General features: G+C 41.1%; 1 protein-coding gene across 3 annotated transcripts; it reads right to left on the reverse strand.

The window, feature by feature from the left end:
• Positions 1-25,020: 25,020 nt before the first annotated feature.
• PPM1A (protein phosphatase, Mg2+/Mn2+ dependent 1A) lies at positions 25,021-60,010 on the reverse strand. 3 transcript variants are annotated; one of them, XM_079309333.1, is made up of 6 exons: positions 59,577-60,010; positions 44,815-45,666; positions 42,983-43,100; positions 37,823-37,931; positions 35,196-35,253; positions 25,021-32,977 (listed from the first exon to the last, which is right to left on the reverse strand). In XM_079309333.1, the coding sequence occupies exons 2-6, from the start codon at positions 45,646-45,648 to the stop codon at positions 32,930-32,932; spliced, it is 1,167 nt and encodes a 388-aa protein (XP_079165459.1). In that variant the 5' UTR covers positions 45,649-45,666; positions 59,577-60,010; the 3' UTR covers positions 25,021-32,929. The 3 variants fall into 3 exon arrangements, with proteins under 3 accessions (XP_079165459.1, XP_079165460.1, XP_079165461.1); XM_079309334.1 differs by having other exon boundaries at positions 25,021-32,905; positions 59,577-60,003; XM_079309335.1 differs by lacking the exon at positions 37,823-37,931 and having other exon boundaries at positions 25,021-32,905; positions 59,577-60,007.
• Between the last annotated feature and the right edge of the window lie 12,079 nt (positions 60,011-72,089).

A 72,089-nucleotide genomic window follows, 5' to 3' on the forward strand; every position in this document is an offset into this window, starting at 1 on the left:
GTCTCTCAGGTAAGGGTAGTAGTGAGGCTCCAGGAGGATGGCAGATTGCCAGAGCACCTCTGAACTTTGAGCTCTATTGGAGATGCTCACTCAGAGATGCTCTCTCAGTCCTGGTGAAGGCATTGGCAGGGGCTCTTTCCCCTTGAAACCTTTTTTTGGTGCTGAACCTACCTTGGATCTCTGACCAACTATGCTAAAGTCACCCCTGTACCTGTTTAACTTTCCCAGGAAGAAATCCACACCTGAAAACATTTTCAACACTAATATCCAGTTGATCTGGTGGTAAAAAAAAAGTGAGTTTAGCCCTTATAAGTTTAGCCTTTTTCTACTTTCTTGAATAACTTTTTTAGGTGTGGTCCAAGTCATGCTCAGACTGGCAGTACCAGTCCTGAAGGTGCTGCTTATCCAACACTCCAGCAAACAGCAAATTCTCTTTCACAATGGTTGCACAGTTAATGGCAATTGCTTCATGTGTAGAAACCCACAAGGTTGGGTTTCACAGAATCATTGAATAGTTTGTTTGGAAGGAACCTTTAAAGGTCCAGTCCCCACCCTCAGCTGTGGTTTACAGGGTCCAGTGTTATGTCTGGACAGGGCAGAGTTCCTTCCTCTGAAGGCTGTGGGCAAGCAGAGTGGATCTCCAAGGGTGTCACTGCCCAGGGTGACACTGCCCAGGGTGACACTGCCCAGGGTGTCACTGTCCCCAGCCCAGCACAAGCCTGGGGCTCTGGATCTGCCTCTGCTACAGAACTGGGAGATGGAGCTCACTCCCCTTTGGAATCTGATAGGATGGACATCAGAGGAGGTCATGAAGGGGAAGCAGGAACCTCTTCCATCTGCCCACATCTCATTCTAAAGAAGTGATTACACAAAATGTCCTGGGGAATGCTGGAGTACCTGATGCTCAGAGACAGCAGAGGTACCTCTATGCCACCCCAAAGGGAGCCTGCAGCAAAGCCCAGGATGAACCAGCTTCCTGAAACTCCATCTCTGTTCAGTCCACATCTGTGCCAACCACAGAGCATTGCTGGTTGAGCACTGGGCCAGCTGCTCTTCTCACATGGAGCAAAAATCCTCCTGGGCTTGGGCACAGACATTCACTGTTCACAGGAACACTCTGAAATATCAGAGCATTAAAAAGGCTTTCCCACAGTCCCCAGGTCATCCAGCAGCATGTTCCAGTGGGAGCCAGCTCTAGGGGACAGCTAAAACTGGCACTGGGAATAACTGCTGTGATCACTGGTACCTGCCTGGAGACACAGCCTGTGGATGGGAAGGCATCAATTCAACATAAAGGTCTGTGAACCTGTGACCTTGTATTGCAGGCACAAAACACTCAGTTCCCTTCAAACCAACCAAATGTGGGCAGCTGCTTTCTCTAAGAACCAAGAAAACAAAACCTCATATGGCTTCCTGGTTTTATTTTCATTCCAGGGCTAAAACATCCCTCTTAGACAGGGTATGGATGTAATCAAACAAACCCCAGGGTTGGATATCACCACCCTCCCAGAGCACACTTTGGATAACCAGCTCCCACACCCCAGCCCCTGACAAATAAATGGCACAAGAGCAATTGGTAAATTTGCTGAAAGGTGCAATTAAAAGCAAATAGGGACGTTCTGTCTGCTGAAGGCAGTGTATTCTTTACTGCTTGTTTGTGGAGGAGGGAAAAGAAAAAGAAAGGAAAAGATTCCCCCCTTCCCTGTGGACCACCCATGGAACTTTTTTGTCCCCTAATTCTGACACCAGAAGAAAAAAGGTACTTGTTGCCCACAGCTCCCATGCACACTCCTCCCCATACAGTAAGGCTTTGGGAAGTTAATTGCATGAATGTGTTCCCTGAGTAAAAACAGGTCTTGTAACACCTGCATTTTCTAAAGCTGGATTTCCATAAGAATGTGAATTTTCAGAGGGATGGAGCATGTGATTTATACAGAGGTGATATTTAAAGGACTTGGGACTGCACAGAACCACTAAATTGGGGAGGTTCATAGTTTGTGCTATAAAATCCTGCAAATTACTGATGACCAGAGCTAAGCTTGGACAATGCTGAGCAGAAATTCAGCATGGGTGTGATCCCTGTGTGTGATTCCCCTTTTGGCCTGTGCTTTAGCCCCTGCCAGGACCTTACAGAGATGTTGAGCACTTTACAGGATGCAGCTCCTTAGACAAAGCTCCTGAGCCCATGGCACTGAATCCTGCAGGCTGTGTGCCCCATCTCCATTGAAGAGCCAGGCCAGCTTTTAGGCAATAAATATTATAGCTGTAAAGAACATGCCAGCAACAGCACTAGAGCTGGAAAACCTCCTGGCACTGAGGATTTTCTAGCAACAGGGAGCAGCTTACAGGCTACAAGGGCTGAAGTGCAAGATCTGCTTACTCACACGAGTAAGGGCTACTAGCAGTAGGAAGGATTGCAAGATTAAGCTCTTAAGGAATGAAGTGCTAATGGGTCTGAGGGTGAAGAGGCTCTGCAGTTGCTCACACAGCTGAGGAGATGGCCTGTGACATAACATGCTCAGCCATGCAAGCTTCATGTGTACATGTCCATGTCATAATACCAGCAACCTGCTAAGTGCACATCATCCCTGCCTCCTTGTAAAAAGCATGTTAAAATCCTGAGAATATCCACTGCCTTGTGCCAACACTCATCTGCACGTTGAGCCATGTCAGGGGGATGCATCTGGGGTGAGAGGCCCTTCCCTCAGCCCTCCCCCACACTTCTCTGGGCTTTTCTGTGCACTGAAGGGCCAGAGCCACAGGAAAGGGTTTGGGAAGTTCTGTTAAGGACAGGAAGAAGATTTCTGCAGTGGAGACACTTTCCAAGGACAAGTTCTGGTGCTGAGGATGTGCAGAATGCAGACCATGAAGAGGCAAACCACTGAACAAATCTGGGTGATGATTAAGACAACTTAGAGAGCTCATTCAGATACAAGTGGAATTGGGGCTTTCCTCATGGTTGAGAATATTCAGAAAGGATTTAAAATCTGTGTTGCCTCAAATGCAACAGTGAACATGAGTCCAACTCTGTGCCCTTGTAAGTACCATGGACATGTTTCAAATTAATGCAGCTTCAAATTAATAATTAATACCCAATTCTATATTATTATTATTATTATTATTATTATTATTATTATTATTATTATTATTATCCCTGCTCACATCCAGCTTTATCATACTCTCGTGATCTGTAAATAAAGTGGTGTATGATTTCATTCCAACTCACTACAGTTTTTAGCCCAATCAAACCTTTTGCAGACAATTGCCACTTGGAAGCAAACACAGAGGGAAATGTTGCTTTTTTTCCCCACTGGGTACACTGAGTTTCCTGGCTAGAATGCAGCACTTCCATGGGATGTTTGGTGTCCTGGACACAGAAGGTAGAAACACACCACAATGGAAATAGTTTAAATGCTGGTATCAATCAAAATATTTAGTTCAAATTCTTTAGAGCACAGACAGCAATGTAAGGCTCTAAATATCTCCTCCAAAAAGCAGATTTACCTTGTAATGAATGTGGAACAAAATTTTCCAAGGGGAAATGAGAGATGAGCAGCAGAAATGACTGACATCCGTTTCCTTCCTTCTGTTGTGGGCTATTTTCAGACCTGGGTGACAATGCCCTTCCTTGCTCCTGAAGTCTACTCTAGTAAATTCAGAGTCACAGAACTGCAGAATTGGTTTGGTTGGTAAAGATCTCTAAGACCATGGAGCCCAGCCATTAACCTGGCATTGCCAAGGCCACCTCTAAGGTGTCCCCAAGTGCCACACTCACACGGGTTTTAAATCCCTCCAGGGATGGTGACTCCACCACTGCCCTGGGCAGCCTGTGCTTGACAAACCCTTCAGTGAGAAAATTACTCAGGCAGGGATTCTGTGTTTTCCTGAGCTGGCAGCCTGTCCCAGGATCCCCAAGGGACACGGAGCTGAGCAGGGCTGGAGCAGCCAGGTGAATCCCTCCTGACTCTGGGGTGTGCAGCACAAAGCCCAAGGCTCTCACACACCACAAGCTTTCATCCAGGCTCAGGGATATCAGGTTTGTCTTGGAGTGACTTTATGATGCTGGTATATCCCCAGTGGTCTGTTCTGATAGTGTTAAATACTGAGTTCTGCAGCTTTAGAGCTGGTTCCAGGAGTGAAGGGGGAGAGAAGTGCAGTTTGTTATAAGAGATGCTCCCCCACCTCCTTCACACAGACTGTGCTGCCTGCAGTGGACAGCAAGAAAGAGCTCTCCTTTGCTTTTGGTTAGATTTTCTGGCTAGCTGAGGCAAAGAAGTTCCCTATACTATAGGATTTTTCCTTTTTCTTAAAATTGTTAAAACCTGCTCTGGACTAAAAACCCAAAAAAAGCACTGGGAGCTCACCTGGGACCCACCAAGCCTGGCCTGGGCTGTGGTATTTCCCAGGCTGGAGGGACTGAGAACAGCCTGAGTGAGCTGGGCTGTGACCCACAGAAAAAACCCTTCTAAATTTGTCATCTCTTCAGAACACTGAAAGGTTTTGCTGTTTAGTATTGTTCATTTTTGTGCTGAGAAGCACTTTCTCTTTTAAATAAACTTTTTTTCCCCCACTTCTCTCCAAAGAAATATTTTCCCAAACTGGTTGGGGGAGGAACTACTTCTTGAAAAACCCTATTCAGGGGTTTCCTCCCAAATTTACCCTAAACCAAGACAGGTTCTCCTGCTCCATCAACAGACAGAGCAAGGAGTGCTCCTCTCAGCCTCCTCACCAGCGAGGTTTTTATCCCTGACAAAAGGAGCTGGAGCCCTCTTGTGTTGAGTTCTGCAGCTTGCAAGGATCCCTGTGGAAATCCCTTCGGATGGAGCCTCCCCAGATTCCCGGGATGCTGCAGGCGAGCTGCTATTAATAGGAGCCCATCTGCACTGCCTGCCTCTGCTGCTGCAGCAGCAGTGCACAGAATAACGGGAGGAAACGGATTGCAGCTTCAAAAGCCCCGTGTTTAATTATAAATTATCTATTATATAATTATCTTAGGATTTAAAGCCCTCCTACTCTAATCTCAGCTTCTGAAAAATGTGGCTCTTTTGTAGACTCGGAGAAGCACAGAATGGTTTGGGTTGGAAGAAATATTAAACATCATCCAGTCCCACCCCCTGCTATGGGCAGGGACACCTTCCACTATCCCAGTTGCTCCAAATCTCATCCAGTGTGACCTTGAACACTGTCAGGGATGGGCAGCCACAGCTTCTCTGGGTGCCAGGGCCTCAGCACTCTCACAAAGAAGATTTTCTTCCTAAAATCTAATCTACTCTGCCCTCTGTCAGTGTGAAGCCATTCCCCCATGTTCTGGCACTCCAGGCTCTTGTCCCAAGTCCCTCTCCAGCTCTCCTGGAGCCCCTTTAGGCACTGGAAGGGGCTCTAAGGTCTCCCCAAGCCTTCTTTTCCCCAGGATGAGCACCCCCAGCTCTCAGCCTCTGCAGAGCAGAGGAGCTCCAGCCCTCTCTGCATCTTCCTGGCCTCCTCTGGATTTGCTCCTGCAACCCCACTTTTTAAATCCCTGCTGTCTAATTAATAGGATACAAAATAAGTACCAAATAGGAGGGAAGTGTATGTTGGAAAGATGACTATAGGATTTGCAATTTCACTGGAATTTCAAAGATGCATGGGATAAATCAATCTGCTCTCACCTATTCCAGTGCTGTGCAATATGAATGGTTTTTACTGATTTTTACTCAGTTTGTCTAAATCTGATCTTCCAGTTTGTGGCTATGGTAGAACAGCACAGACACTTAAGGGGCAGCATCTTCATGGCTGAGAATTTCTGAGATTATTGGAAACTGATGCAAATTTGGTATTACTTTTCATTATTTTTATGCATAAATAATGCTTTTCTGCCTCATTAGTGATATTGGCTTGACAGTGAAAGCTGATACTGAAACCACTTCAAATAGAACCATCAGGATTTTGTTTTGAGAATTTGTTACTTAACCAACCACAATCATGTCATTTGTTCAAAGCTGGGGATAACCTGAGATGATTTTTGCTTTAGGTTTGTGTGTTTGGAGATATTTATATTTGTTGTAATACCCTTCTTATAAAAGATTCTCTGCAGCAGTTGGAGCTTTCTGAGCTGAACACAGGGATGTGGATTTCTATGATCACCCCTCCAAAATTCAGGTCTTTTAAGATGCTTCCAGTTGTTTATTCATGAAAAAAAAAAAAAAAAAAAAAAAAGAGAGAGAGAGAGATATAAATGCCCCCAAACATTAATCACTAAAGCAAAATCTGTCTGCATTTGCTTGTAAGCATAGATAAATTCAGTACAGGTGAAGGTCATATTTGATCTTTCTCCATTTTGCCTCCTGGTTTTCACCCGATGTCAAAGCCCTTGATTATAATCTGCCACAAAAGCATCTTTGGCAGGTGGTGCATTTCCTCTGCTTGTGGTTAAACACAACACCTACAGGCAAAATGATTTTTTACAGCTCAGGACTGCAGTGGCAGCAGCTGGAAGAGGTGAGGTGGGTATTTCAGCTTTTATGGTCTGGCTTTCAGAGCCATCAGGGCCTGAGTGGCAGTGAGCAGTGGCTGAGTCCCATCCCAGCACAGCTGAAATGGAAATAATTGATGCTGATGGTACCTTTAACTGAGAGAGAGCCCTTCATACCTCCTGCCAGCAGCAGCTGAGTGTCTGAGCCAAAGCAAGGGGGGAAGGCTCTGACAGAAGACATTATGGTAATGTACTCTAATGGGACTTGCTGATTTAAATAAAGTAGCATGTTAAACACCCCAGAGTCTCCTTGCTGTGTGCCATGGCCCTATTTACAACTCCATATTTAAGATATTTGCACTCAATACAATTTGAGACGAGCCAACACGCCCACGTTACAGTATTTTCCCATTTATTTTATTCTTAAAAATTTAAAAAGAGTGCATAGAAACTTTGTCCCTTGGTGGAAACCTGACAGCTCAGAACAAGCTTGGCAGCAGCATTCCCATAGTTTACCTCTTGGATGCATCTTTTCAGTGAAATGCTTGTCCCAAGCCCAAGGTCAGCACAAAGTCACCTGTCACTTGAAGGCAGCACTGCTGATCTCAGAAAAGAGCTAACACTTGGGTTTGTAGTTGTTAGAGCAATAAACATGCTTGATTACCCATTCATAATGGGAAAAAAAAAGAGCAAATATTAATAACTGTACATACTAATGGCTGCAGAGCAGCATAACCTGTGTTACACAGGCCCTGGAGAGCACTTGAGTCAGAGCAGCAGCCTGGGGTGGGTGTGCTGATAATGAGCACATTCAGTGATTACACTCTGCTGCTCCCCTGACCTCTGCAGGCTTCATTCCTCAAACACCCTTTGCAATCCAGCCTCTCCTTCCCTTTGTGTTGGGTTGATGTGACCAGCAATGTGGATTCTGTCCCCATCTGTTAAACCAGCTGGGGCAGTGCCCCTGATCTCCTGGCACATATTCTCTGCTCATGGGCCATCTTTAAACCAGCTGGGCAATCATCTTTATCTTCCCACAGCCCATCCTCCCTCCAGGAGATATCTCCTGTTCATGGCCAGTGAGTCCCAGTGCATGACTGATAAAATTCCATCATCCCACTGGGAGATGCTCCAGCCAGGGCAGGAGCCAAGCCTTTCCTGCCCAGAGAAAAACTGAGATTTGGAGACCAAGGAACTTTCCTTCCACTGGATTCCAGAGGAAAGCCAGACCTTTCCACATCATCCCTGGAGCTTCAGAGGAAGCTGCACCTTCTCCAGGAGCACTGCTCCAGCTGAGCCACATCTGCCCCTGCAGGAGGATGCAGCACCATGGAATGGGACTGTGCCACCACCCTGACTGACTGACTGTGCCAGCTTGGATTCTGACTCTGGCAGGGTTTTGGGATTGTTCTTTGTAATACTGCATTTCTATTTTAAAATTTTCCTAGTAAAGGACAACTGTTATTCCTAATTCCCATATCCTTGCCTGAGAGCCCCTTAATTTCAAAATTATAATAATTCAGAGGAAGATTCTCCATTTCAAAGAGAATCTTCTGCCCTTATTGGCTGTCCACAGCAGTTGTGGCTCCTCCATTCCTGGGAGCATTCCAGGTTGGATGGGACTTGGAGCAACCTGGGATAGTGGAAGGTGTCCCTGCCCAAGGCAGGGTGGTTGGAACAAGATGTTCTTTAAAGTCCTTTCCAACCAAAACCCTTTGAGTCTGTGCTTCTAATTAAATGGCTGGTCTTTAATGGCCTTAATTTAATGTCTCTGGTGACTGCAAATAGGTAACTCTTGTCTTGAGAAGATCAGGGCTGGTGAAACTAAGGGGAGCTCTGTGTGCAATTTTTCTGCCCCTTTTGAGAGGTGCAGATGGTTACAAGCTGACACCATCCATCACAGGATGCCATGCCATGGGATGTGAAGCTGGAAAGGACAACCAGCCCCAGAGCCCATGGAGGGGCTGATGAAAGGCTGACCTGGAACAGAGACTAGACTGAGCAAAAGGGATAAAATAAGAATTCATTGAAAGGATTCACCTTGGGCAGTGCAAGAGCCTGGCTGGGGCTGCACCCAAATCAAATCCAAGATGGGTCCTGGTCATGAGTCTTTAAAAGTTTTGGTTTGTTTCCATCTTGGGGTCAATTATCCAAGCACAGCCCCAGGCTGTGAAGTCTCAGCCCCTGCCTTGCCCCCTTTCCCTCATTGCTGTTTCTGCTTTTTGGTACTGGGTGTCCTTGATTCTCCAGCTGGGAAGGGATTGTTTTGTCACTACCCTGTGAAGAGAACTCACTAACACTTAATATGAAGTTTCAGAGTTACACACCAAGCAGCAGAGAATCTGAAAACACAAAAGCTAAAACCCAAGGCATCAGGGCAAGTGCCCAGCTTCTCCCAGGCTTCTGCTGCTCCAGGAGCCTTCTGCAATGGGAATGGTGGGATGGGAGGGCAGGCAGGGGCTGGTGTGGGGGCAGGGGCAGCAGTGACACTGCACTGCAATGTCACAGGCTGCTGCTGCTGCTCGTGGGGCCCTGGAGAATTCATGAGAATTGACAGTGAGGTCAGAGAGATAATCTGAAGGAGCTAAAGCAGCTGGAAACCTGGAGAGAAAAATGACAAGTTCTTTTGCACTTTTTGAAGCTGAATCTTATTTATTTCTGGGGACAGATCATGAGAAGGACTGATGCACACCAGTGGCTAAGGCAGAAATTCCAGGAGACTAAGAGAGCATCCCTTTGGAAACGTGAGTTATGAGTAGCAGAGGAAAAAGAGGCAAGGATAATTTTGGATCTGGAATTTTTCTTTTGATTCAAGAAAATTTGCAGAAGAGATCTCATTGTTCAAACTCCCCAACAATACACCCAGATGCATTCAAGCATGACTAGATCTGAAGTGTAATTCTCTCAGTGGCATGACTGTCACCCTGGGTTTTTTTAGCATATGCAGGGCAGGAAGGAGACAGCAGTCAGGAAGCAGCTTCCCTGAAAAGGCAAATCTTTCATTTTACTTAAATCCAAGGTAATTCCCTTCTTGCCACTGAATTCCTGGTTCATTGTCCTCTGTGAGCAGGTGTTTTAGGGCACAGGTTAGTTCAACACAGAGAGGACTTGCTGGGGTCCCAAGTTTAAGAGTATCACATTTTAGGTTCTGTAAAAGCAGGAATACAAACTTTTGTGAATTGGACCATGAGTCATGATTAATTTATCAAGCTGTTCCAAATGCACCAACTAAAATAACGGAAATATAAACAGAGGTTATGTAATTCCTCCTTGTCTGTGCTTGGGCCTTGCTTGTGATGGTGGAAACATAAACTGAACTAGAGCCTATAAAAAGATTTCCAAGAAAAAGCCTTTGTTTAATGTTTCCTATATATTCCACATCATGCTTTTGCTGTCCACTGAAAATTCCTCCATCTATTTATACTTTCAAATCTATGATCTTATACATTAATAAATAGTAATGAAGTCCCAAAGTAAATACCAATGTGATGGTTTCACTGGAGATCTTGCTGACATTTATAAATATCTGCAGCTTTCATGGTTCAGGACACTGGCAGAGCTCACAGATTCTGTTAAACTTTATCATGTAATTGTACATATGGTCCCTCTTTTGAAAGTATAATGCATGGGGTTGATGGAATATTTCTGTTAGGCAGCACTGAGTGTGTTTGCCTGCTTTGTGAAAAGCCATGTTCCTGTGCAGATGTATTTTAGCTAAACCCACCATTTTTCATCTCAGCTGACACCAAACAGCACACACAGTCTGGACTTCCCCAAGCTATGGAAATATTGCTATCTTGTGCTTACTCACTGCTCTGACTGAGTCATCCATTTATATGTCTGTGCATTTATCCTCCAGGAGATAATCCAACGAGACTAAAAGCCATTGCACTCCTTGTGCTTGCCTTTGTCTGTCACAGGGATTATAGGACTGGGTCCTCATGGTGGAAAGTTTACTCAGTGACCCAAGAAATACTTTCCAATTGAATTCTGTCATTGCCCTGCTCCAAAAGGTGAGACAGAGGAATTTCATGGGACAGCCCAAAAACTGAACCTTGCATGGGTCAGTCCTGGGCCAGGGATTTTGTTGCTGGGATAAGGACAAGGTGAAGAGCTGTAAAGCATAAATAGCAGTGAATTTGAGTCCAGCTTTTCCAGGAGATGTTTAAGTGACCAAGAGCAAAGGACTTGAGATGGAAATTAAATTCAGCCTCAGATTCAGGGGTGGCACAGGGATTTCTGAGCCAGTTTCTTGCTGGAAACATTTAGTTCTTCCTAACTGTGCAAAAAGATAAATTTCTCAATAGATAGAGCCCTACCTACTCAGTATCTCCCAATTACACCATGAGATGGGGAAGAGGGAGGGAATTCTCCACTCCAAAGAACTCTGTCAAGGTGGGGACAGGGAAGGTCTCACAGGCTTTAGTCTCCAAAGGTCCTGCCAGCTGAGTAGGAATCAAATAGTCACCATCTCTGATGTCTGCTGCAACTGGCAGGAAATTGATAACTTCCAGATAAAATAATGGCTAAAACTCCCTTTTTGCCATTTTTTGACTCCTTCAGTTAAACTTTTATATTCTGAGGGAGTTCCATACTCAGTCATCCCCCATCTGACATTGGATGGAGGCCTTGGGACAGCCAGAATGAGGGGAACTGTTCAGAAAAAACTCAGTTTGTGTGGAGATGAGACACAGATAGAGCTGCTCCCAGTAACTCTACACTGGGGTGGTGAAAGGAACTTCTATCACCTGCTAGATGGATTCTGCCAGCACTTCTGAAACCCCAGCACTGCTACATTTAAAGTCAGTTAAAAGTGTTATTTGCTATCTCCCTGAGAAAATTCTTAAAAATGAACTTCTGGGAGCAGTTGTTTTAATTCTGTGGTCACTAAGGATGTGAGCTCTGTGTTTGCCACTGCTGCTGCTGAGGGTGAGACTGGAAGAGAGCAGCCAAGGCAAATGGGGTGGGCTGCTGATAAATAAACACTAAATCCCAGATCAGGTGGGATTTTGCTTGCAGGCTGCAGGATGGCAGCTCTGAGCACTCTACACAAACCCAGCTTTTTCAGACCATGCACAAAGCACCTTTAACTCTCTCCAGAGTTCCAGAGATGTGTTTATACTGGCCTAAAATAAATGCAACACAGAGGAAGGGAGAAGGGCTTGCTGCATATGCCACAATACAGATCAAGTCAAGTGAAAAAGGCAGTGTTGGTGGCACATGAAAAATTAGCTCCCTGCAGCAAAGTAGGCAACCACTTATTTATGCTGGCTGCAAAAACTGTTTGGTCTACACACTTGCTTTCCTCTTACCTACAGCTCTCCCCAGGTAAGGGTAACCAGCCTGGTAATTTTGCATATCAGATCTTTTTGCTGGTAATATTTGTAGGTGCTGGATGTGTGAGTTAGCCAGTGATTCAGGGTAAGTTTGAAATACATATTGGGAAAAATTCACAACTGAAAAGGAAGCTGGGCATTGGAACAAGCTACTCAGTACTCTGGTAGAATCACCATCCCTGGAAGGGCTCAAAAGAAGTGTGGATGTGGCACTTGGGGACATGGTTTAGTGGTGAACACAGTGGTGCTGTGTGAAACAGTTGGACTCAACAATTTTAAAGGTATTTTCCAACCCTAATTACTCCATGATTCCATGAATGTTGCTAAAAATGACCACTGGAAAAATGAAGTTTAAACATCCTTAGGTGAACTCACCAAATTAGTGCCCTGGTTCTCTTGCTAACATGGATAATTACTCCCAGCTCAGATAAGCCTAAAGGTACCAAAATAACATCCTTCCCACAATTATTTTTTTAATTTTGATCCTCCGAAGATGAGGTCTTTTAAAGGTCACATCTTGACAGAATTCCCCTTCCTTAACCTCCTGTTGTGCTAAAACAGATCAGTATTATTGACCTTGACAACAGTGCCTGAGAGGTTTAGTGACAATCCATTCTGTATCAGCGAGCACACGAAGCTGCTCTTTATGGGCTGTGCAGAGAGATCAGCTTCTCCTGGCAGGGCAGGGGCTAAACAGATTTAATGTACCCATGTGAAGGTGAATTGGATCCTACCCTGGTGCCATGGGATCCCCAGCCTCAGGGATCCCCAGTGGCTCGAAATGACCATGAGGAGAAACAGAGCATGACAAGAGCTAAATAACATCAGAGAGGGGAAAGGGCCAAGTTCCCCCAGCCCCTCTGCTCTCCCAGACTTTTTAAAACGTGGAAAGCAATTAAATGTGTTTAAAGCGGGGTTATTTTGGGCTTTGAAATCGCTTTTTTTTTTTTTTAATAAGCATTGTGGAGGTGGATGTGCCACGATGAAAAAAGCAGCCACGGGTGGCTCGTGTTTTGCTGCTCTCTCACATTTAACTCCTCAGTTAAAATCCTCAGCCTGTGGATGCTCTTACACCTGCTCAGGGACAAGAGGTCCTTGTTAATGGAATTCTTCTTTTCCTCTTTTCTTCCCTGATGCCCTCTCCAAAATGATCAACAAAAAAAAGAGTTGAAACTCTGGCCTCAGCAAGGGCAAATTGAATGTGCCCATGGTGTCAGTGGGGGCAGGATTTCACTTGTTCAGTCAGAAACAGGTTTTGCCAGAATCCTGACTCTTTCCCCTCGAGTTATGGTGATTACTGGGGGAGAGGGGAAGGGGGGAGGGAGAGGGAAGAACTAGAATAGATAAAGAGGTGGATAAAAAATAATAAAGATCACACACAGTGGTAAAATGCACCCTGAGTATTGTTATTCTGGTGGTTTATAATAAAATTTGGAAAATAAGGCACATGAAGAGAAGAACACAAGGTAAAAATTAAGGGGTTTTTTTCAGAGGTTGCCTTTCTCTGGTTTAAGGAGTTATAAATAATCCCTCCTAAAGGGCTGAGTTACCTCCCATCATTAGTCTTATCTCCACAATGCCTGTTCTATCATGCTCATTTCAGGGTCAAAAAATTCACCTTGAACAGCCAGCAGCACACAGCAGATTTCCCCAGGATCCAAGCAGGGAGACTTGTTTACCAGCCCTTACACTATTCCAGCACTGGGAAACCAGCAGAGGCTTTGTGTGTTTGGCCTCAGGGTGCCTTTCCCTGGATCACAGTGTCTGGAAGTAGCATGGAAGCAAACTAACAGCTCTTCATGGTGTCCTCTGGAGGTGCAGGATTGCTGCCCAAGGAACAATAGCTTCTGTTCCAGTACATATATTATTGAATTGGTATGACTGAAAACAACATTTGGGAAGAGGAGGGGTCACTGACTGCAGCAAAAGTCCCAGGGCAGGAGAGCAGTGAGTGCAGGGACCACTGGAGGCCACAAAGGTGATCCAGGGGCTGGAGACCCTCTGCTCTGCAGACAGGCTGAGAGAGCTGGAGAAGAAAAGGTTCCAGGGAGACTTTAAAGCCCCTTCCAGTGCCTAAAGAGGCTCCAGGAGAGCTGGGCAGGGGCTGTTTGCAAAGGTGTGGAGGGGTAGGACGAGGGGGAATGGCTTCAAACTGACAGAGGACAGTGGTAGATGGGATGTTAGGAAAAAAATCTTCCCTGTGGGGGTGGTGTGGCCCTGGCACAGGCTGCACAGAGAAGCTGTGGATGATTCTATCATCATGTTCTAACTCATGGACAGGGACACCTTCCACAGCTTCTCTGGCAATCTGTGCCAGTGCATCTATAAGGTTCCTTCCAACCCAAATAATTCCCTGATTCTGTGATTCTTCCCACCTATTGGGAATGAGAGACTAAACCTGGATGAACATTTGTCTGCACACACATTTCCAAGCCCCACTTTTTATGCAGAGACCCCTAGAAATCCCACCCTCCTTTCCTTTTCAAGAGAAGAGCACTGTGTTACTCTCCCAGTTAAAAATGTTTCTTTATTTCATATTTCACCCGTATGAGCTCGTTTGATTCCTGCAGTGGCAGAAAGTACAAAGAATTGCCAAAAGAGAGTTTTGACCATGGTAAGCTCAGTACATTGCACATCTCTGGTGAGCAGAGAATCACCACCATCACTTACAGCATCAGTTTAGGGTCACACAGATACTGCAGGTCCAAGAAACCCAACCTGGGTGGCTGCTAAAGCAAATTCCTGCTTCAGTCATTCAGCCAGCTTGCAGATCAAAGGGGTCCTGGTGAAAACCAAGGCACAGGTTACTTGAAATACAATCTCAGCTGGAATGAGCCACTGTGGGGTTCCCTACCTCCAGTTATTGCCCTGGGAATGCAAACAAAAGGGGGAGGTGGCAGAGGATGAACAAAACAAAAATCATTCCATCACGGGCAGGCTCCCGAGCGGTCCGTTTGTTCCTGCCGCAGGAAAATCCCTCCCTTTGCCATCCACAGCAATCACCTGCCCCTCGCCCGCCTCCAGCCCTCTCCCCCGCTCCCGGCCCGTAATTAGCGGCACCAGGTGCTCGGCTCAGCCCATCCCCGCCGCCGTTCCCATTCACAAGGGGAGGATGGGGTTTGGCAGCCTTTGTCCCGCTGCTGTCCCGCTGCACAGAGGGGAGGGAATGGGATTTACGGGGACAAAGGGCAGGAGCTCCTGCGGGGCCCTGGGCGAGTGACAGCGCTGGGGACACGGGACAGCCCGGCCGTGGCAGTGCAGGAGCCGGTCGGGACAAACTCAGGCGCTCTGTGTGTTCTCCTCCTGAAGTTCGCCGTTTATTCCACCGGGCGTGGGTGAAAAGGGCTGAGCTGGGAGCTGCCGGCAGCAGCTCGGAGCAGGGCAGGAAGGGGTAGTAAGAGCTCTAAGAGGTAAGAGAGTGAAGCAAGAGGGGGATTTTCCTGTTCACAATACTATAAATCTTCTTCTATGTTGAATATTCTAATTACCACTAACCAATCTAATACAAGACACAAATCCTATAGCATTTACATACAGCCTATAAGAATCATTACATTACCATAATGTGTTATACTTTAAACCTTAAAAACTACTCTTTGAACCCCTTCTGCCAAGCTAGCAGGGTCTTTTCTGACCTTTGGACCATTGTTCTATCAAGAGGGGATTACTTTTGGCTGGCCATCCTATTGTCTTCTAGTTATTTAGTAACTAAGGCTTGGTATTTCAAAGATGGCTTTCATTTCAATCTCTCTTATGGTTTCCATATTCTCAAAATCTTTTGCTAGGCAATCATATTTATAAGGTTTTCCTGCTCCCAACATGGCAGCAGGGCTGGCAGGCAGCTACAGCCCTGAGTGCCATTCCTTGGGCAAGCCCTGCCAGGCCCATTCCAGGGCAGTGTTTGAGCTGGCAGGATGCTCGGTGCTGATGGGGGTGCTCAGGTCAGGCAGTGCCCACCCTCTGGCAGCAGGGCTTCCATCTCTGGGTGCCTCCCACCGTGTGGCCCCAGGCTTTGCTGATGGCTGTGTTTGGGATCAGGTGCAGGAACAGAAAGCACAAGGCTGGTGGCACCCGTGATGCTGCTCTTTGTCTGGCTGAAGCTCCTGGAATTTGCCTCTTGCACCCACACGGGGCAGGACCCCTCCCTTTGTCTGTGGCAGCCAGGGCTGATCCACAACTGCTGCCCCTGGGCTCTGATGGAAAACAAATCAGCAGTGACAATGATAATCACAGGAAAGTGAGAACTGAGATGATTCAGGCTTGCAGCTCTGTCCTTTGAGTTGGTTTGGCATGGATGAACCAGGGATGAAGGGGTGAATGGTTCCCTCCCAGCCCTGACTTTGTGGCACACATAGAATCATAAGTGGTTTGTGTTGGAAAGGGCCTTGAAGATCATCTCCAACCCCCTGTCATGGGCAGGAACATCTTCCACTAGACAGGCTGCCCAGGGCTCCAACCAGCCTGGTCATTCCACTGCATGTGAGATTTCTTGCAAGATTCTTACAACCTCTTTGCACCTACCTGAATCAAAGGTGTGTGCTGTCTTTCCCTCCCAGAAAAATCCCAATAAAAATCCCAATGGCCTTAGGCTGAAAGAGAATAGGTTTAGATGGGATTTTAGGAAGAAATTCTTCCCTGTGAGGGTGCTGAGGCCCTGGCACAGGGTGCCCAGAGAAGCTGTGGCTGCTCCATCCCTGCAAGTGTTCCAGGCTGGGTTGGGTGGGGCTTGGAGCAACCTGGGATACTGGAAGGCGTCCCTGCCCTTGGCAGCAGGGTTAGAACAAATTGATCTTTAAGGTGCCTTCCAACCCAAACCATTTGACAATTCCATGGTTCTGTGATCCAAGGGAGGGCAGAAGTTGCTTTCTCTGAACGTCCCTAAGGCAGCAGCTCTGTTGAGCTCAGCACAGCCTCCTCCTAAAGCCCCTGCTCTGAGTTACCCTGCCAGAGCTCTGCTCCCCCTGACAGCAGCATGCCCACTGCTGGCTCTGGAAAATTCAGCTCAGGCACCTTCCTGCAGATGCCTCTGACTCATGCTGATCTCCCAGAGATTAGGGAATCCAGCTTTTGAAGTGCTCTGAAACATGTGTTATAAAAGAAAATAAATTAATTGCAGCAACATTGGTCTGAGCCCTATCAATGTTGAAATCAGACAGAGGCAGGAGGAATGTCCTTTTTTCCATAGCTCCCTCTGACCCATGGGCTGGAGGAGGAAGTGGGCAGATATTTTTAAAGGAGACATTACATCACCATTTTTTTATATTCTCCATCTGTATGAACTGTAAGACAAAGTGGAGCCAAGTGTAATTATTCCTAAAGAAATTAAGGCATGAGCACATGCACCGCATCAAGGTGGAGATCCCAATATGGGAATCTTCCCAATTTGGCTTCTCTCTTGGCCAAATGAAGATTTATTCCTTCTTCTTACCACCTTCCCCTCCCCCCTATAAACCTGTAAAGCTCCCAGGACACCTGGCCATGCCCAGGACCATCTGTGCACTCTGAGACTGGTGTGACTTAAAACCAGGAGCACTGGGAATTCCTTTTCTTGGGTATTTGAAACAGCAGTCTCAGAATTACCATTTGATGCAGTAAATATTTCTCCCATGGACAAGTTATTCTAAATTGGAAAGGAACAGCATAAGAAAAGTAATAAAAACTGCCTATCTGCAAAGTGGACTTGATCCCCAGCACTGCAGGAAACAGGATCTCAGTGGGATGAGGATCCTATTCCATATGAAGCCCTCACCAGGTTTTTGCCTCTTTCTCCATGGTTTGCCCAAATCACCCATAATTACCCTTAGAGGTTTTCCTCAGCTGAGGAGCACAGAAATGGGGGAGAGGCTGCCCTGCAGCATTCTTGGAGTTTTCAGGTTCACCTGGATCCCAGACATGACAACAGCCTGTCTGCTTGTCCCACCCCACTGCCTTGCTCTGCCAGGCTCTCCCAGAAGAGGATTTTTCCAGCCCAGGAGCAGAATTGGAGACACTGTTCCTATGGAAAGGCTTTGACATCTCTGTGTGAAGGAATTTGCTCCATAAGAAGCATTGCAGACCACAGGTGTGGGTTTACCATATTGCAACACCCTGATTTTTGGAGCACACTGAAAATGCAAGGGTTTTTTTTTTATCAGAGACTACAGCTTTCACCTGTACAGAAACAGGAGACCACCAGCTTTGGATTGTCTATTAATTTTCTATTTATTACATTTGATTTTCTATTAACTTTTTATTAATTCTATTTGTTTTTCTATAATCTTTCTATTAGTTTGATTTTCTGTTTCATTTCCTCTGCTACTTTTTCATCATTCTGCTTTATAATCAGCTGAGATGAACAGACAGTTCTGGCCTCTTCCCCTTGATTACATGGGACTGTTTTGGTTTTCATTACCTTGTTTCTGTCTTTTTGTTCTGGAAACCATACCCTGTCTGCAAAGAGAAAGAGAAGGCAAGAACAGCATTTTGACCCTCAGATTTCTCTCCAGTTTTCTACTGCTGAGATGCCTGGACCTTGTCTTCACATCAGCTGCTTTTTCTACTGCTCAGCTCTGCAGCAGCCAGACTTTGTGGCAACATCCCAGATCCAGCATTCCCCACCAAGCAGGAGAACCAGGCCATCCTATTCTAGGACATCTCCCTGAGAACAGGCAGACAATTATCTAAGCACAGGAGGGAAAGGGGTGAGAAAACTTCAGGAGTGAGAGAGAGCTTGTTCCACAAGCATTAACAAGTCTCATTTATAAAACAGGAGGAAACTGCAGGAAAGTTCAGCGTTCACAGCTGGCTGGAAAAACCCCTCAAATACAGTTTCCTTTGACTCTTCCTTCTGCAACAGTTGGGACTCAGTCTGAAATTCAAATTAACTTTCATACGCGGCCTACAATTCCATTTTGTGCCCCAAAGCTAAATTTCCTGCATAATTGTGTGTATTTAGGTCACTTCTCCATTGTTTGCTTCTGCAAAGAAAATAGCTGATTTGCCAGTGGAGAAAATTCCTAATGCAGTTTTCAAAAGCACTTTTGCAATTAGAGATTGTGCTCCTAAATGAGACTGGAACTAGGCATGGATTTGCTCAAGTAATGTCTTGAGAATTTTTTTTCTGTTTTTGACAGCAGCGACTTCATTTAAACACAGACTGTATTTGACATTTGTACAGGGCTGAGCTTGTTTGCCAAACTTTATTAAAAGAAGTATTTATCCTACTTTCATACTTTAATCAAATATTAGCTGTAAGTATGCAATATGTGAAAATATTAATCTAACTAATTAACATTTAATCTAGAGAAATAACATAATCTTTTGCTTTTCTAAGGTTCTGTTCACTGCAAATTTTTCCCTACACTTAACATTGAATGCAGTTCCTTTGTTTCTAAATTTCTGCTGTGAGAAGTACTGGGTTGGTGTCTCCTGTTTATGTCTGAGTGTACAGCAGCAGCCACTTGTATGGGCAGATCCATCTAAACATTTTAACTCCTCTAGGTACCAAATTAAAATATTCTGAGCTGGCTGAAATGATGAAGAAAGCTCTCCTGGAGGCTCAGTTAATGGGCTGAGACCAAGGATCTACACAAAGCAAAGCTGTACCTCTGGGTCTTGCAACAGACTAAGGAGCATGACTCAAAAATTATATTTTTTTACATCTTAGAAACTCATGGCTTGTGGCTCCCTAAACATTTTTTGTGAGTGTGCTCCAGAACAGATCCAAACAATGAGCAAAAGGCCCCACCAGGGCAGCACTTCAGGGCAGTGACACCAAAGGTTGGGCGGTGGAAAGTCAAAAGCTGATGCTGCATGTACATTTCTAGGCATTAATTAAAAAATCAAATCAAATCATCGCCACCCCACCCCCTCCAGACGTGTGCTAGGGACAACAAAGCATGGCAGATCTACCTCAGGATGCTGGGAGAGAGGGGGAAAAAGAATCAGGTCAAAGCACACAATATACAAATCCTTGTGATGCCGTAGGGCACCGTATGCAACGACCCCAGACTGTTCTGAAAATCGATTACAGAAGGCCTTCAGCTGAATGGAGTCAATGACCCTCTCCCTGCACGGCAGCACTGAACAGCCACATCTTCTCTGAGCTCACACAGACGAGGGGTCCCAGCCCAAGATCCTCATGGTGGTGAGGAAAAGGGGATAACAATGGGAACAACCTCTCCCAGCCACTCTTTCTCAGAGTAGGAGATGAAAACGTGCTTTCTTTTCAAAAAGATTTGATTTCCATGAGATGAAAATAGATGAACCCCAGTTTTCCTCTTCCCCTTCAGAAAAATATCACCAGCTGTGCTGGGTTCAGGATGTAATAGACAAAGAACGTGTGTAATTCAGGAACTACAACTGCCTAATGAAATATATGTCAAAAGAGACAGCTGGCCTCAAGGCTTGGGCTGCCCTGTGCTTTGTCTTAAGGTTTTCTCTGGCTGCAAATACAGGAGAATTGGGACTGGTGAAATAGGGTGAGTTTTATGGTGTCCAATAGCCAGTGACTCCTTTTTTGCACTTACAGGATTTGTAACTCCTGCCCAGTTACAGCTGCTCTGCTCAGGCAGTGAAAGCTGTGACAGCACAGTGATGAGGTTTGGTGCCAGGGAGCAGAACAGTCAGACACAGGAGAGAACCACTGAGTCATTCCCTGGAGAGAACAGAGTGGTGATCTGGGTAGCAAAGAAGTGGTAACCCTTAGACTCTTGATGCTCCCAACAGACACAGAAAAATGAATTTGGTTGTGCTTCTGGTAATTGTTTCCATCATCCTCATTAGAGTAGAACTGGTGAAGCTTGTGGTTCAGTGACATGCATTGAGACTGCTCTCTCCATCAATGCTGCACTCCCAATCCTTGGGGTCAGTTTTGGGCTCCTCAGGACAAGAAGGACATTGAGGGGCTGAGGTTTGTCCAGGGAAGAGCCACAGAGCTGGGGAAGGGCCTGGAGAACAAATCTGCTGAGGAGCAGCTGAGGGAGCTGGAAAGGGGCACAGCCTGGAGAAGAGGAGGCTCAGGAGGGACCTTGTGGCTCTGCACAACTCCCTGACAGGAGGGGACAGCCAGGGGGGATGGGGCTCTGCTCCAGGGAATGGGGAGAGGACAAGAGGAAATGGCCTCAAAGTGTGCCAAGGGAGATTTAGATTGGGTTTTAGGAAAAAATCTCCTTGGAAGGGTTGTGAAGCACTGGAACAGCTGCTCAGGGAAGGGGTGGAGCCACCAACAGCAGGGACGTTTAAAAGATGTGTGGGTGTGGCACTTGGGGACAGGGGTTAGCAGTGGCTTGGCAGTGCTGGGTTAACAGCTGCACTTGATGATCTTAGAGACCTTCTCCAATGTAAAGGATTCTATGATTCAATGAATTGGAAATCAGGTTGGACAGCATTACTTCCACAGAACTCGTAAATTGGAGCACAGGAATTACATCACTGAAAACACACATTCTTCAAACACTGATAACATGATACAGCAGCAGCACCAGTTCACCAGACTAAGCACATTTCCCAGGAAATGGTGCAAAAACTTTTGAAGTCAAGCAGTACTGAAATAAATTTTAAAAAAATCAAAAAAGGGCAGAAGTAGCTCCATTACTTTTGTGTGTGTGTGTCAGCTAACACAGACTGTGCAACTGTGTCTTCTGTTGTTTCTCTTTCTTCTTTCAGAAAATCCCCCACAGCAGCAGAGGAAATGAATTGTGAGTTCTGTGCCACACAAACATCTGAAGGGATTTACTCCTGAGCACGCAAGGAGCTGCTGGCCTGGGCTGGGAAGGGATGCTCTGCACATGCTGCTGGGCTCTGCCAGCCTGGGATGCACCCACTGGGAATGGGCACAGCACAGCCAGAGGGGCTGGGACAAGGTGCTCACTCCAGGGGTGAGTTACCTGCCTGCAGGAAGAGTTTGGCTTTTTAGCAGTGCCTTAAAACCTGTGACAGGGTCCAGCTTGGAGAACTTTATCACTCTGCACAGCTGCCTGAGGGAGGGCGCAGCCAGGTGGGGCCATGGAGAATGATACTGCTCCTAGAATGAGAAAACCTAGAAAATGCAGAGAAGATGCAAGAGGGAACACAGTTCCCAACACTGAAGGGATTTTCAGACTTTTACAGAATAGTCTGCCAGCTTCAGGCCAAAAAGAGATGGACAAAGGAGAAAAATCAAAGGGATGAGGTGCACAGGAGAGGTGGCAGAAGGAATGTGCTTCACTGCAGGCAGAGCCAGAGGCAGCCACAGGACAAGACCCAGCTGATCCCAGGGTAAAGGGAATATAAAAATCAGTCTATCTAGAAACCAGGTGAGTACAGCCCCTTATCAAATGCTAATATGAAAGCTCCACATTAGCTATTAGACAATAAAAGCTTGGCTGTGGCCTGGGGCAGGTTTATTCTGGCACTGAACTCATGCCCATGCTGGGCTTTTTGGGTGCAGGCAAACTGAGACCTTCAGCCTAATATCTGAAAAAGGGAAAGCTTCAGCCCATCAGGCTGGCATTTATCAATATTTCCTTACAGAAAAATAAAGTTTTCATACTGAAACTTCTGTGAGCTTTAAGAGTGTAGAACCATTAAGTTAATATATTTCTGCAATTAAATATTTACATTAATTAATGCTGCACATTTAATTGATATTACTATCACCAAAAGCCTTCTAGATCAGGCTTCTGCTTTTTTTTTTTTTTTTTCTCCCTGAAACTGATTCTTGACATATGACCTGTCTCCAGCTCTTTACTAGGAGGTAACTGTTGGAACCCTGGGGAGGTTGACTTCACTTTCTTTCCTATTCCAGCTAAGACAGCTGTAGGTGAGCAATAAAATCCCCCAAACCATAAAAACTTTGCAACAACAGCAAATACAAAGATTCAAAACACCACTCTGAATTGCACACTCCCAGATATTTACAACACAAATTTAAAAACATTCTCAGGGTTAAGATTATTTGAATTTTATGGTGTCACTTCATATTCTTCAGGTAACAGATTCCTACTGGACCCCTGGCATGGATGATCACCAGAAGAATAAATTACTCTTCTAAAAGAATACTTCAAAAGGCTTCTGGCATTTTGGAAAAGGTAATTTGGATAAGCAGGAAATGCAGGGAAAAAAAAAAAAAAAAGCACAGCTCAAAAGACTTGAAGGACAAGCTTATCCAAATAATCCTATTACATTTGGCCCAGAGATTCCACAGGTTGTTTTAAAAAGAGACCAGAAAATGTTTTTTTTTTCCTTAAAAGCTTTAAAAAAAAAGTTTTATTGCATGTGCTTGTGATACACCATGAATTGTTTTGTTACCTTTTTACAGTAGGGGACAGGACTCAAATCTCAGAGGAAGGTGAGTGCTCTCATCAAGCTCCACTTGGTGTCCATGAGCCAGAACAAACTCTGGTGCTCTGCTCAGAGAGGGAAGAGTCATGATGCAGCTTCGGCAAGATGAAACCTACTAAAGAGAACCAGCAGGACACTGGACAGTGTCACTAACACTTCTATTGCTGAGCAGCAGAGGTAAAGACAAGAAAACACAGAGCCAATTGTATTTTCTTTATCTCTCCTCTACTGTACAAATAAATTCCGTTTCAAATGTCTGTTCAGCAAACCTTTAATTCCACACAAGTCTAACTTGTAGGTCACAAAGTTTTCAGTCCTGTTTAATAGGATTAAAAACCTGCAGCAAGCATTTTCTTCAAGTAGAGCAGCACCCCAGAAAAAGCTGTTAATTGGGAAAAGAGAATAAATCTCTCCCACAGTTGTGGCTAAGTAGGACCTTTGAAAGGCTACAGATAATTTTAAAGCTCTCCCACTTCCAGTAAAAACACTGAAAAGTTTCCACTAAAATTAGTGTGCACAAATTAACTTCATCAATATAGGAATTCTCATTATATTGGTGAATTTCCAGCTCTGCAAGCTCACAAATGAGAGCCAAGCACCAAGCCCACCCAAGTTCCAGAGCCTCTCCTGTGTATTTGCAGGGATAATTGTTTTAGTTATTTCTATCCCAAAATCATGAAGGTTGGAAAAGACCTCTGACATCGAGTCAAACCTTCAGTAAAAATAAGATCTTCTTTCTGTTTTTTTGCCAAATTCACCTCTGCTCCTTCAGAATTGTTAGAATAATCTCCTATACTCTTAAAAAATTGCTGAAAGCTAAAACGGAAATGAGTTAAATGACTTAACCAGGCTTCAGGGTTCTGCCTCTTTTAAATTAGCTCACATAAATGCAGCCTCATGAAATTCAGCCACCATGAACATCTGCAGTTGGCCTAATATTTCTATCTGAACAGCTTGGATGGCATTCAATTTTACTATTACATGTCAGGATTGAAGAAACCAATTTAAACAAACCAACAATGCTAGTCAGAGGTATATTATTCTTTGGCTCTGAGGAAAAATACATTAAAATTTTCAGTTAGATAGAAAAAAACAGTCTTTTTATGCACTCTGAGCTGGAAAACAAAGGGATATATTTTGTCCCCCATGTCTGCTGCATTAATGTGAACCAAGGCTAATAGTCAATCTTATCATAGCAATTCCTTTTTTTTTAAATCCACAGAAATTACTCTTTTATTTTGCTAGACAATTCAGTGGTTCTGAGTTTTAATCCTTAAAGGGATGGGGTTGAATCTTTTATTTCTTTTCACAAAGTTTGCTCCAGGTCTCAGGTGACAGCAGAATCCCCTCCTGCCCCCTCCCCAGGTTTAATTTATCTAGTCCATGTCAGAATTCTTCCAGCTCTGTCTATAAAGATTTCCACAGATGCAAATGTGAGCTGGTTACATACAGACTCATTTTTGCTTCAAACCATAAAGGTTAAACCCCTATTTATTTTAGCCTTAATTAATAATCCTTAAATTCTTAGAAATTATATTACCAAGGTCTAGCTTTTATTTTACAGTAGTGATTCAGAGCAAAAGATACAAATGTATTTTGCTCCTGTGTGATGTAGTATTTCAGAAGTTGAGCATCCTAATCCATCCCTAGTTCTCTTGAAAGCCCCAGACCAGGCAGCCTCTGGGGAATGCTGGGGCTGAAGCCAAGCACATGCAGCTTTATCCTGGAATTTCAACATGAAAGGGAAAATCCAGCAAAAAGGAGGGAGTTTTATAATTGTAACTAATAGTGATCAAGATAAGCCCTCAGTATTTCATTTTAATCTAACTCCCTTGAGCCAGAAAACTGAAGGAGGCCTGGAAAGTTTGTAAATCAGGGACAATAAAAGAGATGTGAGGATGGTTTGTGTAGCATTGCACTCAAATACACACACACGATGTAATTGCCTGTTTTATTTAGTGGAATCACTTTTGTAGATTAGAAATATTTCCAATTCCCATTTCCTCCAATGCAATCCTCCACCATCGACAGGCATAATGCAGTTTGTTCAACTGATTCCAAACCAAAAAAACAAAACAAAAAAAAAAAAAAAAAAAAGGAAAAAACAAAAAGAAAAAAAGTACAATCTCAAAAGTTAAGTTAGAAACTAAGTTCACACATTTTCTTTGGGACCAGGAATCTGTACATAGTACAAAATATACATTTATTGAACTTTCTGTAAACACACAGTTTGAATTGTGTAAAACTGTAAATAGTGGGTGAACTACGTGGAGAATAATTTATTATATATTGTTATACATTCTACTTAAGGAAAATAGTTATGCTCTTGTATATTACTCTGTTAAATTTATAAATTCCATAATGAAGCTGTGTAATCTGCAAACATGCTTTTCAAGCTTAAATCTCTCCATTCGTAACACACATTTATACAGGTCATCAATGAAAAAAGTTACACTTTCCACAAAATAGATATAAAGAGGTCATGAATTTTCTAAAAAGACAGGCACAGCATGTCACTACAAACGAGACTCTTATGGTACAGTGTGGAGTCAATTCTGTGAGAAGACAGGTGAAAACTCTCTAATTCAGCATATTTGTACGTGGTCTTAGGAACAAGACAGATGCTAGAACCCAAAATCTCTGCTTATAAAGATTTATAAAATAGCCAGTCCTGGAAGTCAAAGCTCACACTTTTCAGATATCCAGCACACCCTGGCTGGGAGAACCTTGGCTTTTGTCTCCTATCAACTCACAAGTAATTGAGTTTTCCAAGCAGTGAAATACCTGGCACCATTTGCCAACAACATTTGCATAATTCAGCACTTACTCCAAAACCCAGATTCCTGGCACCACAGAGTTAGATCTGGTTAACAAACACAATTTAACTCTGGGTGCCCAAGGTCATCAGCAAGAACAGCTGGGAAACCCCAACTGCAGCTCCCAGGGGCTGCAGGGCATTAACCTGCACATGTGGGGTACCAGCACCCCAACACTGGGGACTCTGGTGTGCAATGCCCAGTTCCCAATGTAAGAGGCTGGAAATTCCAAATTGCAGCAGACTTCTCAGTCTGGTATCACTCAGCAAGAATAAAAAGTTCCCTTATGAACATTTTCAAAGATCCTTTCATAGAATGGTCCATAGAATGGTCTGGGTTGGAAGAGCCTTAAAGATCATCTAGTTCCAACCTTTCGGGAGTCCTTCACTGGACATGGACATAATTCTATGTAAATTCAGGACATTTATTCCTACATTTTCAGGATCTCATTGTCTTTCCATCTCAGATATGTCATTTTGGATTTCATTTATTTGCAGCTAAAAGCACGGCACCAAACATCAAATGTCTTAAACAGTGCTCTTCTGAGCTTTTAAAAGCAAAAACATTCTTAGACATTTAAAGAAATTATCTCAGATTAATCAAACATTTTGCTTTAACATTACCACTGTCTTTCCTTTGGCTTTGAAAAGCTTTTTCAAAACCTAAATTGAATAAAGATTACATTTGTTTTTCATTCCAAGAAAAGTGGGACAGTTAAGGCTCCAACAACATGTTCAAAATTTTTATTTTGTTGTGAGCAAAAGCTCCATCAATGTCAGCAGGATGTAAAGTTAAGTTTTTGCCTGATTTTCCCAAGTCCATCTGACTCTAATTTTCCCCTGTTGTGTGAACAATAATAATGTGATCCAGTCCAAAATCCCAACACTGAAAATGAAATCAACTACCCAGTATTTGCACTGCTCAGACTGGCTGGAATTCAGTAACAGCTGAAATGAAACTCTGGACCTTAATCTACAGCCATCAATAGAATAAAAGTATTGAATGGTTTAGGACCTGCCAGTCTGTTTTCTCATTTTTCTTAAAGCTATTTCTCAAAATAAATAACAATGGCAGCTCCTTCAATCCCAGAGGGCTCCTCACAATACACATGGGGAGTCCTGACCACCTGTAAAAGCCCCACAGTCCCACCAAGCTCCTCAGAGCCAACACTTCAAGGAAGTAAAAAGGAATTTCAGCTTTATTTCACTGTTACTGAGCAAGCTGAGAAGTGCAGAAGTTGTGCTACTAAAGGAAAATGGTACTGCCTGACACAGCACCCACACTACAGATAAATAGCTGGTTATATAGTAGTAAGGACCACTGGTTTTATTCTTCCCATTTTGGAAAAAAAAGGAAAAAAAAGAAAGCAGGTGCCTAGTGATATTTTAAAAAGCATTTGGGCAGGAATCAGTTCAAGCTATGTGTAAAAATCTGGCTATGCATAAATCACCCTAGAAATCTAACCTGCCATCCCACTTCTATCCAGGTTTTGACACCTTCAGATTTTCTTGGTTCTATAAAAGGCATTTTTGAAGTTCAACCCACTTTCCCAACTTTTGTGGTGCAAAAGTTAGAGGGTTTTGTGGTCATTGCATTTAAAGCAAGCCTCTTCCAAAACACTTTCCTAAGACAACATCATCACTCCTGTTCCCTTAGCCTGGAAGCAAAGACTTCAGAAGAATGTGTACAAGAGATTGGGAAAAGAAAAATCTGTTTTACTGCTACTCAAAAGGAACATCAAACAAAAACACAGAGAAAATGAGGAATATGCACAAAGCCTAAGTAACTACAGGTCAGCAGCTCTGACACAATCAGGAGATTAAAGCTCCAGACATTTTCTTCACAAATTAAGTAAATGGTAGAAATACTTGTCATTTTTCTAGAAACAAATTGTCAACGGGAGACAATATAAACTCAACTTTTAACGTGTCTATTTTTTTTTCTACTTGAATGCATTTAGTGGTCTATGACACTAAAGAGAACCTTCAAGTTTTCCTACAGCTTTCTGACCTCCTATGAACACGTGCCATAGCCCAGGTGGCTGCTACCTCATTTACAAAGCAATGTTATTGGCAAAATAAGGCCACAGAGTGCTTCAGATGTGCACACCTGGGTCTAGAGAAAGCTGCAGACTGTGCAAGCACTCCACAGAAAAAGCTCACAAAAGACTGGATTCTCTGATCAGTATTACAGACAGGACAGTCAAAATTATTTAGCCACAGAGTGATACTTTTAAATTCTGCTCCTTTTAAACAGCTTACAGCAGCAATCACATTCATTTTCTGTCCTACAGCATCCTGGAAATTCACATCTGGAGCCTCTTTTTCCCACTTAAGAGTCAAGAAACCCCTCCAGCCAGATGGAGAGTTGACACCCTGAACTGGGCTATAAAGGCTCAGGTGTGATCACCTCAGACACTGGTAGTTGTAATAAGGAGCCACACTCATTATCTAGGAGACATTATCTTCATATCTGGTGAAGCTTGGCACCAAGTAACAACTCATTTCTGTACATGATTGTCAGGTACAGCTCTGTAACTCTACAGTTCTGCTGTTTCTGAACCTATGCAAGGTACATCAGGTTTGTCTCAAACACTGTATTTGTCAAAGGATGAGGAAAAGGGCATCACCTTCCTAAAGGTTAGCCCCTTTCAGACATGGCCAGGTTTAAATACCAAGGAATTGAAATACACCAAGTCATTTATGCACAAAAGCAGCTCAAGAAGGTGCAGGTAGAGATGGAGGTGAACATCTTGGCATGATGAAATCCTGATGTACACATTGAACTAAGGTAAACTGTAACAACCATATCATTAACTTAATTGTGGCAGCCGGGCTGTCTCTCCCACAGCACACAGCTCCAAAACTCTAGAGAATGCTAACACAGAGAAAAGTTGGCATCACAGAACTTACAAGACATTGAGACCAAAGTTTGATGATTCCAGTTTAAAGAAATGTTTATCAAAGCAAAATGTTTGTCTTAAGTGTGGAAAGATCTGCAAAGGCTTCAATGCTCCCTATACAGGCCATCATTTATCTGGGTGTGGTTTCCCAAACTGCAGCAGGAGGGGTGGGGCAACCATTCCTTTGCTCTCAGTCCTGTCTCCCCACTCTCCATTTCTCCCTAGCACCAGCACCCCACAGCTGGATCAATTCACCCAGCTCTACAGGATAGGTTATTTTTCTTTCTCCTTAACTGCACACCCACTTAAGGACAAGCACTGGCACAAAAAAAAGGCAATAGGGGCAAACTAGGAGCAATGGTTTAGTCTTGGCATAAGATCATGAAACCACATCCTTAGCCCATAAACTACTGAAAATGGAATGCAATAGGAAGTGTCTCCTATCCGGGGTATAAAATTAAGGCGGGATTCTCATCAGGGAATCAAGTGAAGTGAAAACTGATCCCTAATTTTGTTAAATCATCTTGAGCTGAGCATAATGGCTCAGACATGAACCTATACTGTGACAGCACCAGCTTTGCAACAAACAATGAAATGGACACTGAAGTCAGTGTAAATTTGAAGAGATCAGTTTTGGCACCTGCAGGAACTCTCAAGGTAAGCACACCATGACTCATGTGCTGCTCAGTATTCAGCAGGCACCTCGCTGACACAACCTACGACTGCTGCAGCTCATTTAACAGCAGCTGATGGATTCCCTCCCTCCAATCTGACTCCAGCTCAAAGTTTAATGAATGATGGCCGTGCCTCAAGGTCATGGTGCTGCTGCTCCTGGGCCAGCTGAGAGCAAGCCCAGCTGAAAGGCTCAGGCTCTGTTTCTGCCCCAGCATGGGGACTCTACAGATACAAAGGATTTACAAAGCCTTGCAAACCTAGGATCCTACTTAATGTCACTGCATTTAGCTCATCCAACATGGGTTTAAAGCACATTTTAGAAGCCTCTGTCTTGAACATATTTTTCAATGCTGAATTAGCGAGAATTATTTGGAACAGTTGTCTATAAAGCAGTTTACAGGTATTCTCTCAGAAAGATCAGCGAAACATTTAATCTGACTAGAACAAAATTCACAGAAACTGTAGCCAGTGAAGCTGTCAAATGTAGAAGGAAAACAAAGTTGCATGGCATACGAAGCAAAGTAGCTTTACAAATGTCATTTCCTTTTAAAAACAAGCAAATCGGGACCATCCTATTTGAACATGTATTTAAAAATACATCTGTTAACATCACACAATTTTCATTTTTGTCACACAGGAATCTTTTTCCATGAGGGAAATAAATAGCACACAATATTTCAAAATAAAAATTGCTGCCTTGCCCCTGAGGTGCTAATGTTTTTAGCATTAAAAAAAAAAAAAAGTTTCTGGTGCAAGAAGGAGATGCACAAAGGTGCAAAAGTGCCTTTTTCTTTTCAGAGCAGTGAAAAAAGTACATCTTGCCTCTTTTCTAGGATGCTTTATACACTTAACTCGTTTATTCTGTAATCAAAGTCTGTATCTAAAATGGCAGTGTTTATGCATACATCACAATTCAGTGCTCTGAGTTCATCAAAAAGCTGAATGTAGGAAGGAGAGAGAAAGGCCTGAAACAGGCTTTCTGCCACTACCCTCAAACCTACTCACATCACCTGTAGCAACAGCACAATTATTTTCTTTCTAACCTTCAGGAGACCTCGTCAGAAGAGGCTTCAGAAATCTCCTTTGTCACTGAGACAGTTTAAGTGATTATGGTTTGAAGTATGGCTTTTCACACCACAGTTTTGCTTCTGATTTTTAAAGTTTAAAACTCAAAGGTTCCACAGTCCAGTTCAAGGTTTAGCAGTTTCCAAAACTAAACTTTAGTCTCTATGAAAAAAAAGGACAGAATTTGATCTGCCTAGTCCTAAATTAAGTTTAGCTTTTCACACTAATACGCCATGTATTATTAAATATGCTCGTTAATTAGGTGCCTGTGAAGCTATAACTTAACATCATTATAGTTTTGCACTCTACAACAAAATTAGACATTTTAAGCATTTATTCATAGGTAGGTAAGGAACTGGTTCTTTAAGCAAAAATTGCTATAAATTTATAAATACAAATAGTGCTTATGTTTTCTTCATTCATGCTTGAACAGATTACAAACTGAATACAATGAAGTTACGTTTAAGCACCCCACATAGACAAGAGGGATAAAATAAAAGTTTGCTGGTATATACTATACTTAGTTCCAAGACACTATAAGTTACTTTTTCACTGTTCAGTGTTCCCTAACTCTGCATTAGTTTTAAGGCTATATATACAAATATGTATATGTCAAAGTTAGGGAAAGACAAATATAGCAAAATGCATTGTACTACATTTTCCTATCAAAAAGTAATTATACACCAAGTTCTGATTCTGTTTAACTGCAGTAAATGTTACAATCTACTTGTTTTACTGATTTTCCTTTTGAGGAATCTGCCTACTAAATGAGTAAACTACATATTAAATACAATATTCTCAACCAAAAAGACAATACAAGGTGCACAAAACAGCAGTTTTGCAAACACGACTGACTTGAAAACTTAATTTTCGTATGCTCAATGGGAGAAAGCTAAGCTTAAATCAAATTAGTTTATTATCTTATAAAATTTTAAATTAGAATTTTAAACAACAAACAGTTAAATATTGTCAACATGCTATACCTCAAATCACAAGTACTGTTTAACCACTAGTCTCTCATTCTAAATAAGTGGATCAATTAAAAACACACACCATAAAATGTTAAAGATTGTCAGGCTTTAACAAATGTATTTTTATCAAACAGTAGGCAAATTCAAACCAATGCACATCTTCAGTAGGGAGGGGCAAAAAAAAAAAAAAAACCAACAAAACACAAAACAAACCCAACACCAAAAAAGCCTGAAAAAACCCACATTTGTAAAAAATAGGATAACAGATTAATCCCACATCATCCTCTAGCATATGGCTATGTCTTGGGCAATAATCAAAATCCTTCCCATTTTAAAAATGGGCTACCAATTAAGAAAAATATTCTTCCACAAGTAAAATATCATTTACAATGGCACTGACATTTTAAAAGGCAGGAAAAGAAGGAATTACACATTTATGGGTAAATGTCTCGTTTGTTAAATCAAGCTTTATTGATAAAATGGAATTCAGAGTACTTTTCTTGGAACAGCAGCAGACCCAGCCAATCAGGATTGTAAAAATGCTGCAGACTCCTACTTAATGTAGAAAGTTGTCTTCGTGCTCAGTGATTAGTAGGTTCAGCTATAGGTTAATGAAAAAAGAGGTGCAAAGAACCAAGGCATTCTAATCCCAAGATTGGTACATGTATGAACAGGATACTGTTAATAGGGCATGATTTAACTCCCACTGAACTCAAAATCACAAATCCCTTCCACTCAATGTGAGAGCAGGAGTGCATCCAAGAAAATGATATATGTTTGTTGAAGAATGTGCACTACTCCTAAGTTATTTTTCCACTGCCAAGTGAAATTCACACACTGTAATTTCTGGTAGGTTGCCCATGAGTTCAGCTTTCATATAAACCAAAAAGTTATCTTTAACAGTTTTGTGCACCTCTTGAGCACCTAGCTGGCTAGGCTGCTGCTCCTTGCAATCCAAAACCACAACATGATTTTTTAAAAGGGATATATATTGTTGCATCACACAAGCCAAAAACATTTCTTCTAACCTTTATAGTGATTTAAAGCGGTTCATAATTAAATATGAGCATTTTGTACAAAGACAATTGCACTTTACAAAAACAAAATCATACAACATAAATTGCTGGAGTCTGATTTACAACATGAATTTATGGTTTGAAATCACGTTTACAGAAGTCTGTTTTACAAAAAAGATCAGTTCCTGGGCTAGATGTCGTACTGCTGTAGTCACTCTCACCAACACATCATATTCCCCTCTTTAATTAAGGTTGAGGATGGATGTTAAGAAGGGTCACTGAGGTTGGGCTGCACTTTCATTTGCAGGATGAAACGTGAACTCCACAGCTAGATGAGCAGTTTTACCACATATCATCAGTTGAGGCAGAATCCTTAAAGAAAAAAGAAGGAACCCTTTAAAGTCTGGAGTGCCCATCCTTGCGGCAGTTTCTGGATAATCCAGACTGAAAAGGGTAAAGACTTCAATCATTTCAGGAGTCTGTTTGCTCTCTCCTTCACAAACAGCTTTGAAAAACTATTTAAACCCCACATATTCTTAATTAAAGAAACATTAGAATCAAGAAATTTCAAAATATGACTGTTTAATCAATCCTGAAAATAAGATCCTAGGAATGTTACTCAAAAGCATTTCCAGAGCCTTTCTAGCTATTTCCTGAGTAGCTCAAAGCAATACAAAATGGATACACTCAGCTCACAGGTGTGAGAAAAGAGCAGGATGTGCTCATGCCATGTGTTATCACCATTATCATTTTTTGTGTTCTCAGCCCTCCCTTGCTGCATGGAAGGATACAGATATCAACTGACACCCTGTTATAACTCAGAGCTATTTTAACACTTAATTTAAGGTTACAGAAGTGTAGTTGAGGAAATTGTAATTTTGGGTGGTAATAAAACTGCAAGGGGAAGAAAATAAATGCATATAATAAAAAAAATATATTGAAAGTAGAGACAAGTTGTGCTGCAAATAATTGCATGGCTGCACTACTTGGTATTCCAAACTATCCAATACCTGAGTGTCCCAAAAAATTCATTCAATTTAGGCCCACAGACAACAGCAGATTTTGTATAACTACCACAAGCCTGACAAATGTTTAACCACTTCCTGGTTTAACCAGTATTTAATTTTGCCAAGTGTTTTTTAATCAATTTGCCTTTGTGTCAGGCCTGTTTCCTTTTCCCTTGCTCTGTATCCATCTTTCTCTACCAGCCTCATCAGGTGGGCTCCCAGGTTAACCATGAGCAAGTGGGGCCACAGCTCTGCAGCTGAAGAGCTGAATCAGCAGCACAGGAATCAGAGCAAAGTGCTGCTGTGCATCACCTTTGGTGGTTTCAGCTCCTTTCCCCCTAAGCAATTAAGGGGCAGGATGGGTTTTTTACAACAGCACATCCTGGTGCTTCCACTGCTACACCTCCCCATCATTACTGAGGCTGCAGGAGGTAGAAATATTACTCCTCTTCAAAAGCACTGCCTTAGTGACTCCTTGGAGAGGAAAGAGGTTAATTAAGTCTCCAGCAAAGCCACACATGATAATTTCTTAGCACTGAAGTTCTGCACCCTTCATTCAAACTTGCACACAGAATCCATTACAAACCAGAGAGGAACAGTTGGCACGGAGGTGTAGTTAAAAAAACACAAACTGAAATTGCCCTTTGCAAAAGTACCACCTCCAGCTTTTCCTTCAAGACCAGAAGTAGCAAAGGAGAGCAATTATATGAAAGAGCAAAATGGTTGTTTTAAGAATGAAGAATAAAAGCAGCATGAGTAAAAATGCAGGAGCTGCTTGCCAACTATTCCATATGCAAATTTCTGTATCCCAGTTGCCAGCATTAACAAAAAGTTTATGTATTGTACATTTGTACAAAAGCAACATACTACAGAATATATTTTGAAGGTAAAGCATCCTCTTTCAGCCCCTATTCAGGAATTTTTATGCTAAAAATAGAACAAGGGTTGCCAAATAAAACTAGTGCACAGTTGTAAAGCCAACGCACAATCTTGATGTCTGGCTGCATTTCACTTGTGTCACATCCAAGCATGTAAGTAATTTCTGCTAATAAAGGATCAGTTTAACTGCTCTATGAGATACTGCATTTTCAGTGACAGAATGTTGTTTCTGGTGATCAAACTGCCACTGGAATCATGTTCATGTTCACTGCTTGGTTTTTCTTCCTCCCATCCTGACAGTGGATTTATGTCTCTCTCAGCACTGACATACAAGAACCCAAAGTGTTTGCTTGCTGTAAGATGCTCTATGCTTCAGAATAAAAGTGTTTACACAGTCCATTTGGTAAACTAATATATTCTTAACACATTCCTTTAACCTTTAGATTTTCCTTCTTGATATTTAGGGAAAAATGTCTCCTATAAAGAAGGGGGAAAAAGTCCTCATGACTCTTTCCACCATTTGGCAGCACTTGGAAACCCAAGCAGGATTGAAATAATGAAATTCCAGAGAACAAATGAATCCACCCTACTGGAGTTTTGAGATGATGATCAGCACAAGGCAGCAGAAAACAATTACAAAGAACAGTCCAAAGAGCACAACAGTGTTTTTTCTTTCTTGGGGGAAGGATCTTTAACAGAAATTTGCAATATCTTTACAGAACAGCTAAAATAATTGGGGTGGGGTGGAAAGAGAATGGAAGAGAAAAGATACTTACAGCATCATCATTCCTGTAGGGATTCAGTCTGTTATACACAGCTTCAATCACACTCCGTCTAGAGCAAAAACAAACAAAAAACCCACAAGATTTTAAGGCTGTGTTCTTTTTTTTTTCCCCCCCAAATAAAATTGACAATTTTTATTTAAACGCAAACTTTAGAAGATTCCAAATTCACAGAACCATGTTTACTGCAAGTTAGCACTGTCCTTAAACATTCCATATCCTGTAAAACCTTTAGAATGAAGACAAACAAGGCTGAATCTCCCTCAGAGTTCAGCAGGAGAAGAGCACAAACTGACAGTCAGGTCCTCACTTTGAAAAAGGGCAGCAGAAATCCCACTGGACATTGAATGTCCTGGTCATTTGTGTGCCCAAAAACCACTGCAGCAGTGCCTCATGTATTATGGTATGTATTATGTGCTACTTCCATAGGGGAACAGTGATGTGTTATCTTTTGGACACACAAAAATTACATTCTGAAGTCCATTTTTGTTTGTATTACATCCTAAAATGTACTTTCCATGTGCAAACATGAAAAATGTAGTTCTAGAACAGTATTCTTCGAGAATGTGCCCAATACTCTCCTGCAATTTTTCTTAAAAAAAACCAAAAAAAACCCCAAAATTGCAGTTTTGTGTATTGCATCTTCAGGCTGAGATAAATCTTGTCTGGTAAAAAAAAGAAATCAAAAAATTAATTCAAGCATTTTGACAGTTACCTCTTTTTTAAAAGGCCCATGCTTAGCATATTTAAGATAGCTTAAAATTAACCTTCACCTCTAGGATTCTTGACTTTTTCTAATACTGATAGAAAATTGATAAGAAATAGATCGATAAAATATGAATACAACATTTGCAATCAACATGCAAATGAGCAGCATGACTTTTCTATATTTCTTTTAACATAGGGTGAAAAACTGAGAGTCAAAAAACCCCTTGAAAACTGGTAACAAAAAAAAAAGCCCTAAACAACAAAACACAGCCCAATGTGAGGCTGAAGAAAAGAGCTGCCTTTGTCTTTCTCATATGTAAGAAAAAAACTTTGGAGGGAGAACAGTAATGAAAGAGGGGAGTAAAAAACCAGAAATTACAGATTGGACTTTAAATGCAATTTTCTTTTGGATCCCCTTCTGCAGAACCCAGTAAGATGAAGTAGCAGACGGTGATACAAAACAAACTTCAAAGAACAACCTTTAAACTGATGAATGCATGCAGAGCAATCACAAAGGAGTGCAAGAGAAGAAAAAAAGCAGATGACAAGCTTTGTAATCATCCTGCAACACTGAAGAGTCAGGAACTACCATGTATAAACATTATAATGAATGATTATAGGGCATGAAAGAAGAGGCTGGATTTAAAGCAATGAAATCAAACAATTACACACAAAGTACATTGCATATATGGATTGGAAGGTCTCCCATATCTTTCAAGAAATAGGTATCTTTGATTCTAAATACAGGCAGGTTTCTTGGAAAGCATTATTTTCCTACCAAATTGGCAATAGTGCTTTAAGTTACATCAACAGCCAATTAAATCAATATTTCTCTAAGTCCCTACTCAAAGCATCACTGAGACACAAAATCCCACTGAAGTCACATCACTTCAGAATTTCTTCACAACCATGATGCTATTTCTAGCCAAAGAAGATTAAGAAAAATCAATTTGTATGCTGCATTTCATGAGTAACTGACTCACTCATACTTCAACACTACAGCAGCCCATCCCAAATAGATGCTATTATACTTTAAACTGCCATCTCTCCTTCTCCTAGTCAAACAGTTCCTAGAGGAACAACATTGTTTTCTAGAAGCCATCTTTACAGTTATAATTTTATAATTTATTCAATTTATTAATTTATAATTTATTCAATTCCTGATGTTTTGGTGTAACAATACAAAGATCACTGAAAGGCCAAAAATACTCTGTATCATATGTGCCCAATGCATTTTTAACACAGCACAGGCCCATGAAGAATCTTTTGAACCAAAAAGCACTTGCTTTGGGGTGTGAACCAGCAGAGCTTCCTTAAAGACTGAATGTTTGAGAAACTACAGAGCATCACCACTGAACCCTGCAAGGACAAAGTCAGCTATATAAAGCTACAAATTTAACTTCCCACTTTTCCTTTTTGATAGACTTCTATCTCACTTTCAGATTTGTCACAAGCAGAGAGGAACAAAAGCAAATTTTTAAGCAATTACAACATGGCTACAGACAAGAAAAGAAAGCTGCCAAGCAAAACATTTTAAGCATATCACTTCTTGTTGAAGTGTATAACACTTCAATCCAAGTAATTAAAGTCAGGGCATTATTTTCACATGTTCAAATGTAAATCCCCCCAGCCCAGTTAATTACATAAAACAGACACTCAGGCCACCCTTAAAAACCCCTCATTCCTTCCCAAACTACCATTTGACATTTAATTTTTGCAATGCTTCATAATCAACTCCATTCTTAGGCTTGTCCTTTTCATCCAGAACAACTGAGTAATAAAAACTGGAGAACAGATCATCAACCTTTTGTCCTGTGCCCTTCCTCCCTCCCTGCCCCCCAACTTTTAAGAGTGGCCTTGCAGTTGAAATGTGATTTCAATCAAACCCCACAGGTACACTGGTGTGAACTCACTTGCTTGCCAACTCCCCCCCCGGCGGGAGGTTTGGGATGCTCTCAGTTGCTAACGTACGCATCACGTGGACTAAGTCTGGCACTCCTTCACCCTGCTTCTTTATGATCTCTGGGAATCAGAAGTACTTTTTTTGTAAGTGCAGTCCAAATTTAACTTCAAAAAAGATTGAAACACTCAGTTTTATAAAAAGGCAGCTTAACATTAAAAGAAAAAAATGAAAGCGACAGACCGTACTCAACATGGTAATTGTTAACTTTGGTTCCATAAGGAAAAACCTGTAACAGATTTGACACAGATTTACTGCTGTTAAACATGCTGACTTGGTTTTAGAAATACACAGCTACCTAGTAACAGGAAAAAAAAAAAAATCTTTAATGGCTTTCCTGCTATACATTAGATAGAAGATGTAATATCTTCCCACAGTATGCCCAAGGCGTGGGGCAGATATTAACATCAACTTTATGGCTGCAACACAAGGTAAGTTATTATTGCCATCACAGAAAATAATAATATTTTCAAGAAATAAAAGGTTACACATGTCAGAAGTAATTCCCATGGCTGTATGTGTATTAACCAATACTTGTACCTCACTGCATTACAGCAACACACAAATTTGAAGAATTATTACACACAAATTAAAAGCCAGGGATATCATATCTAATTGACATTTTCATCCTCAACTCAGGAGATACTTAAATTCAGGGCAGAAACTTAAAGCTGATCCACTCCAGCTTCTGGGTAAAGAGAATATGTATTATAGCCACAACCACATTTGTCAAGGCATTCATTCTTTAACTTTATTCTTAGCCCTGGTTGGTTTGGGTTTTTTGTTTTGGTTTTTTTGGTGTTTGCTTTTTTCACTTTTCTCCTCAAGCCAAAAGCACACAATTTTATTTGAATTCAAGACATTTCAGACCATACCAATCCTGAAGAGTCACTCTTTACACAGCAATTTTATGAAGTTTATAGAACAAGAACATTTTTAAAAATGCACCTCACTCACTTGTCTGTAAGCATGAGCTCTCAGAAATTGCAAAACACATGAATTTTTAAGACCTGGTGCTGTTCATCTTCAAGTGAATACTGCAACATGTGTACAATAATGTGTACATATGTGCACATCTACACATGCATGTATGTACATGCACACTACTCTTCATGTAATAAAGCATTTACACAGTTTGAAAGTAGCTGGAATTCATTAGTACCTCTTTTGAAAAACACTCAAGCATTCAGATTTTGCCCTAAATTCCAGAAGAATATACCAAGTTTCCATTTGATAAATTGTGACATAAGGCACATTGAAAGATCTTAAAACCAACATGTAACCAGTCCTTTTTAGTTAAAACAAAACCAAACCTAAAAAACAACAATTGTGAATTACTATTTATGTATGTAATGGTTTTTCAGGGCTGTGTGTGTTTACAAAAACCATCAGCTCTGTTTTGCAGTCAGGCTGTGTAAATTATTTGCAAGGTATAGTGGAAACACTGCCTAGTCCTCAACCAGCATCAAACTCTGCAGCACAAAGCTTTAAACTGTTTACTTCAAAACCTAAATTTTAAATGCATGACACAGCACACCAGAGACACCTCAAAAACTTGCCATTTCCTCAAAATCTACAAAGTTCATTTTACCATCTAGTATTTAGCAAAGAAATAATCTATGAATCTTAAATCTGAATAAGAAGCCAAGATCTCAGATTTGGTTTGCCAAGTTCCTTTATTGTGCAATTTTGAACATCTAGAATATGCTACATTGTGCTAGTGCTAAAGTTCTGCTATACAAAAATAAGGAATTTATAGTTGACCTATACTACACAGTTTCACAACCTGTAACTGCAGTACATTTAACATACAGTCTCCACTAAATGAATACATTTATATTTTGATAAAACTATAGATACAGACTGAATGAACACTGAAGACACAACAAATGGAGTCGGTCTGCTAGCTGTGTTTAATTTATTGGAATTATCTTGTTTCAATACACCTTCAACCCTCCCACCAGCCTTTAATTTACTTTTAAACCTTCTACACATTTTCATGGTATCAAGTACTGGAAAAATGTACTTACAAGCCTAAAATAAAGGATTCAAAAAAGGATTCCATACAAAGTTTAAGAAAAGGCCAGAACTTTGTTTTTCTGAAAATTAAGGATATATATATATATATATATATATAAAATATAACAGCTAACTTAAAATTATTTCTCTCTACATAAGTATAAATATTTCAGAGATTATCTATTATGGAATGGTTTTATGTAAAAAAAAAAAAAAAAAAAAAAAAAAAAAAAAAAAAAACCAGAAAAAAAAAGGCTTAGACAAGTTTCTTTTTAGAGTCAACACATCAATAACACGTATTAGTGCAAATAATAGCAACACATTTTGGAATGACTGATTACTTCTACCATGAAGTTCACATGATACTTTAGGAGTAACATTGATTTATTGCAAGTAATGGCACAAAGATGCTTCTCCACACTTGCTGCTTCTTCCATTATTTGTTGCAGCTACAAATCTGGACCACCAACACATCAGGAGAGTTTTAAGTGACATGGTGAGTGGAAAAAATTCTACATTTTTAGAAATCAGAATCATCTCTCCTTATTCAAAATGACCAGCACAATTAAATCCTATTTCAGCCTTAAAATTTGCACTAGTTTTTAACAGTATAAAGGTATATTCTGGGCTGAGGGAATAAAAATACAACCAGAAAAAAAAAAAAAAGTAAATTAGAAAGGATCGACTCTCATTATTTGCTGGACTTCACTGAGTACTGAAGTGCATAAAAATATGTAATATGCATTTTGAGCAAGTTTCCATTTTAATGAATTTTAAATTTAAATTGATATTACAGATTAGTAAAATCATTCTAAAAGTAATCCATATATTTTTTAGTTCCTTCAGCCAAAAATCAGGCTTTTAAAGTTAAGCACTGCCACACTTATAGTATCCTAAGACAAGAGAAAGATTATTCACTGTAGTGTATAAAGTTTCAGATGCTGCAGCAGTTCTACCTTACTAGTCAATAAGGCATTATCATTTACTTCAGAAACAATGCAATGGCACAGGAATTCAGTTAAATATAATGAAGCTATCAGCTCCTGTTCTTGAAATTCTGCCTTAGTTCAGGCCTTTCAACTTTCCTCATTCATAAGTCCTAAAAGGCCAAATTCTGCAAACTGCTGATACAAATCACTGCTGGGTTGAGTAGTGTTTACTAAATATTCATTAATTTAAATAATATTTTTGTGCAACACTAGACAAAATATTGAGGATAACTCTAAACATTAAACAAAGACCTTTGAGAGGAAGTACAATATATTTCCTCACGTTGTTCAGACATCATCCCATTAAATTAGTATTAAAGTGCTTTATAACTACATACAGAATCCTTCTGAATCTATGCAATCACCACACTTTGCTCATTCCTGCAAATTTCCTATTTGTATAAATGCAAAGTACCAGCAGTCAAATTCCTTGTATGTACCATAATCTCATGCAGGTCCAGTGTTTAGGCCCTTCCTTTATAAAATGAAGCAGCTGTACAAAAATGCCAGTTTTCCCCACTCTAATATTCCTGGGGTATGATGAGGCCAGCAGAAGATGCAGCCTTGGCTTCATCATATTTTCATATTCCAGGTCACAGGTTTGTCTGAACTCAGACACACTATCTAAGATAAGAAGGCAGTACTTGCCCAGATGAGGAGAGTTATCACCCTGTGAATCACTGTGTGAATGTACAGCACACTTGTTCTTCACCAGATCTGTGGGTGGGCACACACAGTGAGCTCCACACAGCCTGCTGCAAACCTGCTGCCTGCTCTGCACAGGGGGAGCCATCTGACACTTCCCTCCTGCAGTGTGATATTCCTGCCTGGGATATTCCTGCCATGCTGTCAGGGACATTCACACCACGCTGACTGTGCACCAACCTCTCCTCTCAGGCAAGTGTGCAGAGTAAAGCACAGAAAAGTCTGCCTGGGCATTTGTTCAGCAGCAGAACAGATGCAGTTTGCAGAGACCTGGTGAACAAGGCCTGAGAAAAATGTGGCACTTTCTGCACGAGCACCTACACAGGTTGTAAGTGCTTTAAAAACTGCACATGGGTTTGTCTGAGTCCACAATTCCCATGCAGGCAAGTTCTCTGTGAAATTTCTGGAGCTGCACTCTGTTACCTTCATGCAAGTTAAGGAGGAAAAAAGCACATCATGTACTCTTCTAACTTACTAATCACTGCTACCATAGTTGTGGAGAACTCTGCCTATCGTGCCCTGTGTGCTATTAAGGATTCTGAGAGTAGACACACACATAACTAGACTTGTAACATATAGGAGTCCACTTCAAAAATAGACTTAACCTATGCAAATAATGCATACAGCATGTCTTAAATTTCAGAAGCAAACTCCAAGCTGTAGTTGGTTTTAAATATCAAAAGGCACTATAAATGCAGTTTTAATCAGAAACTATTTGATTGATTTCAAGCATCATTTTTATGTAATCCAAAAGCCCCAGACTCCCAGTTTCAATTTAAAGTTTAAGAGCTCTTGAAATACAAATTTAAAGAAAAATTTGTAAGCTACTATCAGAGTAAGATGAGTTCCCAGGTTTTGTTTTTCATGATTGTTTAAAGATTAGTTTTGACAAATTTCTGATGTACTTTCAAGTAAGTAAATATGTAAGCAGGTGCTTAAAGATTAAAGTAATCAAGTTATAACCCTACTATTACTTGATAATAAAATATTACAGCTAACTGATTTGTACTTAACTATATGGAAAAATGGCACTCAAATTACCATCTTCACAGACACTTTGTAAGATATTGTGATTATTTCATTTAACTCCATGTAGCAGGGTCCAGGATTCACTGGTCTGAAGCTAGCTAGTGCTGTCAACAGACTCAGGAACAACACTGACCACAAATGAATTCTCTGCCATCCTGAATAATTTTCAGGGTTACAAGCTGCTGCATTTTCATAGCAGAACTTTTTTAGGACATATATGAGTGCCTTTTGCAGAGGTACACAGGATGGCCAATGGCACTTGAAGGTCTACTAAGAAGCCTGCATGTGTTAAGGGTTTAATTGCTGGAAGGGGAAGGGGGCCAGGGGTCTGTTTAGAAACAAAGTTACTTATTTTTTTTTAAATGATCCACCTTCTACTCTGCTTTCCAGGTACTTGTCCAATTCTGCCTCTCTTTTCACCGCCTCTGGTGATACCTTTGGTGCATTCGGAAAACAGATCAATATCACACTCATGTTGTCTCGACTTCCCTGGTGGAAAAGAAAAAATGATTTGAGAAATGTATACACACCAGGCTAAACACACATCAAAGCATTTTAAACACAGAAATTCACAAATCACATGGTATCAGAATCCAACTTTCACTATTATGGATTAATATGATCATTAATCTCCCTGTACCCCTTACAGAATTCCAGGTCCATTCATTCAGTACAACTCTCAAGTCATTGTTTTTTCCTCTTTTATGGTCTGAAGACTGCATGGAGCCTGTTACAGACACCTCATTGTCATCTAAAAACTGACATTAGTAATGAGTGATAAATAATTACAAAGTTGTGTTCCATCTTGTTTTAAGTACCATCCAAGCATTTGGAAAAAACAGCTGAATGGGTGAACAAAACCATTGCTGCTCAAAAGCATTAATCAGGAAGGTGCTGAATTCAGACAGTGCTTCCACCAAAAATCACAGCTATTGGATATTTTTCTTCTCCTTTTCATTTAAAACAAGAAAAGTTGCAAGTGAGAGAATTTGTTAGAAAACCAGCTGTAAGGTACCCAGGCCTTTGCAAAAAATGTTTACATTTAAAACCACAAAAAAAAGGAACCCCAATACTTGAATATTTAAAAATACAAACACATTCTGCTTATGCAAAGTAACTGTTTGGTTTACTTTCAATACCCCTGTGCTTTGGCTACAAACATGAATCCATAGGCTTAACTTTCAACACTAATTAACTCCATTGATATGAGCAAGATCAAGAACAAGCCAGTGTGCAGAACAGTGTATGGGTATGGGGAGGTGCTGACAGTTGGCTCCTGCAAAGGTTACAGCATCCACAAGCCACTGTTCCTTTCCTGGTATTTGTTTTTAGGACTGCCAAACAAAAAAAAAAAGTAAATAAAAATATAACCATTATCAATTTGCCAAGGTATTGGAAAGCAATGACAATTTTCCAGATGGGAAACAATGATTTTGTTAGCCATGTGGGAAGAATAGGGATGTTTATCTTTATAAAAATGTTGGCTTTTTTACTCTCTCCAGTTTGCCTTTGCAAAGTAAGTATCAAGCTATGAAACTCAGTAACTGCATCACATTGCAACTTATTAATACAAAGTAGAAGTTAATGCAGACAAAGTTACATAGTTTTGTTAAACCTAACAGTCTCATCTTCTACTTGAGCTGTATCGCACAACAAAATATAAAAGTGAATTAAAAATACAGTAATTAAACCAAAATAAAAACTAACTTAGGAAGCCAGATCTTCAAAATATGAAGTCAAGGTTCATTGATTCTGCATTTATCTTGATGTAAATATGACAGGAATGTTACTACTATGTGCCCAAGAAAGCAAGGGAACATGAGGAAGGGAAAAAATACTCTCTAGCCTGATTAACTCTTAAGAGTTAAGGTTTTGCAAAGTATGCTATGAAACAGAAAGGGGCAGTTATTGTCTTTAGCTTGCCCATAAATTCTCATCAGCTTCTACTTTTCCACTGATCACAGTGTATCTGTACATGATTATAACCTCATAATTAACCAAAACCACCCAGAAAAACATTATTTCTGTTGTGTATTCCTTCCCCTTCTGTCACCATTTTTGTAGGAAACATGGTCATCACTGTCAAAGTCACATTACCATAAACCATTGCATATTTATAGACTGGAAGAAAAGTTAATAATAACTTGCTTATAAACTTCTAATAGTGAAAACACAGTAAACTCCTCCTCTCAAGTCTGGCTACCTTGTACAAGCAGGTGTCAACTATCTCATTGCAAACTTTCTCAAGGTCATCAGTGACTTCAAGTCTGGATCTTACAAAGTCACACAGCTCTTCATTTCCCATAACATCCCAGATACCGTCGCAAGCCAGGATGATGAACTGATCATCTTCTTCTGATCTCTCAATTTCATAAACTTCAGGCTCGGGTGAGACCAGCTGTTCTGTAGGACCTTTCCCATGGACACATTTGTAATCAAAGTCCCCAAGTGCCCTTGAAACAGCAAGGGAGCCATTCACACGCTGAATCATTACAGAGCCACCTGCATTCTGTATACGCTCCTTCTCCAGGGGGTTACTTGGTTTGTGATCCTGTGTGAAGAAGTGAACCTTCCTGTTTCGACACAGCAAACCTCTCGAGTCTCCACAGTTGATGAAGTACGTGTGTTGGGGAGAAATCATGACACCCACAGCTGTTGACCCACTTCTGTCTGCACCATGCTTCTTCTCAGAGATGACTCTCATGTGTTCATCAATTTGCAGAAAACCTGTTCTGATGCCGCACTTTACACTTTCCACAGATGGTGGCCCATCTGGCCCTTTAAAATCCTGGTTGCTCGTGATGTGATCTAATAAATGCTCACAGCAGTACTTGGCAACCTGTGATCCAGCGTGCCCATCATAGACAGCAAAAAAGGACCATCCATCAAGTCCATTTGGCAAACCAATCACAGCCGTGTGTGCATCCTCCATTTCCACACGCCAGCCCTGCATGCTGCTCAGCCCGTAACGCAGCCCGTTCCCCTGCCCCTGGGCATTATGCTTCTCCATCTTTGGCTTGTCTAAAAATGCTCCCATGGTGACCTCCCTTCAGTTCTACAAAGGAGAAAAAAAAAAAAAAGAAAAAGGATTATTAAGGTATTTCTTAAACATCTCATTTAAAAATCCTGTTGGAAGATATTAAATAATGGTACGGGTAATGTTAAGATGATCAAAATACAAAGCTATAAAGCTGATTTTTCTGTGTCTCCAGTCAAATTTGCATTGCTTTCATCTAATTTAAACAAGGACACTACTACTAGCTGAACTGCACACTTTTCATATTTTTGTACTTTCAGCTGTTTTACTTGAAAAATTTATATTCACTGTCATTCATGGTTTTGACAAAAGCCTCAAATAGAACTATGTATGAAATCAGTTTCAAAGAGGACTTGTTAACTGGCTCACATCTGAATGGCTGTTCCCTACAGCTACTGAGCCATGAAAGAGTTCAATGTTTCCAGGACACTGGCATTCCCCAGATCCCTACCTGCTGGCCACAAATTCCTTTTTGGTAGTGATAGGAAAATGAAAACAAACTGATTAGGTTTTTTTTTCTTTTTCAAGAAGGGGATTTCAGGGTTTTTTTTGGGTTCGGTTGTTACTTGTTTTTTTATTTAACAGATAAACTATAAGAATGACCAAGAGGATGCCAGAGTCTGCATAAAGGAAAAAGCAACACTGGATAAACTAGCAGCAGGACTGGGAAGGAACAGAGCAGCTGTCCCTTTAGGCAGCAGTAAGCCATTAGTTTGGCTCAGCCATCTTGTGAAAGCTCATCCTTAGATTTTCGGTTAAATTACGCAGCAGCTTCTCAGATGTCTGTGCTGCAGATTTACTTAAAACCCTCATGTATTCATGCTTCACTGAAAGGCAACTGCCCCTGACAAGTCTGATGAAATCTGTTTGGAAATAAAATCACACGTATTGTATACTCTTGTGTGAATCAAGATTCAAGCCAGACCCATACACTGCACACCCTCTCCTCCTTGGGATGTGATGCAGCAAATATTCATGCTTAACAGAATAAGAGTTATATTTGCAGGCAGTGTAAACTGACTGGTTTATCTTCATGGTTTTCACACCCTAACCATCCAACCCACCCTTCTAATCCACATCACTTTATTTGTGCACTCATTATTAAAAAATCGTACAAAATAGGTCACACATTTTACATACTTGCAAATTATGCCTTGGGAAGCATCAAAGAATCTGCAAATCACTGTTATACAATACAAAGTAATGGAACAAAACTATGAGCTTTACTATTTGAAGACTGTGGACAAAAATTAGCTGAGAAAAGAACCTCAGAAACAGATTTTACCTGAGGCCCCAACTATCAGCTGCACTAGCAGAAAAGTCAGTACACCAGGGGTTTTAGAAGTGTTAAACTTGACCATGGAATATATCTGACCACTTTTCTAAGTGACAACATCACCTTTCTATAACATGCTTCTATTGCAATACAGCATCAGCCATTAGTGACACCATATATCCAACAAAGCTCTTCACACTGTCTCTTCCAGCCACTGTCAATCCTTCTGAAACATCTGTGTTAGAATAAACAGTCAAGGAATGTTTATATTTGATCTCACCACAACAGTGATTCAAATGTGAGGCACGGGAACTGGTTATGCACTCTTTGGCTCACATGCTTTTGTAACAAAAACAAAACACATATTTGGGGATGGCAGCAGTGATTCACCTCTGCTTCCCCTCACCCCAAACCCTGCTCTGGAGCTCTGTCTCTTAAGTGAACACAAATACTGATGCCCAAGCAAGCTGTAACTAACCAACAAAACAGAGTGTGCACGGTGTGTCTTGTGTCCCAAGTACAGGCAGCAGGTTCACATTACTGCAGTTGCTAGGAAAAAAATACAACTTAAGACTTTTTTATCTTCACATGCAACTCTAGTGAAGTCAGAGTGATCAAAATAATTATAGAATGCTGTTATAAATCACATGGGGAATTATTTTGCTGAATAATTCTTTTTATTCATTCTACGATGGGAGCAGAGTTTAACACTGAATGCTCTCTTTGTTGAGGAGATCATTAAACAGAATGCAGATATTCAACTTTTTCACCTTAATTTAGAGCTCAAAAAGCAGAAACTGCCCTGGCAAATACACTTTTGTGAGGTATTTGATATTATTGCTCTATTTAAAATAAAACAGAAAAACATTTAGAACAGGATACAATTACACCGACCATAAACACTGTCGAAATTTGGACTGAAAAGGGCCATTTTTCTTCTAATCTCTCACTTTAGTATGTACACAACATTCAGAGCTGTGCTTTGTAAACTGTCCTGCTCAGTAGTTTATCATATAAATTAGAAATACCTAGAGACAGTCTGTGTGAAGTTCTAACAACTACAGAACTGCTAACACACCTTCTAAGTTAACAAATCACTCTCCATTTAAATACCAAATTGCCTTATCCCTTCCCAGAAGACAACCTGAAAGCTGGTGATTTTTTAAGCTTTGTAGGTGAGTTGTTGATCCAGGATTTGGGGTGAGAGTTGCCCACTATGGATGAGAATACAGCTGGGCAAAAGCAAAAACCACAAAGTGATTTAAAAAAAAAAAACAAAAATACTTCAGAAATTGTTCACAGCATGAAGAGATCCCCCTCTGAAAACTGCAACAGAATGCAGTTTGTCTTCTCTGCCACACTCCAGCTAATCAGACTTTCACTAGAATACCAGTCTAAACCTGCAGGAGAATAGGCCAGGTTTTCAAAATCCTCACTGTATCTGCTGAAAAAGCATTGTTTACTTGTGGATAGGATGAGTGTGCCAGACCTTTAGTTTTTTTCCAGAATTTTCATTCTAATTCAAAAAAAATTAAGTTAAAACTGAGAAATCTGTGAATTCTGATGAATTGAAGATTATCTGCTACTTATCCCCCAACACCCTTAACGTGCAATTAAAACCTGAAGAATTTCAAAAGTCTTGGCTATGAACAAGAAGAGTCTTAATTTTACAAGAAGACACACAGGGAAATGCTGACATAAAGCCATGCCTCCTTCCTACTACCTTTTAGACCTGTTTTTGAATCCATATCTATGGAAACATTTTTCACACACCAGTGTCTACCTGAATTATGAGCACATTTGTCATTCTTTGATGAGGTGCTTTGTGCACTACAGTGACTGAGTTGGAATGACACCTTTGGTTAAGCACATAACTCTGTATGCAAATCTGATTAACCTATAGCAATGCAAGTGCCCAAGTTACAGCATGACTTTGTTATGTAAAAACACAGACCCAGAACAGACTGCATGCAATACATCAAACAGATCCTGAACATGGCTTAACTCAGCCTCTCTTTATGTTTTTAGTCATCTTTCTTAAGAGGAGACCTCATTTTATGATGGGCTCCTCTTAATAATTTGTTTTCTTCTCCTCTTAATAATTTGTTTTATTCTCCAAATAATTTTACTATCTTAATCCTGTCACACATTTCTACAATTATATCAGAAAACTGCAACCTCATGACAGAAGACAACCAGTCCTCTATCCTCAAAGCCTCAACTTTTGGGATGCTTGAATGATGCACATATGTACTGAAGGAAACAAATATTCTTCCTCTTCCTATTGAAGGCAAAGTAAGAGAAAAGGCACCTTAATCATGAAGTTTAGTGGCAAACATACACCATCTTTTTTTTTCTTTAAAGAAGGACCATTCTGAACAATACTGTAAGGGTGGTGCCTCGTAAAAAGGTCAGAAGTGCAACATTTTCTTCATAAATGGTGACTCTCACACATCATCTGGTGCTACAAATGCAAAGACATCAGCCAAGCAAGCTTCAATTTTAATCTAAGATGATTCTTGTATCACCAACTTCCATTAGTTTTAGGTACTAAAAGAGAAGAGCTTTCTACAACCAAAGTTTCTGGATTTTGGCTCTGAGCAACAGACAGGCATTTGAACAAAGCTCAATGTGTAAATGGACCCCTGTGAACAGAAATGAATGCACAGGGGGTGCATCTCTGCATCTACAAGTGCATTTTAACCATGATTTCTGAAGCACTGATTTTTGTGGAGGTCAAACTGAAGGACAGCCTCTCCAGCAAGTGCACAGAAAATTCAAGTTGCAGTTTGCAGACAAAAAAGTAAGAATACCATATACGGCCTAGAAAAATCAACACAAATAACAAGATCTTGGATAAAACACAAGAGTGCCAAAACTCAAAGGACTGCAGCATTAGAAACAAAACTGAACTAATGAATGGAGCATGCCAAAGAGTCAGTAGCTAAACTCCTTGAAAGTAGATGCAACTGGAGAACAGAGTGGCAAAGAAAAAGGAGGGTAATTAGTATACCAGGCCATGGACAACCATGGACAACCACAGATACATCACTGGAATGCATGAAATCTCTTTGCCCCTTCATTTGTTCCTCAAATTGTGCTATCCAGGCAGCACAACTGTAATGCTTTCTGCTACACAGGAAAATAAATTTTACTGTTTTGCTATTTGCTTGTTCATTTGCTGAAGGTTCAAGTGAAGATAAGCCCTAAATAATTCACAAAGGACAGTTAATGCAACTCTACATAACCCTACAGAAATACAAATTTATTTTTCCAAAGAATTTGAACAAAGATTTGATCATTTTGTCCAAGAAAACTGACCACCCCCATCCGAAACTTTCACTTGAACTACATGTAAATTAATAATCCTTTTTAAACAATGCTCAAGTTGTATTCATTCCACTAAGATAAGCTGCTTACATGAACCACAGTGAAGTCACAGGCACTTGTTCTAAGCTGAGAAATACCCTCACACTCCAATTTCCTGGAACAATTCTCTCAGTGACATTACACCCCGTGTGTTGCAATGAGGACCATAGAGAAAGATTACAACCTTTATTTGAACTACAGGACACAGAGCAAGTCACCAAATTATACAGACTGCTACTGACTAGAAAAAAGGGCTTTTGTTCACTTCAGCCTGATCTGCAGTACTTTTCCCTCTGCCTTAAGCAGGCTGGATGCAGTAGCAGACAGCATGTAATGGTGTAAACGTGGAAACATTTTCAGAAGTTACAGCCTCTTGAATGAAAAACTGACAGTACATACTGGATGCTCCAAATCAATTAATTTTAACAAACAACATGTCAGAGAACATCCCAGGGATCGGAAGAATGACTAAAATAAAACAGAACACGCAGATGAGGAGACATAATTACACCACAGTCATGGGCTGAATGAAGTCATGAAAAAGCTTCTTGCCAATGAAACTATTTAAAAACTATTGGAGGCTATATGACTGAGTTCTGGCACTCACGGTTTGAAACATCAATAAAACACCAAAAAATTACAGTTGATGTTTCTGAATGTGTACTTTCAGTTACAGACACATGGCCAGCTAGGAGACGTGAACTGTTTATGAAAAAGAAGTAAAAGAAATAAAAGACAGAAGTAGGGCTATTTCAATAAACACAGACTAACCCACCATTTCCCACCAGAACATTTGTTTCTTGGGCATGCAGCTGTAGTCTGCAAGACAACTGCAAAAGGAAGAACATAAACTACCCACATGGGTAAGAAAGTTTCTAGTAACACTAAGAACTTTTGGTTTAGGACAGATGTAGGAGCTATGGCTTATGGCAGATCAAAAAACCCAAAACAAAACAGAGGAAGTAAGTTAACAATTCTGTGTGTATGAAGGAAAGTATGAACTGATCCAAACTTCCCCAACTTACCCTCCATCTCTCCCAGTAATTAATATGCAACAGTGATGGCTGTTAAAATTTCACAGCACAGCAGAAAATACTAAACCAGTGCACCTCTGATACAAACACCTATGAGCTTTGACCTCTTAATAACTGGTCTACAGGCACTGCCATTTCCCTGAGCTAAGCTGTTTGAAGAGTTGTTTTTTTTTAAACATAACTTCTGATTAAAATCCCTTCTCCTTGCTAGGAGCTGACAGCCTTTCCAAATGCTTCCCTGTACTAAGCAGCAAAATATTTCATCCCACGTGGTATGTATGGCAGGGCAGGTAGGATTTAGGAGAGTATTATTAAAGCCTTCTGGTACACAGAAGGTAACCATTTTTAAGTTAACAACCTTCCTCCAACAACATGTTTCAGCTTCTCCTTAAAACATTATTTTCTGCTCCTACCTATCTTTCCTGCAGACAACTAAACCTGTTCCAAGGTTAAATGAGAAGCTTCTCAATATGAGTGTATTTTGGCTGAGGTTCACATTCTCTCCAACAGAGACATGTGCAATCTGATTTTTGCAAAAGGAAGCCCTGGACATTGAAATAGATAATTCACCTCTAACAAATTGTTCCCTCAGAAGTTTGAAAGATGGTGATATAGTCTCAAGAATTCTTTACAGAGTCGATTTTGCAGTCTGGTCAGTCATGGAAGAAACTAAGTTCTTTCCAGAATCACCAACACCACTTGTGATGAAAAACCACTACACTGATTCTGAGAATGAATTATTCTGATTCTGGGAATGAAAAATCACTACATTGATTCTGAGAGGAGATACAACCTGCATCCATGAGTGCCAGTAACTCATCAGGATGCTAACATGACTAGAAGCCTCAGAACATGATTAAGTGAGTATTCCTTGGCCCAGACAGAATTCTTGCTTCTTTCTAAACATCTGTACTATGAATTAGAAGTGGGGAGGCATAAGAGAAAAAACCACAGCAGCATCAAAGTATGAGCAGCCCAGTCTTTACAAAAACTATGTAGACAACCAAAATGGCACTAACAAGAACTATGAAAATCAATGAGGTAGCTCTGCATAAATTCATGTGCTGCTGTCTGAGCAGCATGAGAATGAAAACACCAAGGTCCTTGCTTGAAAGCATTAATAAGCAGAAAACATGCCCATGCTGGTGCTGACTTCAGCACCTTTCTGGTTATACTTCATTTTCCAAAGATTTCTTACTTAGAAGTGTTGGAAGATAAACAAAAGACACACATTTTAGACAAAAAGCTTAGACAACTGCTTTGTTAATAGTGCAGAAATTCCTGCAGGCTCCAGCCAAAATTCAGAGTCCCATTGAAAGCAACAGAAAAAAAAAAAGAACTGGAAGACCCAAGGAAGCTGCAGTCTGTGTAGACAGAATTTAGGAGAAAGAAAGGCCTTGCTTCAGTTTATGAATCAATGAGATGCAGTAAGATTCAAATTTTTTGAAAGAACAAGGCAAACAAGTGAATTTAAGGATTCCAACCAAGCTGCTCATGACAGAAGGAGTACACAGTGCTCCACAGCCATTCCAACAGAACCCCACACAGCAACAGTCTCACCACAAAAAAACATGGGTGAAAAGGAAACTGAAAGAGACAACCCAGAAGAATGGAGCTACAGTAAGTCATAAAAGTTGAATTACAATTTTTTCCAGTATTTGTAATACCATGAGTGCTCTGCCATTGTCATTTCTCATCACAGGAGATCATTTCCCCACTCCAAAACACTGTGGGTCTAACTAAAAATTACTACTTGAGTACAAGCCACTTAGAGTGCAAGAATTTAATAAATCTGAACATATCAAATAATTTAAATAATAGCTAAAACACTCATTTTCTTTAATTTTTTTTTTTTGATCTCTTATTTACAGCTTGAAATTTCAATACCTTCATTCACTGTCAGCTTTACGAATCAAACAACACCTGCCACAAAAAAAAAGTTAAAGATTCACAGAGGAATGTTTTCTTTAACATAATTCCACTGCTATTTCTGTGTCAAAGGAAAAAAAACCCTGAATCTAACCAAACAAAAAGCATTTACTTTTTTTTATCAAGTTCAGCTAAACTTATTCAGAAAAATTATGACAACTGGGGAGTCCTAGCCCATCCTGCCCTGCCCAAAATAATGAAGATATTGGGTAAAGAGCCTCAGAAAGGCTTTTGACCATGACTGCTCTGGTGGTTCAAATGCATCAGGAGTGAAGTCAAGCTACTGCCAATTTGTCTATGTCAGTGTTTTAGCTAAGTGTTAAAACAAACCAGGAAAAAGATGCTCCACAGAAAAAGGTCCCACTGAGACTCCAAAAACAAAGGGAGGCTCGAATAAGAGCAAATTAAAATCAGCAAAACAGCAACTGCATTAACTGAACTATTCCTGAAATATGGGAAATAATTTACACTCTCATAGTCACTCTCAGTTCAGTAAACTGCCTTTTTTTTTACAGCTGATATTGCCTGTTGCTTGTAGGAATATGTACAAATTCTTACAGAACTCAATCTTCCCTCTGTTGTATTGTTGAACTGATAATCTCACCACAAATATCTTAAAAATTCTGTTAATTCAGTCCTATATATTTGAAGAAAACTGAACACATGGAATCATCCCTCTAACTGCTCTTTAATTTCTCCTCTGTGTTTCTAGTTGCTCACCAATGTCACTGCTCTTTTCAAAAACTAAATATTTAAAACTTTCAAACTTCAGATCTTCCTAACTTCAACAAGAAGCACTAGCCAACTATAAATTGCTCTCATGAGCAATTTATTTTAACCATATGCCAGAATTTATTTTACCACTATGGCAGAAAAGTGAAAATAAAGTTTATATAGATAGAGCTTTGGAGTAAAATAAAAATAAACTATTTTGAGAAAACACAACCAGTATGTGTGTGCCAAATAATTAGAAGATGATGTTTCATGAAGGCCCCAAAACTTCCTGTTTAGTCAAGCACTCAATATTATGAAATAACACACAAGCAATTTCCCAGACCCTTCACTTTACATGAAAACATTTGTGGGGTTCTAATCTCAGCAACATTAACACTGTTCTGGTGAGGATATAGGAAAATCAGCATATAGGAAAGACTTGAAACCTGACGACTACACACAGGAATAAAATGGCAATAAAATAGGAAATATTCTGAAGTTACAGCTGTAACCTGGCTTTGCTTGCAAGGAAATGACATCAAAACTATGCCAGAAGCACATTAAGACCTGGAAGTCAAATCCTCAAAGCTTAGGAAAAGCTGGAGTTTGCTCATTTGTACACACACAGAGCTTTTATTTACAAAGCTATTTCGCCCTCACCTCCCCAGCATTCCTATCTCATTAAAAGAACAAGGACAGAGGATGACTGCTGCAATAAAATAGATTTTTTGCCTAAGACCACATAAAAATATAAAAGAGAAACCAATGAAAAAACCAACCCTATTGTTCTTAGCCTTTTATGCAGACAAGCTTTCAGGACAGAAGGCTTTCCCCTGAGGGGCACACTGATTGCCAAGTTCACTTCTACCACCACCAGCAAAGAGGTGATTTGCCCATGATGAACCAGGCAGTAAAGGTGCTCCTCTCACTCCAAACCAGAGCTCCTGATAGCTCTAAACATTCTTAATGAGGACATTGTCAAATTCACCTGTTCTTCAAAAATCAAAGTAGGTAATGCCAGCATTTCCTAAGCTTACAGGGCCTTGCTCTGCAGTCTATGAATGGTTCTTTACAGAGAGCAGCAGCAGTAGATTTTTAACAAGGGTCTGTCCAAATACTTACTATAATCGACTGAGGGAACTAGAAAATTATTTACTGACAGCAACTGATTCTTTCTTCATTAAATTTTCCTACAATTTAATGCTAGCTGCTTAACCGCCCACGTTTTTCCACATTCTGCACTCCTTTCCAAAGCCTGGGTTTTACTTAACAGCTGGAGAATTCCTTAAACTCATCTCCAAACACAAAGAGCTCAGGCACAGTTTACACAGTTCTCGTGGCTACTGCATTTTAGGCCATTTCTAAGGAAAAAAATACCACAGAACTTAATGGACAAATAGCTATGATATACGGTCAAGAAGAATACAGGCTACCAGTTGAATTTCAGATGACAAGGAGAGCTGGCAGTAAAAATAAATTGCATATATAAGATACAGTAAATCCTTCAAGTTGCAGCTGAGACCCAAACATGAGACACATTTCATTCTCTAGGTCACAATCCAGTAAGGCATTTAGGATGAGAGCAACATCACAAATCTGAGTAGTCCCACATAATTCAGCTGCACATGGCATATCACCATAAGCACACTGAAGTGCTTTGCTTTATTTAAACTGCAGCTATCAAAATACAAGTCATGTTACACTTGAGTTTGTTGGGTTTGTAAATTATTATCTTAGAAGACTTTAGAGACCTTTTTATCTACTAAAAATTTCTTGGTTTTGAGAACTAACCCGTTAGCAATGAAGAGGATAATGTACTTTTTCCTCTCTCTGTAAACTGCATTTCTCCACATTTCAATATTGGAACATGGTTAACCAGTTTTGCTTTTTCCTTTGTAGCACTCTTAGATGCTCTTTTGATACACATATACTGCTATGAAGTTTACACTCTAAATAGTAAAAGTGTACTTCACTGGAATTGTCAGTGAAAAAAAGTTTTTATTCCGTTGTTTTAGTCACATAGAAACATCTTTTGAGAAGAGCTGTTAAAAAAATCTGAGCAACTGTTTCATGTATTTATAAACACACTCTGTTATGTAGACTCCTACAAGCAGCTGAAATATCCATTAGTGAATTGTACTGGTATTTGTGTTTAAACACAAACAAAATAAGTAAGAAAAAAGACAGCAACTTGACAGAAATCTGTAACTCAGTATGTGGTTTAACACAGAGCAGAGTTTAGCAGACAAATACAGAAAACCAGACCTTGCAGCAGTGGTTTAACACCAGTGGTTAGTGCCTCCACCCAGGAACAAAAATCAGCCTATTCAGTCCCATGGTATCACACTTTGCTTTCTTCTTCTGCCCTGATTACAATTCCCTTGGTCTACACATTCTTCCCAGTCTTAAGAGTCAAGTGATTTACTCCACAAATATTAAATCTTAATAAATGCTAAATTGTTCCTTGACAGACAGAGAGCAACATAAAGCTACAAGTAGAGAACATTATCTCCACTGTGATGTGCCCCACATCATGGCTTAAATATATGAATCCTCCTTTAAAAATATTTTTTAGCTCTGGTGAATGGAATGTACATAAAATGCCATAAAATGCACATTTATGCACATTCCCTGGATCTTCTAAATATCTTAAGAACACTGTCATTTTTTCAGGGATTATATATTGTATACACAGACTTGATATTCTGCATTTGCCATTCATTCAAGAGGATTGTAGTTAAGCATGTGTAAATGTTACAGAAGTTTACTTCTTATCCTAGTATTCTAAACTGAATTTTGGATCATGTGATTAAAACTACAGAGATCATTAAGAGCTCAGCAACCAAGTATTATCCAAAAAGAGATTAATTTCCAAAAGAACAAATGAGACTACAGGTTGCATCATTTAGAAGAAACAGATGACACGTCAATTTTTTAAAATAAAAAACCTAAAAGTCAAGTATGATTTATCAGAAAAGAGAAGCAACAATTTATTGTCTTGACTTCAAACATTACTACTATTCAAGTCTTTAAAAAGTCTCTGGTTTGCAGAGGCAAAATGAAAACAGTTATTTTACAGTACTTCCCATTCTAAAACTTGTTTATTTATTAGCACAACCTGCATCATTCCATGACTTAATTGCAATGCCGTTCTGCTTAGCCAATTACATAAGTATTTTGTACATCAGAATAGACCTGAACACATAAAACTAAGCCAACAGAAATGCCAACATTTTACTAAGAAATATGCTATTCTTAAATTATTTATATTTAGATCATCTTGTAAAAGCAGCTGCTTTACGTTCCCTAGTTCCACAAAAAACAAAAAGTGCAATAAGATCTCTTATTGACAGCTGCATTCAAAAACATACCAGTTACATAAGTTTGCAAATTATACTGTGCCAGAGTTAAATATCTAAGCATTTTAACAACAGTTCTCAAAATGCTATCTCAGCAAGAATGACTCAACTCCACTGTATAAGCTGCACTCCAGATAAGAAGCAACCAGCTCGATTTTATAGGAAAAAAAAAACCCCAACAACTTTTTAGTATTCTGCTTTAATTCAAACTGCTCTGAGTGAGATCTGCTTGTTTGGACCTGCAAGCTTTGCCAGTCATTTGGCATTTCCATCTCTCCTTGCTTTCAACAAAAGTATCCCAAGCATACCTATAGACAGTTAAAGAAATACTTGGAAAACAGGTATAGTTTTCTAGTGTACCTCCAGGGGAGAGATTTACCTGACAACCACCAAGCAGAGGACTAAACCTGTAAACCAGAACTAGGCCCTGCCTATGAGAAAAACACGGCTATGCCAGCAGAGAGTGAGAGGACAGACAAACTCTCTCCACGTTTATCCGAGGACTTTAACAGAGATCTCTGTGAGGAAAACATTAATAACTGGCACGATGCATCAGCAAGTCTTTTAGCCCAGTCTCTTATATAAAAGGGAGACCTAGAAAAGTCTGGGAGTGAAAACTTTAGGAGCAGCTAATGCTGGTGCACCAATCCAAGCTGCTGCCCCTTAACATCTTCTCTGAACACTACTGTGATTGGATAAGTAGAGAGCAAAACTTCCCTGGCCCACGTTTTCTCTGATGTTACTTATAGAAGAAACATGAATAGCAACAGATGCAAAGCTATCGGAGAAGAAATGTGGCTAAAAGTTACACAATTCTTGATCATCTGGCAACTCACTCAGGGTCCTGAGTAACAGTAGCTATTCAGCCTTAATTCCACCAGTACTTCACAAACACTGCTTCAGTCAGCTAATCACTGAAACAGCTCAGGAAAGTGCTACAGGGACTCATATTTAGAAATTAATTTTCTAGAATTACAAGAGTTAGAACTTCTACTTTATAGATTGATTCTGTTTACTCTAATGCCAAATATGACAATCTAAGGAAAACATATCACCTACCTTCTTTCCAGCTACTGCTCTTGTGATCTAAAACTGTCTTCTGCTTAAAAAAAAAAAAAAAAAAAAAAAAAAAAAAATTCCTGTGGATGAAATACCTTAAGGATCTTAAGGTTACCAGAGAGGCCAGCCCAATGTCCAGCACCTTCCCATCTGACAGAAGGTACAGCTCAAAAAAATTTAGTTCTTCCCAATGCTACCATAAACGTAAACATTAGTTCCGTAACCACAAAATTTTGCCAACCACATGGCAACACTAACAAGTATTTTAATCCTACCAAATAAATACAAAAACATATCGAACAGACGTCTGCAAAATCAATTCTCCTGAAACTGTCAACCTCCAGCCTGTCTTAACGTTGTATCACAGCTACTAGAATACAATCTAATGTAACAAAAAGGCCGGATATATGGGAATCTCTGGCATTACACACGCAAGCCCAGTTACCCAGCACATCACCGCACAACTTTCTCACTGAGCACAGCATTTTCTTCCATGGACTTTTACCACGCACGCCGTGACAGATCACAGATCGTCAGCGCAACCTTTGCTCACGACATTGTTTTCAAAGGCACCGAAATCTCTCACAAACTTTAAACGCCCGAAAGGCGTTGGCGAGTGAAAGCCGCCCGCCGCATCACAATGTCACTATTTGGGGAGCGCTTGATGCTCCGACCCTCGCCAGGGTGGGGTGCTTTATAAATAGATGCGTGTTGTCTTTTTTTTTTTTTTTTCCCCCCAGTCAGTGCCGTGCCCCAAGCGTTTGGGTGGCGATGGGAGAGGAGGCTGTTTATAGCCTTTATTAAATGAACTCTGGGCGAGGAAAGGAGGGGGCAGGGAGAAAGGGAAAGCTGCTGCTCCTACCTGCGCCAGGCCCCGAGCCCGCTGCTCACCCTCCGCCCGCCGAGCCCGGGGGGCTGCGGGGACACCGCCACCCTCAGCAGGCGCCTGCAATGCAGGGGCGGCGCAGGGGGCTCCGGGCAGCGATATCCCCGCGGGATCGCTCCCCCCTTCCCCATCCATCTCCCTCCCTCCCTCCCGACCCGCTCCCAGCTGTGCCGCCGGGGATGGCGCCGAGCTCCCGCGCTGCCCGCCGCCCCCGGTTGTTTACAGGCCCCGGGGCCCCGCAGCGCCCCGGCCCCGCCGCCCCCTCACCCCGCCCCGGCCCCGCACTGCGCAGCGCCACTTACCCCCCCGGCCGCGGCGTCGGCGCCGGCTGTGCGGGCAGGGCCGCGCTCCCGGCGGTGCGCGGGGGAGAGGGGAAGGAGGGGGGACAAGGAGGAGGAGGAGGAGGAGGAAAAGGAGGGGGGCACCCGGCTGGCGGCCTCGCCTCAGCTCATTCACAGGGCGGCTCTGTGCCCAGGGGGAGCCCAGCGCTCATCTCGCCCCCGCCGCCGCCGCCGGCCCCCCCTCCCGTCCCCGTCCCCCGCCCGAGCTGCTCCGCGCCCACCCGCGCAGCGCCGCGCGGAGCGCCGGCCGCGGACGGACGGACGGACGGACGGACGGGCGGACACACGGACACACTCGCACTGCGCTGCCGCCGCCGCCCCTCTGCGCAGGCGCGCACGCCGCAGGGGAGGGGAGGCGGGAGCGCGCGCGCGCGCCCCCGCGCCCTTTCCCTCCTCGCCGTCTCCTTCCCACGTCAAAAAAAAAAAAAATCTAATAATTAAAACGCCCCTCCCTCAAAAAAAAGCGACAAATGGAGCTTTTCAGGTGAAAAAAATAAAAAAGGAGTAAAAAAATAAAAAATGAAAAAAGGCGGAAAAAATAAAAAGCAGCACCCCGGCAGGGTACCCGGATGTCGGACGGAGCGGGGCCGTTACGGGTATTACATCACCCTCCGCCCCGGGTCCCGCGCCGCGCCGCGCGGGGCGGTGACGTCATCGGCCCCGCCCCTGCCCCTGAGGGGAGAGGCTGGCGCGAGAGCGGGGGGCGGGTGCTCCTCATCCCGATCCAAATGGCGAGCGCGGCCTCGAGCCGAGCCTCCATCCGAATGTCGACCCAAATCCGCATCCCGGTCCAGTTCCCATCCCAGTCCGGATCCCGGTCCCGGCGCGGTGGCGGCAGCAGCTCAGCCCACCTGAGGACGATGGAGTGCGCAGTGGGTCCCGAGGCGATGGCGGGATCGGCCTCGTCTCCCTGAATCACAGAATCTTTTAGGTTGGAAACGATCTCCGGGATCATTGAGTCCAACCTATGACCCAACACCACCGTGTCAACCAGACCATGACACTGAGGGCCATGTCCAGTCATTCCCTAATCACCTCCAGGGACGGTGATGCCATCACCTCCCTGGGCAGCCCATCCCAATGTCTAATCACCCTTTATATAAAGAAATTCCTCCTGGTGTCCAACCTGAACGTCCCCTGGCACAGTTGTGGCTGTGTCCTCTAATCCTGAGGGACTCGCCTGAATCGGAGCCCTGCAGGATCTCCCGGCTGGACGCACAACCGCTGGCAAAATCAGCAGCGGATTACCAGTAATGAACGCATAATGGGTTTAATAATCCCACGGGTTTCAGCCCCCTCTGATGAAGGCTGGCCTGTGGACAAAAGACATGGGAGTGTGTTCGTGGAGCGACTCCCCCAGCAGTCCGCGGGGAACAAACTGAGAAGCTTTTGACAAACCTCTCTTTTGTCTCAAGGAGGCTGCGATGGGTGATTCGGGGAGGAATGGCTTCTTCCAGCAAGCCAGGGTTAAACCTCGTGGCTGGGGATTTCTGAGGTGGAGTGGGTGCCAGCAGGAGTGTTTCAAGGGGAGGATTAGGAATGCACGGGAGCTCTGAGGATGTGGAGAAGGAATTGAATACAGAGGTGCTGAGGTCTGGGAAAGGTGAAGTGGGTGCTTGGCAAGGTTGTCTAGATAGTTTCCATCTTTAACAGTAATCACAGCAAACGGCCGTATGTTAATAGCTTCAAACAGAGACTAGGTTTAGATTGGGAATTAGGAAGAAATTCTTTACTGTGAGGGTGCTGAGGCCCTGGCACAGGACAGAGTGGCTGCCCCATCCCTGGCAGTGTCCCAGACCAGGCTGGACAGGACTGAAAGAGCCTGGGGTAGTGGAAGGTGTCCCTGCTCATGGCAGGAGGCTGGAGCTCGATGGGCTCTAAGGTTCTTTCCAAACCAAAGCAATCCCTAAACTGAATATTCAGAGAAGGCTCTAATTGGCAGGTTATGTTCCCATAGTCAACAACCATTAGTGCAGTTCATCAGTGACTGAGGGCATTTTACAGCAAAACCCTGCCAGAGAGAGCTAAAGGAGCTGTGAGAAATACAGAGAGACCCGATTGCTGGATGACTTGCCTGTGACAGATAAACTGACCGTGTTTCAGTACGATTGCAGAATCTCCATTTCCCCTTGCTGCCTGTGGCTGGAGGGAATGTTTGGACCAGATCTCTCTGTATTCACCCTAATTGTGATCCTTATCACAATACTGAGCACTGCTCAGTCCTGCTCAGTGTTCTGGTAACTATTAAGGGCCTTTAGTTTAGAAATTTCAGGCCTTTGTAGTTAAATGCAATAAAATTTGTTGTTGGAGACAGACCTTTAGATTTAAGTGCAAGTCCTAATCCTTTCCATCCCAAGATTACACAGAATTGTTCCTGCAGGCACACGCCATGTTTCTTTACCCTTTCCATTTAAAAATAAATTTGATTTTTCACCCCCCTTTTCCACTTTAATAAAGCTCTCCTAGCATTTCAAATTGTATACAGTCATGGATTTCATTTAGGTTCCATGTTACCTACATCTGTGTTTTGAGTAGATGTTTTTAAAAGCAAAACTGAATGAAAATATGGCCTTGTATCTTTTGGGTGATGCCCTGATTTTAAGCTGCAAGGATATAATGACAGCAGAGAATTTGCTGCTCTCATTTACTATTTATACATTTTTCAGGGGAAATTGGACTAAATCAAATTACTGCAATATTTTCTTAAAGCATAACTTTTATTTAGTTCCCTAGATTTGCTTGGCCTGTTGCAGTGACAATGGTAATAAATATTTTACAAGAAATTCAAGCATCACTTTTAATTAGGATAGAACAGCTGTGTGTATCATATCCCTCTACTAAATATATTTGCAGTTGATGAGACTACATCTCCCAATGTACAACTCTTTATTTTATCTTTAGCTGCACATCAAGTTGTGATACAGATGGTTGGGACTTGTAGTCACCACACTCATTAGCACTACAGTAACAAGAACCATTGTGAAACTGAACTCTGTATCATAAATCCTTTATGAGATATTGAGAAGGATCATATTTCACTGTTTGGAACAAGAAAATTCTTTTAGCATTATAGTCATACTTAAAATGATGTGCTTGCTCCCCAGCCTATTTTTAGAAAATACTATTTTGGACAATTTTAATTCTGTTTCCTGTTACAGCTCTTTAAAAGTCTTTAGATGGATAGTAATTGCCAAGAGTATTCCTAAATAAAAACTTTAAAAACCTGTGTATCTAAATAAACAGCCTTTTGTCACCAATGCACACTCACTGCAGGGAGGAGAATGACTTTGTCCAGTCTATTCATTAAAACTCAATTTAGAAAATTCCACACTTAGCTCGACAAGGCTGTTCCCAGTGACATCATTTCCCATAAAGAGAGAAAATGGGACTGCAGTTGCTGCTGGGATCACATGGCAATTTAACTGCACTTTGGAATCAACTTCCATTGCAATGACCATGTTCTGTAGGAGCCTGCTGTAATCTCTGTGTGCTGCATTGCTCAACACCCCTGTTAACTCTTTCTGGTTTAATACCAGGGCTTAAACTTCTTTTTATAAGATATATAATTGAGTATTGGAGTTTTATCTGTGTTTTCCTCAAACAAGGGACTTTTAGTACCAATATCACAGACTCACAGGATCACAGAACAGCCAGGTTGGAAAGAATCTCTGGAGATCACCAAGTCCAACCCCTTGACAAGGCAGGGTCACCTGGAGCAGTGACACAGGAATGCATCCAAGTGGGTTGGGAATGTCTCCAGGGAGGGAAACTCCACAACCTTCCTGGCAGCTTGTTCAGGGCTCTGCCACTGTCAATGCAAGAAGTTCTTCCTCATGTGGTGGTGAATATTGTGTTTTACTTCATGGTCTTTTCTCCTTGTCCTATCTCTGAGCATCACCAAAAAGAATCTGGCACCATCCTCATGGCATCCACCTTTGAGATAATTGTATGCATTGATGAGATCCCCTCTCAGTCTCCTCTGGACTAAACAGGCCCAGATCCCTCATCTCTCCCCACAAGAGGGATGCTCCAGACTCCTGATCATCTTTGTGGCCTCCTGGACCCTCTCCAGTAATTCTTTGTTTTTCTTGGACTGAGGAGACCAGAATTGAGCACAGGACTCCACATGTGGCCTCTCTGGAGCAGAGTAGAGATGGAGGGTCCCTGTTGTAACTGTGAACTGCTGTATTGCACCCTTTAGATTTCTTAACTTCTCAGAAAAAAACACTGAACTTCTCTCAGCTGAAACCTTAGCTTCAGCTTTCCTTACTTCTTGTCCCTGTTCCTCGTGTCTTTTATAGTCTGACATGAATATCTGATGTAGGTGGGAAATAACACATTTCAAGTTACTCTGCAGCCTAAAAAGTTGATGAACTCTGGGTTTTTGTTTAGTTTGGAAGAGGATTTGTATTACCTGGTAGTACTCATCTAAATATTAGATGTCTAATCAAGCTGTAGTCCAGGCTACCTTGGTTTGGTGGAAGGAGACAGGTGATTATTACTGTCATGTTTTCTCCAGTGTCTGGAGCAGGTTGGGTGAGTCCTTTGAAGGTGACTTTTTTCTCTTCTGTAGTTTCTGTGAGTTCAGAAGAAACTGAGATGACTACTTACACTAGATCCTCATTTTTTAGATAGCTAAAATTAATTAATTACCTTTAACCTTAGAGATGCTTAGAGGTTATCTACAGAAATCTTCATATTAATGGTATGTGTGACCTGTAACAGTGGCATGTTGCCATAACTTCATACTTGGCTTGGGAAGTACTGATGTCCTGCTCCATCCTTTCTCCTGGTGGCTGCACCTATTTTTGGAATCCCAAAGTCAGATGGATGATTATCCTGCAGGCTTTCCATCTTCCTGGTGCTATTTCTGCAGCACCCTGGTGGGATGACACCTGTAGGGATCTGCTCAGGCAGCTGTGCCACTGGGAACTCCAGAAAATGCCAGAACTGTAGCGATGATTAATAATCACACGATGTCTAAATCATCAAAAGCACACACCTAGAGCGTGTTCTGCATCCAAACTGCATTTCTCTGAAGGATGCCACAAAGATTTTGGTAATCACACACAAACATCCTGCATTCTTGAAATATAGCACTTTTGATTTAATTCCCTTTCTGCTGGACTCTTGAAAAGTGCTTCCCAACCTGCCATATTTTGTTGCCTCTGAGACCAGATCCACTCTCTGCTGATTGCTTTAAAAAACAACAGTTATGACCTCATTTAAAAACCAAATGCTGGTGATTTTCAAACTACAAAATTAGGTACAAAATCATTAGGGCATCACAATGTGGTTTTCTTATTTTAGCTGTAAGAGAAAGCAAGCGATGCTCAGTCATGAGTTTTATTTTTCCAGGGAGAATATGCTGATGGAAGTAACCTATAATTCAAGAAAATCAGCAAAAGCAAAGTATAGTAAAGAACAAAATATCAACAGAAGCAAAATCCTTTTATGCTGAAAAGTAATATAAAACATATTCAATATAGAAACATAATAAAAATATAAAGCTTGTAAAAATAAACACAATAAAAATTCAAAGCATAATAAATACAAGCATAATAAAAAATAAAGCACATAAAATGCAAGCATATAAAATAAATATTATAAAGTAACAAATGATAAAAAGTAGAATAAAGGTAATACATTGACTATTATTGTAAATTAGTATATAAAATATTATTAGTATTCTAAAATATTGAGGAGGGGTAATCCCTCCATTTTTCTCTTTTTTGTATATGAAATATGGGAAAAGCATGGCATCTCCCAATTTCTACAAGAGCCCAAAGGTGGCAAAAATCCAGGCAGTTCAGAAAGAGAAATGCAGTTTATTGAGGTTTTCAGAGCTCATCTGCAAAGCACCTGCATTTCTCATGGTTCCTTCAATCTGTAGCAAAATGTCACTGAAGAATTAATGGCAAGGAAAATTTTCCTGTGACTTGGAGAAATTTAAAAATAACATCAACATAGTCTGTAAGAATTAAAAAAAAAAAAGAAAAATGAAACACATTTAAACAGCGATTTTCCCTCCCTCCCTTTAGACTCTACCTCGGTAGTTGAATTGGAAAAGTCTTGCTAAAAAGCATGTGTGATCTGAACTTGTTGTGGCCAAAGGGACAAATAGCCAGGTGTGATGTCTGAGGAAGTGCTGGCATGGCTTGCCTGGCTGTGCCAGTTTTTCTGTCCCCTGTCCCTGAGCTCTCCAGCCTTTTCTCAGCAGTGCAATGCATCTGCTCTCCTTGGCACCATCTGTGCTCCTCCTCACACAGACACCATCCATCAGCTGCCACCACCTCAGCACACAACATCCAGAGACTGCAAATATGTAAAAGGCTGGGGCAGATTAATACACACCAGGACTCCAGCAGGGAAACCTTCCAGTTCTTTCCAGCATAGAGGGGAAAATTTTGTTTAATCTTCATCATTTGCACGAGACACAGAATTTCGTGTTCAGACTCCATTATTTATTAATTTTTATCTAAGTTACAGTGAGTGTTACAGTATTTTTAGTTAACAAACCAGAAATTAAAAAATAATTATTTATTTTACTTGCTACAAAGTTTTTAAAAATTGAACAGTTTAATTAAAGGATAACACTTAAATTATTTTTAACTTAATAACTAAACACTTGTGATTTGTAATATAGCATTTTTTATTTAATTAAAAAGTACTACTTAAACCTAAGAAGAACAAGAAGAAAAACAACTTTTACTTTAAAACTTCTATTTCGCTCTTTACTTACTATTATATTCCAAAGCCCCAAATTCCAAACTTTTTACCATGTAATATTACACACTTTTATTTCAACTACACACTAGCAATTCTAATTTTACTATTTAATTTCAGAAACTCTCTTTAAAGCCTCAAATCCAAAACAGTACTTTTTTGAAAAATCGCACAAAAAATTCAAAACTCACAGTTTTCAAAATTCCAACACTTTTTTTTTTTTTTTTTTTTTTTTTTTTTTTTTTTTTTTTGTGTCCTCACTGGAGCTGGTGACAAAACTGCCACTGACCTCAGCAGGGCAGGATCAATCCCCGGTCATTAGCGCCTTGTAAAAATCGCTTTTGCCCACAATGGCCGGTTATTTAACCTAAGAATTAGCTTAGCAATCGCAGCTGAAATTACACGGGGGACTGGCGATGCGTAAGAATACTTCATCCTGAGTCATCAGGAGTCTTGTGATGCTCTTAAGGGGTTTATAATTATTAACATCCAGGCAAGAGGCTCTGAAATTTGATAAAGGCTGGAATTCCCAGATGTGAGGGAGATTAGTTTGGATGAGAGGATAAGATTTACATTCTGTAAACTCGCTTTTTTTTCTTTTGTTTTACCAGCCCATTTTTCAACAGTCAGATGTAGTCATCTTCTTTGTACAACCACACACAACTTATGCTTTGCTGTGTTCATTCACATAAATGTGTTTTATCAGCTGTGTCTTTTAACAAGCTATTAGCTGGGACACAGCAGATTAATTATTTTGTGTGTGTCAATTAAACAGTTAAATTAAGCTAAAGGCAACATATCCAAATCGAGTGACCAAGGCATAGAGATATTCAAAATCTAAACATTACTCAGTATTTTGCAAAATAAGTTTTCCACAGTACCAAGGATTCTGGTGAGTCCCAGAATTACAGGATAATCCTGGCCTGGAGTTGGATTTTTGCTTCTTGTCCCTTTTTTTATTTGACAGGATAACCAAAGTTTAAATTTAGTTCCATTACATAGGTGTTGGTGGGGTATGACTAAGAAGTAAAGACATTGTTTCTGTTTCATGTTTGCTGGCATAAGGAACATGGTAAAAATGGATATGAGATCACAAATTCCACGTGCTGGCTTTCTTAGGAAAGCAAAACAAGCTGCAATTTGGATTTTAAGCATTTTATAACAACCCTCACCCTGCAATGACAGTGCTCTGTTTCGCTGGGGATGGTGCAGGACAAAATATTAACAAAACAACAGGGGCCATTATGAAAAGAAAGTGCTTGTGCAGTTCAAGCCCAGAGTCTTTGGAGAAGGAAGTATCAGGAAAGGAAAATCTGGTATTGCAGGTCACATTAGCATACATTCTTTTGGAGAACATTTAAATGCAAGTAGTGTGGTGCAGTTTCATATCAGAGGATTACCCAAAACATGGATGCTACTTGGAGATAATCCAAGTCTCCACCCTAACCAGAAAGGTATCCTTCCTTCTCAGGAAATTTCAGTTAATCCAAGGGATTAGGACAGCTACTTCTTGAGGGATTGTGGATGTGATTCCTTTTAAGGATTTGAAATGTTTGCTTCCTTGCTTGTTTTCTTTCTTTGTAGTATCTGACTCCCATATTTATTAAGATAAATCTATGTTTCTGTTCTCTTTGTGTATGTAAAGGTATTCACTATGTTTTTACAAAGTCATGTGAGGTTTTTTTTTCCATTTTTAACCTTCATAGCAATAATCAAAATAATTGGTTAGTACTTGACATTTATTGTGTTGTAATTAATCCCTTGTGTTGTTTTACTCTGTTTCATGTTGAAGATAAATAACAGGATCCCTTGTAAGAGACAAGATAAGGAAGAGGAAAAAAGCTTGTTTTGCAAAGAAAAATGATGAGGTGAAAAAGGAAAAGCAGGGCAGTGTTAATTCACCACAGTCTGCTGAAAACAGGATTGAACCATTAGCTCACTCTACAGATGTCTCAGGATTGCCATTCTATGACATAAATTTCAGTTATTGTAGACAGTGTCTCAACATGAAAGCAGCAGTAGACCTGAGCTGAACCCATGTTAGACAAGAGGCTCATTACCAATAGCATTTGGGAAATGGGAATTTTCCTGCACGTGCAAACTGAAAAATGGAGTTACATCCCCCAGAGCACTAAACAAACTCCTGATCTGCTGGTGACTCTCTGGGATTTGTGACTACTCAAAGAGAGCAGTTCTTATCTAACTGCAGAGACAACCCATAGTGTAAAAAGAAAAAAATAAAAACAAGCAATTTCTAGTGTCACTCACAAAACTAAAGTTTTGTATCTTTTCTGAACATGAATCCTAAAATCATTGAAGTGGATCCAGTGCCTTTCAAGTTAAGCTCAAGATTCCCACTGACTTCAATGAGTCTGGATTGTGTTTAAATTTCTTATTTGCTCAGGGAGGTATTAGAACTGTCAAAGTAACTTCCATCAGGTTAAGCTGGATTAATGATCCAGTAGTCACTTACCATAAAATCATGGAATAATTTTGGTTGGAAGGGACTTCTGGAGGTCACCTGGTTCAATCCCTGGCTCAAAGCAGGTCCAGTGAGGAGTTGTTCAGGTTTTTGTCCAGCTGAGCCATAGAATCATGGAGTATCCTGGGTTGGAAGGATCATGGAATCCAGATGCTGGCTCTGCACAGAACAACCCCAGGAATCTCACCCTGTGCCTGAGAGCATAGCCCAAACACTCCCTGAGCTCTGTCAGCCTGTTCCAGTGCCAAGCATCCTCTGGATAAAGAACCTTTCCCTGACATCCAGCCCAAATATCTCTGAGAATGGAAATCTCACCTGGCTGGGGCACTTGCTTTTAGTGTTTCCCATCAGAACTTCCTGTGTTATAATGTGTGTTGTCTCTTATCATTGTGAAACTCTGAAAAGGGTGATTGAAGATAGCAATAAAACCTTCCCTTATCCCTCTCCCCTTACAGCTGAGCAAAAACAGTTCTCCAAGTCTCTCTCCAGCTTGCTTGGCCTCCATTGTATTTCCTCCAGTATGTTCAAGAATTTACTTACCCAGGGCAAGTAACAGGAGGCTGCTTAGAAAACTTTGATTTAAATACCCATGGCCAGGACCTCACCTGTTGCTGTGACATGTGAAATGCTTTTTAACACCAGTAAAAATCCCACCCATGCAAAACAAACCATTATTGTCTTCTGTGTCTCCTGAGCATCTTTGGGTTGACACCTGTGCTACCACCCTTTTCTCCCTGATCCTGGGCAATGCAGGAAACATTTTTAGGTGTTGGTGTTAGTTAGAACAGTCTTAGAGCTCCTTTTTCTTAGTTTTGGATGGCAGAAAGAAACTTCTGGAGTACCAGGTGCACCAAACTTCCCTTCTCCCAATGTCAGTGTGTCCTGTCCTTCACCTGCTGAAGAAAGCACCGTGCCTTAATTAACTTCTCTGCCATCCAGGGATTTCCCCAGATAATTAGATCTCTGTTTTACAGACTTGCTGGAATGGTTGCTAATGTTTAGCCACTGTACCTCCTTACCTGTTTATCTCCTTCAAAGATGTGCTGTCCAAGCAGGACTACTGCCCCTGGATTTTGTTAGCTGAGACAGACAGAAAAACCCCATCTCCAGCAGCCTATGCTTCTCAAGCTCCTTACATAATATCTTCATTAAAATGCCAATCACAGGGTGCTGCTAAGAGCCAGATCAGACTGGGATCAGCTTTTTGGGCCATGTTCACTTTGGGACTTTTTGCCTGAGAAATTCCACAGGTTCACATGCTTGATTATGCAATTACTGTCTTGAATTCATTTTAAAAACCGTCCCTATGCTGGGTTCACAGCCCCAAAGATGATCTTCCTTGTGATTTAGATTCTGATAGTAAAAGGTTAAGAAAGAGAAATCTGGATTTCTCTCTTGAAAAGGTTCATTGGTAATGAAAAATCCCTGGTATTTTGTGTTTTGCTTTGGGAAGACCAGCAGAGGGGGCCTAAGCCAGAGAGCAAACCCCATCCCAGATTTGGGCTGGAGCTGTGAACAATATCAGTGTGAAAAAACCAAAACAGCCACACTTCATTTTAGTTCTCTATTAACACCAAGGAAGAATACACCTATGAAAATGAAGGGAAAGTAGCTGTCTCAGGAAAACTGCACTATTAAGAGGCTGTCCAAAAAGCAATACCAATTATTAAGAGAAAAAAATTGGCAATTGGGAAAGAAATTTTATGATTCTGTCATTGGCCAACAGTTACTAAAGGACTGATTCCTTGAAGTATCTTTTCATGGGTTTTGAAAGACATTCCCTCCACAAGCTGCTCCTTAAGTTACCTCTGTGTCAGGAGATGGAGGAAGAAAATGTCTTTTAGTGCAGGATTTAGAGCAGGCTCCCAACTTCTGTTCCCTGGCCACCCCCAAGGTGGAGTTTGTTTCTGCTGACTAATGCAGGTGCCCAGTGAGGCAAAACTCTGCAGAATCAGCCTTTTGGAAATTCTCCTTTTCCTCCTCCTGCCCTTCACTCACAATACTCAATGGTCCAAGAAGGTTTTCCCTGTTCTCTTAGAGAAATCCTTTCTGTTCTAGTACACTGAGAGAGCCCACATGGAAAAAAAGACATTTCTAGATTCATCATAGCAGACTTAAATGGAATAAATATTGTATATATACACATATGTAGAAATATATACATATATAAAATTCCAGATGTGGAAAGGGAATGCAAATCTTTCCATTAAATTTGGTGACCTTGGAAAAACCACCCCAAGGTGATAGACACAAAACAGGGATCTAAGAATCAGAATGTAAATAACAGTGATCTGTCTGCCTCTTCACCATGAGAAGATGGTTTATTCTGTAGCAAGAAAGCAAGAAAGCTGTTCCTTTAAAGCAAAACAGAATCAACAACTTCTATCTTGACTTCTTCTAATGTTTCCTTTGAATAATCATAAAGAACTGTGTAGAAGTAACAAAATGCCATTATCATCAAATGGGATTTTCTTCAATTTACCTGAACGTGTTCTCTATTTCTGTTATTTAAATAAACACAGGTGATTTAGTCACACCCCTAATGTAAACCAAAAAAAGTATGTTATGAAAAGGAAATGGATAATATGACTCAAGGACTCTGGGTTCCATCACTGTCCCATCATAATAAACAAATTTTATCTTAATATAGATGGCCCATCTCCTGCAAAAAAGGCTGAAGTTTTTCTGCATTTTTATTTTTATTATTTCTCTGAGTAAAAGTGCTTTTAATGTCAATAAACAGGAAGAGAAGTCAAAATAGAGTGGTCTGAAGGAATGGTCTAAGTCTCAGCAGACCTGACTAGAGTTCACCCCTATGTGCAGGACACATCTGGATCACTTCAGTCACAATAAAACATCTGGTTAGGTCAGGGGGAGACCTGATGTGCAGGAGTTCTTTGTCTGGAGGCAAAGATTGTCCTTTAAGAGTAATGTGCCTCTTTTAAATAAATACAGTTAGTGCAGGTGTCAGTGAATGCTCACAGAGCACTTTGCAAACAGAACCCAAAGCCAAGCAGTTTATAATCCAATTGAAAAGCCATGGGTGTGAAATTGGGAGGAAGGGCAGGGCCAAGTGGAGCAGCAGGTGCCTGGGATCACTGCAGAGTTTGACTGCTTCAAACACAAGTGTCACACCAGGGACAAGGTGGAAAATGGCTCTTGCTTCTTATACTGAGCAAATCCTGCCCAGGGTATGCCACAAAAGTCACTGACCAGCAACCAGCACAATCTTCTGTGCCTGAAGATGCTCCTATTTTTGGCCTGGC

The sequence above is a fragment of the Erithacus rubecula genome (genome assembly GCF_903797595.1).
Source record: "Erithacus rubecula genome assembly, chromosome: 6".
Classification (NCBI taxonomy): Eukaryota; Metazoa; Chordata; class Aves; order Passeriformes; family Muscicapidae; genus Erithacus; species Erithacus rubecula.

Excerpts from the sequence above, each read along its gene's own strand:
- PPM1A (XM_079309333.1), bottom strand. The coding sequence starts at position 45,648 with ATGGGAGCATTTTTAGACAAGCCAAAGATGGAGAAGCATAATGCCCAG. Across the intron at positions 43,101-44,814 it reads TTGACACCTGCTTGTACAAG|GGAAGTCGAGACAACATGAG; the intron begins GTAGCCAGACTT and ends CTTTTCCACCAG. Across the intron at positions 35,254-37,822 it reads GGGGGGGAGTTGGCAAGCAA|ACGGAGTGTGATTGAAGCTG; the intron begins GTGAGTTCACAC and ends TTTTTGCTCTAG.